The 72,089-nt window shown below is 34.8% G+C and overlaps 5 protein-coding genes across 7 annotated transcripts in view; 1 reads left to right on the forward strand and 4 right to left on the reverse strand.

Annotated features, from left to right (window-relative positions):
• Positions 1-3,592, reverse strand: part of LOC111401093 (farnesylcysteine lyase) — a 5,768-nt gene extending 2,176 nt beyond the window's left edge. Inside the window, exons 1-3 of the mRNA XM_023028646.1 lie at positions 3,010-3,592; positions 2,172-2,345; positions 81-440 (exon numbers count right to left, since the gene is read on the reverse strand). Coding sequence (XP_022884414.1) covers positions 81-440; positions 2,172-2,345; positions 3,010-3,513 — 1,038 coding nt within the window. The 5' untranslated portion in view covers positions 3,514-3,592. The remainder of the gene's footprint in view (positions 1-80; positions 441-2,171; positions 2,346-3,009) is intronic.
• Positions 3,593-23,322: 19,730 nt separating this feature from the next.
• Positions 23,323-25,263, reverse strand: LOC111401095. Its single transcript, XM_023028650.1, has 2 exons — positions 24,372-25,263; positions 23,323-24,255 (listed from the first exon to the last, which is right to left on the reverse strand). Exon 2 carries the CDS (start codon positions 24,125-24,127, stop codon positions 23,582-23,584), a length of 546 nt encoding a protein of 181 aa, XP_022884418.1. The 5' UTR covers positions 24,128-24,255; positions 24,372-25,263; the 3' UTR covers positions 23,323-23,581.
• Positions 25,264-25,327: 64 nt separating this feature from the next.
• Positions 25,328-34,302, reverse strand: LOC111401094 (MACPF domain-containing protein At4g24290-like). The gene is made up of 7 exons (XM_023028649.1): positions 33,604-34,302; positions 32,625-32,863; positions 31,216-31,417; positions 29,622-29,687; positions 28,851-29,037; positions 28,130-28,296; positions 25,328-26,323 (listed from the first exon to the last, which is right to left on the reverse strand). Exons 1-7 carry the CDS (start codon positions 33,895-33,897, stop codon positions 25,640-25,642), a joined length of 1,839 nt encoding a protein of 612 aa, XP_022884417.1. The 5' UTR covers positions 33,898-34,302; the 3' UTR covers positions 25,328-25,639.
• A 33,892-nt stretch (positions 34,303-68,194) lies between these two features.
• LOC111401097 (beta-1,3-galactosyltransferase 7-like) lies at positions 68,195-71,467 on the forward strand. 3 transcript variants are annotated; one of them, XM_023028652.1, is made up of 11 exons: positions 68,195-68,511; positions 68,720-68,816; positions 69,009-69,058; positions 69,205-69,440; positions 69,522-69,585; positions 69,745-69,817; positions 70,096-70,216; positions 70,346-70,433; positions 70,545-70,670; positions 70,883-70,992; positions 71,097-71,467. In XM_023028652.1, exons 1-11 carry the CDS (start codon positions 68,420-68,422, stop codon positions 71,243-71,245), a joined length of 1,206 nt encoding a protein of 401 aa, XP_022884420.1. In that variant the 5' UTR covers positions 68,195-68,419; the 3' UTR covers positions 71,246-71,467. The 3 variants fall into 3 exon arrangements, with proteins under 3 accessions (XP_022884420.1, XP_022884421.1, XP_022884422.1); XM_023028653.1 differs by having other exon boundaries at positions 68,196-68,511; positions 69,223-69,440; XM_023028654.1 differs by having other exon boundaries at positions 68,196-68,511; positions 69,232-69,440.
• Positions 71,468-71,754: 287 nt separating this feature from the next.
• The window catches only part of LOC111401096 (protein OPAQUE10-like), a 6,232-nt gene continuing 5,897 nt past the window's right edge, over positions 71,755-72,089 (reverse strand). The window contains exon 8 of the mRNA XM_023028651.1: positions 71,755-72,089. This exon is cut by the window's right edge and continues 74 nt beyond it. Within this exon, the coding sequence (XP_022884419.1) occupies positions 72,019-72,089 (71 nt within the window). The 3' untranslated portion in view covers positions 71,755-72,018.

Consider the following 72,089-nt stretch of genomic DNA (forward strand, 5'->3'; position numbering starts at 1 on the left):
TCAAATTGTAATACCTCAAAAATATAAAAAGGGATGAGTATGGACAAGAATGATGTCAAAGGGAAATCCCATATGCTTACAGGATTTAAGAGACCCCTAACGAAAGTTGCATGTGTGTGCTGTAATTTCCTTGGAGGAATTGAAATTCTAGGATTGAAATCAATATTCAGCTCATCTAGGGGTGTTGCTACCACTGTAACTCCACAGTTGTAACTCTTCCCTTGGGTGGAGTTGAGCACATAAACATCTCCTAGATAAGAGACAGATTCTATTTCTTCATGAAGGTGCAATAAAACATCAGATCTGTTAATCAATCCAGCAGCCAACTGCCAGTTCCCTCCTTCAATTGACCATAAACCGCCTCCAGATCCAGCCAAGGAAACTGCACCAGCAAATCCGCTGATGTTAACACTTTGACCATAATTTATCCTTGTTATAACCTGTACAAGAAAGATAAATTTTAAATCTCAAAATCCAAAATCATACGTCAAGTTCAAGCTGCTTAAATTATGCAGTTGCTTGGTCCTAGCAGTATCAGAATTTCCACATATGGGCCAAATTTTAGATCAAAGAGAAGGAGGGGCAATGGAATAGAAGAAATATAGGAGATCGCCATGATATGAAGAAAAGGGCCCTATTGGGGTGTTGGAATTAGAAATGAATAAATGTTTTAAGGAAGGTTTCAAAAATTATTGAGTAATTCTATAACAAATGGGTCTATATGTCGAGAAAGAGGAGACACTTTTGTTTCCCTCATTCCCAAAAGTTTTCATTACGCTAAATTTGTTTTCTGTTCATTCCATTTTCATGGTTATGTAATTTGAAGATGCTATTGAAAGCAGGCGAACAAGAGCATTCTTTTTCTTCTAACATATGAGCCCTGGAGCCCAATCCCATATGCACAAAAACCAGGAAAAATAAATAAAAATAAATCAAATCAAATATACTTTCAAACGGGGCCTAATTTTATGAAATCTCTTAATGTGTGTATTTAATTCAAGGGCCCAAAGAAGTAAAGAAAGTCTAGTCCAAAGTAGGTGTGTAGATGCTAAATCTGTAGCCTCTAGATTTTAATGAAATTATGTAAGAAAGTAATGCTTTCAAATTTTATTTATTTATTTATTTTTTTAACCAGGAGAGATCTGGCGGGCAGCCAAGTTTTGAGAATTGATTTTTTGATCGTTAGAAGAAAAGTGGGGTCCACCTGTGAGAGAAGAAGTCAAAAATTACGGTTGGAATAGTGAAATAACGGTCAAAAAATTAATTTTTTGGGATAAAAAATCCCTCCCAAACAGGCCCTACAAATATAGACTACTGGCCATCGCTGGTTAACCGTGGATGTCACTCTCCTCCTACCACTCCTCCTGGGGTCACATCAAATGGGATCCTTACTTGAAGAAAGAAGCTTTTACCATGGTTGTATTGGAAACTTGATCACTCGGTGATCCACAAGTAATCTTTCTCATCAGGCCACTTCATCATGGTTCTCCAAGCATGAATGGGTTAAGTATACATACTCTTCATAAGACTTCACCATATAAAGTGCACGGGGGTGGTTACTAATATTAAGAGAAGTAGAGAAAGCATGGGTACAAGTATTTGTGGCTCTAGCAAGCTCAAGATTCTACCCAGTTTATAAATAACTCCAGTTTGACTGGGCCATGCTACATCTACTCTCCAAGACCTATTGTAGATTATTCTCTTAATGCTTTCGCTGAGAAACTAGACTTCAAAAATGTTTGCAGGATAGTGAAGGAACATATGATTGGTTCCCAAATGCAATGCATGGTTTAATGAATATGAGTAGTGATGTTTGTGTCAATGATGCTATTTCCGGACACAATAAGATTACTTCTGCAGACATGACCTATATTATTTGCACTAGGAATATATCAAGACAAAAATAGCTTTCTAGTAAAGATATGAATGAAAAACAACAGGCTGAATACAAAAGTGCAACAGCAATAAATGAGATATAGGCGCACAGAAGAGGGGAGATGACTAGGTGACCAAGGCATGGATACTAACCAGCAGAGGAAAACCAATTAGGTTCTAAGTTCATCATGAACAATCGAAAGAAAAAGTGGTCGTAAAACATAATGAATTGAGTAATACCATGCAAACAAATTACTTGAAACATAGAAATTATAGTATGAGAAACAGTATCTCACAGTGACAAGCTCTTGAATGAGTAGAGGAGACAACCCTGCTTTGACTAATTCCTCTCCAAGCGTCTGTGTTGTCAGATCGTACAGTCCTGCCCATTTAAGCATCTCCTCCACACTCTCAAACACAGGACGGGAATTAAAACCTTCATAATACCTCAAAAAGTTATTCACTGCCACCTACAAACATTTATACCATCATTATCACCAAGAACCAAACCATAACGCACTGCACTGGTAAGAACACCACAGCATTTCCCCATTTTGCCAAAACTCAATAAATCATGTAGAGAAGTTATCTCGTATGTGAAATACTATCCAACAATGCACATAGAGACACCAAGAGCAATACACAAAAACACAATAAAAATTTATGTACAAGGACAAGTAAATAAATATTTTAATTATGTATCTACTTGTGGAGTATTAATTATAATAAATCAGAAGGATAAAAGGTAAAGTGTGAAACAGCAACAAAATAATTCACTTCAATGATATAGTAAGTTATTACATCGTGATATACAGCAAGGCAGATAAATCACTTGTTTCCTAAGCAGCTAAACTGACCAATATGTTGATTTTACTTCAAAACGCCCGGCTAGAATTGTTATACCATGTATTTAAGTGTTCCTATATATATTTGGCGGATAGGAGATTCTTCAATAGTCAAATACAAATAATTCCATACAGAACTCCCTTTCTGCTAAAGCAAGGGCAACAACAAGGTGTTATGATTTAAAGTTGAACCCTTTAAAGTTTAAAAATGGTAACTTTTGCTACCCCAGAGGTACCCACCCACATGTAACTGGTTTGGATTAATTAAGCACGACCATTGGTTTAATACCTCGACGAAGCTACTCATACGAAAGAGGGAAAATCCGTATCGCAGAAACATCATAATAGAATTTGCAAGTGACACCAAGCGTTGAACAATTGGTAGCTTTGACTTCGAGTTGAATGTTTTATAGACAAATTTATGGCCATCCCAGAGACCCAAAGAGAGAGAATCGTCACTCGACTTCGGCTTTTTCAATTGAAGGTCAAGATATTTGGTGTAGTTCACGGCGTGGTAATTCTTGGGATGCAGTATGGAGGCACCGGCCTCGAAGGTCTCACCGGCTATTGTCACGGTGGCCATGCGTCCACCAACGACGCCTTTTCGCTCGAACATGTTGATTTGAGCAATTGGGGACGGGGACGGGTGGTAGGCGGCGGAGTATTGGCGGAGGAAATGCGCCACGGAAGCGCCGCCGATTCCACTACCAATTATGCAGACCGTATTGGAGTGTGTGGGTGAAAATTGTAACAGCAGGAAACAGAATACAATGGCTATGATTCGTTGCTCCATGATTTTGATGCTGCAGCTGCTGCTACAGATTTTGATTCTGTATACAATGTTATGATTGTATTCGAAGTTATGACTTGCCAATTGCCATTGGCCAGTTATTCATAGTAAGGGCTTAGTTGACTTCACCATATTTTACTTACAAGATCATTGAATTTTATTTTACTACTTGTCTTCGTAATACAGATTATTGTATTTATTATGTTATTATTAATGTGAAATGTAGAATTTAGAAAAAGTATTTAAAGTTTTTGAAAATAAGAAATATTTGTGTTATAGTCGTTTTTATAATCAATATTTTTGGATGAAAGAGGAATAGAAATTACAACTTTGAAGAATAAAAGGTATAAAATATTAATTAAATATCTTGTTATTTTTAAATGAGAGTTACTTTGGTTTGTTTAGTCATTTATAATAAGAAATTTGTAAATATTTCTATTTTTCCTTCGAAGTGTGTACCAATAAGTAGAATTCAATATAGAAAAATGTAATTTTGTAAAGTATGGTATGCAAAATTCAAATACACCCTAAACGTAGGGGGTATTTTGTAAATTTTTATTAAGTATTCAATTTCATAAGTGCAAGAAAGTAAACATGCACAAGTCTTGCCTAAATTATTATCTTTTGCATCTCCGAGGTATCAAATCTTGCAGCTTTCCAAAGAAGAAAATTTTCGGGTCCCTATTTGATGATGAGAAGTTTATTGTTCATTAGCTTTTAACTTAATTAAGTGAATAATTCTACGCAACCAAAAGACATTTTCTTTAATAATTTTAAATATTTTCTCAATTGAGAAATAATTGAAGTCGAACATAATTATGCGGCCGAATTGTCTATAACCATGATGAAAGATGCATGTGGAGAATGACATTTTGATTAAAGCTTGAAAATCGCAATATTTTATTGGTTTGGGTGGAACATAATGATGAGAATCTAAAAGGCAAAGTTAAAATCTCAATATTGCATAAATACTATAATCATGCATGTAGAGTACAGTTAATTAATTTAATGCATAGTAGAGTATATTTTATATAAAAAAAAAATTAAGTACTCGTGTGGGAGAGATTATTTGAAGTGAGAAAATATAAATGTAAGGTTGAAAAACAGAATTATGGATTCACATATAAAATTATTTTATTAAAAAAATATATGATAAAAATTAATTTATTTTCAAATAAGTTATGCAGAACAAAGACTTTTTGGCATCAATTACAACTACAACCATTTCATAAATGCGGATATACTCCCTTTCATACACCATAATAAATGTTCATTAATAAATCATTCCAAGTGTGACACGGAAAGAAGTGGGCTTGCGTTTGTATAAATTTTCTTGTAAAATAAAGACAAGGCCAGTTCTGTGATTGACGAGTTCTGAGGCGAACTCTGTAAATTAAGCCCCCTAGCAAAAGCAATGTAAATACAAAATTAAACAGTATATTATGTGATCCATTGCTAATTTAAAAAATATCTCAATCATCTCACAATTAAAATTTTCAATATAGTTACTACGTGCACCTGTACAATTGTTCATTCTATAATAAGCAATCATATAAGCTGGCCAGGTTGCAATTATATAAGCCGACCAAACTGCAGTTATATAAACCGACAAGGCTTCAAACATTTTTAATCTCTCCAATAAGATGTTAGGGCAAGCCATTGATTACTTGAGAAGTGGAATTTTGATGAAGACTGTAGAATTACGCCCTTGTGAATTATTATCCACATATTTTGTGGTCTCCACCACTATTCCACCTAAGAATTTACAAATAATCAATCTCAAACAAAGGCAAAGTAATGGTTAACAACTTAATGTCAAAACAAAGATACTAGCAGTAACAAATTATACATGCCAAACATGAAAATTTGACCGCCAAAGAATTTTGCACAACTTTAATGATTTCCACAATTATCCAGTAGCATTATATATTAGATAAAATCCTATAAATTAAGGATAATTAATAGTCAATTTGAGAATCAGTCTATGGCGAGCTCAAGCATAACGTTATGACACCAATAATTTTGTGGAACTCCTCAAAGGTAAATGGATAATGGGGCCACAAGCATAATAATTTCACAAAGAATGAATTCAAAAGAAAATTTTCCATTATATCTGCATTCTACAACATAACCCACCTGATAGTAAAAATTTATAACTCTGTATTATTTAACACTAAAATCACCTTGCATGTTAAAACCACAAAATACATGCCACTTATAGTCACAGTCTCATAGATGAATGATGGAACGAGCAGCTGAGCAGGCAGGGTAGCAGGCGCTTTTGCAGACTTCGAAGTTTGAGTGTTCCACTGTGTTCAACTACTTCGATCAGCATATGAAGCGGGCGACGGGAACGCAGAAGGGCGGAGGCTGGAGACGACGGACAGAGACGACTCAAACGTATGATTCTAATTTTAGATTTTAATTTAAGATTTTGGGATTTTCTGATGATTTTGGGAATTTGGGAATTATAATGCCCTACATCGTATGATTCTAATTTCAGATTTTGGGAATTTTGTAAATGGATTGTGGATATTTGATTTGGATACATAAGTTGGGTTGGGATTTAAGAGTGTTATTTCGTTGTCGAATAATTAGTCTTTGGGCCTTCTCACCTCTTTTTTTAAATAAATAAATAAATAAATAAAAGGGGCCAAAATGAGACCCCTGATGGTCTTGGGCCTGAGGCACGGGCCTCATTGGCCTCTGCCTAGGACCGCCTCTAAATAAAGATGATGGGTTCATTGATTAATTTCTTCTACCTCCTTGCTAGTTAAGAGTTTCATAGGGATATCTTTGAAAACCATTAAAAAATAATAATAATAATCTTAAAACCCTTACAATAATCTTTTCTTCCTTGTATATGAACACCATAAAAATCCCCAAAAAAAAAGGCCTGTAGCATCTTGAATAAACTTGGTTCCCACGTCTTCTTTTCTTGTTTATATAGTCTGAGATAATCCAAGAAAGAAATGTATCAATCCCAACACAACAATGAAGTGATATTTGATCAAGACCCTCTAATTATATTCCAGCAAGACGAAATTATGTAACAAAGAGTACATTTGTCACAAAAGATCCTAAATGACGAGAAGAAATAGATTGAATTGAGAAAGGTTAATAATAATCACAATCATGACAATGCTTTAAGCATATTCTCGACAATATTTCCAGTTGAAGATATCCAACAAGGTGAACAACATAGAGAGAAAAGGATATCATTTTTGCAAAGAAAGTGTAAGTTGTCAGCTTCACAAGTTAATTGAACTTGATGGTTTAAAACTCATCAAAAACTCAAATATCATGTGTCATATTGCTGATAATTGTAGATAATACTTCACTTCTCATAAGTAACAAAATCTTGCGAGAACAAAGCTTATATTTGTGATCTTCACCAGGTTATGCTCATAATTTACCTTCTATGTTTCCTTTAAGTTAAATTGGGGGAAAATTTGTCACTAGTGAATAAAAAAGAGAAAAAGCAGTAGGCATCCATTCGGCGAAAGAGGGCATATTGTGGTATTTGAGTGTCCAGCTCATCCCTACACAATAAAATCACCACCAAGGCACCAACCATAAAAGAAGGGGCATGAAATTGAACTAAATAGATTAAGCAGCACGAGGGAAGATATACAGATAATTCAGAAAGAAATATGCAATCCTAAAATCTATCACTCAGATGCATCAAATTAGTAGACTTGTTCTCCGCTCACGGAGACTTTAAACTCCATCAATATTTTTTTTCTTTCAAATTTATTTATTTATTTTTTTTTTTGGGAAATTTAACAAAAGCCAATTCAAAAAAGGAGGAAAAAAAATATAAAGCAAATATAAAAAAAAAAGGAGAAAAGAAGGGGGGGGGGGGGGGGGGAAAAAAAATAACTTACCGCTAGAAAAAATCTAGACACCAGAAAAATCTAAAAAATAAATTAATTCATACACAAATAAAAAAAAGGGGGGGGGAGGAAACTAACTTACCGCTAGAAAAAATCTAGACACCAGAAAAATCTAAAAAATAAATTAATTCATACACAAATAAAAAAAAAAGATAATAAAAACCAAATAGAAATAAAAACACATTAAACTCTAGAGAAGAGAAGAAGAAACAAGGTGTGATTTTTTTGAAAAAGTAAAGAATTTCATGTGAGAAAGGGAAGTATGTACCAATTAGACAAAACGTGTCGTTTTTGCTCAAACACTAGGAAAACAAACGAAATGACTACAGTGCAATAAAATGAAATAAATAAAATTAAAAAAGGCTACAGTAAGATAAATGCTAACATTCTTTACTTTTCAAATTTTCTTCTCAACAATTCTTCTAATTTTACTTTACCTTTAAATTTTTGGAAACAATTCACATATACAAAAATATATGTCGAGACCATTTTTTTTTTCATTGTCAATATATTTTTATTTTTATTTTTGTTTTTGTTATTTTTTAACATAGAGCTTGTAACACGAAGATTTACATTTGTTACACACCACATGTTTGTAATACTATTTTATTCTTGTCACCTTTGTCACCACCACTCGTAACATGGTACACTATCCCGCCACCATCACCGCCACAGCCACTTGACAAACATAATGAAATTAGAATAGAAATTTCAAAAGAAAATGAGACGGTAGATGTAATATCCACAAAATAATAATAATAAAGGGTAGGCCTTAATTTTTTGGGGACCTTGGACGTTTGGAGCACTTGGTAGCCACCATGCTGCTTATGCCCAGAACATCACTGTGTGTTTGGTAGGACCTTTCTAAAGATCAAAAGCTATATTTCAAGAAGAAAATAGCTTTTTCCTAAAGAATACGATAAAACCTTTTTATATCCATTTAATGTAATGTTTCATAAAATAAATATTTTCTTTTATCCTTACATCAAATACACAGTATGCTTAGAGATATCTTTTACTTAAAGTTGAGTAGAAACTGAATCGATTTATATTATAGTCATTTAAGGTTCAACATCTGAAATTTTATGTTGAACTAAATAATCTTTAAATGTGAATTTCTATGGAAAACGTTATTTCAATCCAAGCCACTTTCACAATGAATATATTCTTAATTTAAATTAAAAGGTTTTAAAGAATCCTTTTAAGAAATCAAAATTGACCACTGCATGATACAATACAATCAAGAAGATATTACAAAGAAATATGTATTGAAAGTTTGCAAAGTCACTACAACACATCTGAAAATAATCCAATCCAACCCATAGAAGAGCAGAAAAGTGAAAATGAATGCCCGAAAAATTCTTTCCACCCAAATATGAGAGGCTCGAATCTCAAAACCCGAAAGACAAGAAAACAACATGTGAAGGCTTCGTCTTGGCGGCATGTATGTGGAATAGATATACAACGGAGCGCAGAACACCATTATTTTCCTCTGGCCGTTTATCCTGGCTATAAAGTGAATGAACAGACACTAACAAAATCTATACTATCAAACATGAGTATAAATCCACCGGTTAGAAAGATCCCCAAGTTTCAGAACCTTTTTTTGGAGTTTGACTTTCTTAAGAGACTTTAAAGGGATCGTTAGAACCAAATGGGTTAGAGTCATCAAATGAAAAGCCATCACTATGACCAGGGGCGGAGCTAGGATTTGAGTTCAGTGCGGGCAACTTTTTTCGACGCCGAACTTCAAGGTTTTTGGTCATGGATTTTGTGATGATAAAAAAATACTCCAATTTCACATTTCACCAAAGAAGTTTTTGGCTGCTCTGAAGAAGTTAGATTCGTTGATAGCACCACCATTTCGGTTATTGACAACAACGGCTAGTCGGGCACATTGTCGCTCTGAGGTTGAATAGTGGGCAATTGGCGTCGCAAGGATCAGTGGAGTCCAAAACTGGGAGTTCTTCAACTTTGTCAGAATTGGATAGTAGAACTCTTCAAAGTATAATCTTGAATTATTTTATTTTTTATTTTCCCCGAAATATAAGGATCTATAGTTTTCTTGTTTTCATATAACAATCTTGATCTCCTACCTCAGCAGGCAAGATAAAATTTTTGAGGTTTTCGTACCACATCAACATTGTGAAGCTTTTATCCTCTCACTAGGTATATGGGATTAATTATATTTCATGTAAATGCTTGATAATGGTCACAATGTGTTGTCTCCGAGTCCTCAATAATTTTTTGTACCTTATAGTAGGATTATGTTGCACTTAAGAGATATTGCACTAGGTACTTGAGTTTGATTATTAATAATATTCAAGATGAAGAAAAATACATAATGCATAGGATTTGAGCAGATTTGATGAAATTAATAAGTGTTGTTATGGTTCTACGTGATTGAAAGATTCTCTACTACAAGCTTAAAGAAAAGTTCCGTAATGAATAATAAGGTCATGGATTTAGTGATGATAAAAAAAAGTACTTCAAATAATGAATTCACAGTCAATACCAACATATACTCTCAATCCAGTGCACTTCACATTTTACAATTTCACATAATCAATTCAATGTCCGACTCGCAACTTCACAATGCAATTCATAATATTTCCAAATCTTAAGTAACTTGAACTTACAATTTCACAGTCCACTGAAAGCCTGGAGTCTACTGTCCCTTTGAGCAATCGAAGTCCAAAGTACTAATTTCATTTCTTATGTAAAAGACCAATATATATATCTCATTACAATTTACAGAAATTGAAATAACAACAAATAAGGGAAAAAAAATTCAAAACCACTCTGGACACTGCTATACCGGTGGAAAATTGAAATTGGGATTTCACCTTCTTCTGGCTTCTTCTTTTGCTTGGCTAGCTGCTTTTGATTGTTGGAAAAAAAAATTATTATATTTTTCAATAAATCCATATTTTTCCATGATCCTAGAACCGCCTACTATTATGAGCGCGTTTGTCAAGTTGAAACGCTATAAAGTAGTTAAAAATGCATGGGTCCCTCGTTATACCAAGTGACAATGGTGCATTCTTTTTAGGGCAAAACACTCTTTTCAGTGATGGGAACTCCACACAATGAAATCAGCTTCGTTTTCCCATTAACAAAAAAATGTTTATAAATTAGTGACTGTACTATTAACTAGATCAGACTTTACTTAGAAACATTTCATAATCTGAAGTCTACATTAATAAGCTATTCTAGAAAAATATAATAGAAAAATGGTAGCTTGGGAAGATATTTACAAAATAGTGGTGGCCAAGGTGCCATTTTACGCAGCATTGGTGATAGGCTACAGCTCTATAAGGTGGTGGCATATGTTTAAACCAGACCGTTGTGATGCCATAAACTACTTCAATTGCTATTTCATAATGCCATTTTTCACCTTCGAGTTTCAGCTGAATTGAAATTGTTAGTAGTAAAATATGTGCACACTGAATTGAACTTATCTAATCCTCCCTATCCAATTTCAAGTATTGTTTATGATGAAGGCATTTTCACTCATATGCTTCGATTTCGAGAAATATTCTTCTTCCCTAGCAGCAAAACTAACAAATATATTTTCCCCCAAACTTGACAAAAGAAAAGGAATTGAATATGGCCTTTTTATCCTAGGTCTGGTATTGATAACATGACTGTATGGTTGTGGAGTTCAGGCTTAAAAATAATAATAATAACAATAATAAATTATGGGCTGGAGTTCAGTGCGAGCATCTGCCCGCACTCGACCTAATGGGGCTCCGCCCCTGACTATGACCAAAATCCCTTGTGCTATTCATGGAGTCGAACCTTGCGAGAGTCTCCTGACGGGGAGATGAAACGTGATCCCGCGTATGGAATGAGTCGTACCTTGAAAAACTGTCAAAAAAGGGATCTCTAGATTCAACGCTGTATCTCAAAGAATTACCGGCCCTAGAAAGTGGGGACCTAGAATAGAGTTCTCAAAAGTAAACAGGCTATTCTTTTGGGGGGAATCAGTTCTTTATGGACTTACACCAAAATCACTCAACCTAAAGAAATACTTCTCTTCATGCTTCCCATGATCTGAGTCTTGCCAGAGCTTACAATGGTGGGGTAACATCTACTTGAAAGCCAAAAATCAGAAACAAGAATCTATAATGAAGGCTTCAATCTTGATGTGCAGACAACTAAACAAGACTGAACATAGAAAGTCTCCGTGCACGGGGGTCATGCCTCCATGCATGGAGACAACATTTGACTCCGTGACATCGAGACTTGAAACTCCATCAATAATTTTTTTTTCTTTCAATTTTTTTTGTTAGGAATTTAACAAAAGCCAATTCAAAAAAGGAGAAAAGAAAAGGAAAAGAAAAGATATAAAAGCAAATAATAAAGAGGGAGAAAAGAAGGGAAAAAAAAAAAAGAAAACTAACTTACCGCTAGAAAAAATCTATACACAAGAAAAATCTGGAAAACAAATTAATTCATACATAAATAATAATAAAATAGATAATAAAAATGAAATAAAAAAATTTACGAAAATTAAATAAAGAATATATAAATATTATTTTGTTAAAATTGAAAAATTAAGTTTTATTATGATGAGAAAAAAAATTAAAAAGAATTTTAAATCGAAAAAAAATTATCTATAACATAAACCAAAAAATTCCTCCCTACACAGAGGCAAAGAGAAACTTTGCCTCCATACATGGAGATCTCCATGCACAGAGGAGACATTGTCTCCGTGCATGGAGACTACACAGAGGATTATTTATTTTATTTTTTTGTGAAATATTTATGTTGTTTACATTATAAATAATTTTTTTTTTCAATTTAAAATTCTTTTCGTTTCAATTTTTTTACTTACAAGTAACTTTCTACATTTTAGAAATAAATATTTTTTGTCTTATTATTAGCATTTTTATTTTTTAATAATTCCAAAGGATATTTAATTTTATAGTAATCTTTTTATTAATATTTAATTTAAAGATTTAAATATATCTAACTATTACTTTAAATTTTAAGCTAACTTGGTGGGAGATATGGAAACTTACATGTTGCAGTAAATTAGAGGTAAATTGTATAACAAAATATATACTAAGACAAACGGCGTCGTTTTTGCTCTCCCACTTGAAAAATAAAATAAAATTGCAACAATGAGACAAAATAGAACAAGTCACTGTTGCTTTATACAGTAATTTCAAATTCTCCTTTTTATATAGTAGGAATAGGGAATCAACGTTCAACTCGCTTTGCACCTAATTATGAAATATTTTATAAATGCCGTAAAGATAATATTTGAATTTTCTTGAATATTAATACAATGAATATATACGTGACAATGAATGCTAAATCATTTATTTAATTATCAATTAACTAAAATTGGATGTTATTTAACACATGGACATGAATAATGAAATACATTCTTAAATGTGAAATTCTAATTAACTTATAACTAGAATTAATAACATTGAAATGTATACATGAAAATAAATATTAATTAAATGAATGTGGATGTTAATTAATTAACAATTAATAATAGAGAATTCATACATTAATGAAAGAACACATGTGAAATGAATCTATCAAATATAAATGTACATCGATGGTAACTAAATTGTTAACTAAATTAACTATATATTGTAAAACGAAAAGTAAAGTATTATTGAAATAATTGAATTATAGTAGGGTTAAAATCATTCAAAAAATAATTCTCCAATGATATGATATTTAATATATTATAGATTATTTCATTATATTCTTTTTTTCATCACATTCTTATTTTCAAAATTTAATTTATCAAAAATATTAACTTTAATAATGGTTTGCGCCGAAAAGAATTGTTAACCTGGTCTAAAAGGAGGGTCAAATATTTAATCGTATTTTTATATTATTATTTATTTTGCTAATTTTAAAATACAATAAACAAATGAGTTTTTTACTATATTAAAGAAAATTTTGAAGAAAAACCATTAATATTAATTTGAGAATAAGAAAGTGATGAAAAAAATGTTTGAAACATAAATGTGATAATCTATAAAGGTTATGAGTCGGCAATTAAAATGTAATTTTTTAAATCTGCGGCGCAAATATATTTAGCCAAGAATTATTTACACTGCATTTTAAATGCAATAAAAGTTCAAAAAACCTAACTGGCCAGGGCCAAGTCCAAGGAGGCCGTCGAGAGCAGGAGGGGGGGGCTACCAAATAGCACCCTTCGTAAAAGTTTGCATTCTTTGTTCACTTTTACATTTATGTTCTCGAATTTTTTAGCATGTCTCGACTCTTATGTCTATTTCTATTCAAATAACACGGTTATACTACATGTACATCACCATTTACATATTTGTGTTACCAACAATGATGAAACAAGATTTGATTGGATCAAAATCTCAACAACCAAATAAAAATAATAATTTTTCCACTTTCCTTTTGATATCTCATCAATCCTTCAAAGAATATGTAAATAATGATGTGCAACAAGTATTTGCCAATATTACACTAATGTATTTTTAACAAGCAATAACTATTTTGTCGATACTTTTATTTGTTGCTCATTTAAAAATACGAGGATCTTTCTATGATCTTCCAACAAATTTTCAGATGGAAATCGTCATCAATGATAATACGTACTAATATATAGAAGATTAAGGTTAATAATGCAATAAAAAAAGTTGGAGAAAATAAGTACTGAAATGAACAACCTTTAAAAATCTTAATTGCAATTAAAATATGGTACATTTAACAAAAAATAATATGTCACACTCGAGTTAATTTCGTCAATGGCACCATACCTTCCACTTAGTATAACCATGACCACCTAATTTTTTGCTTACTGTTGCCATGGCCATCGAACTTTGATTTATTTGTTTTGAAGTTAGGATAAATTGCCCTTGGACCCTAAACTTTGAACCTTTTGAAGATGGGTCACCGACGTTTTATTTATAGCATTAAGTGTACCAAAGTTTTTAAATATATGAGCATAAAGTCCTTCTGCAACGAAAAAGGCCAAAATTTGTCACATGGCTCGGGCCCGTTACCTAGGGATGTCAATGGGCCGAGCCGAGCTCGGCTTGTCCAAAAAAGGGCGAGCTCTGCTCGGCCCACGAGCTCGCGGCTCATGGGTAGCTCGTGGGCCGAGCCGAGCCCGGCTCGTGAGTAGACGTCGTTTTTCATTTTTTTTTTTTTGGGAGAACAAATAGGTAATTTGAAAAATAAAAAAGTAATTTTTTTTAACTAAAAGAGATAGAAAAAAAATATAAAAACTTTATTTTTTTTCTTTTTAAAATAGATAAAATATAAACCCTCCTCCTTTATCAGGGCTTGGGACCGATTACTTAAATTTTCAATAGGCGGAGTTAAAAATTGTACACGAACAATTTTTTGTAGCGTGTACAATTTTTTAAAGAAAATTAAAAATAACGATAAAAAAGAAAAAGTTTTATCAATATAATTAAATCAACATGTAATTTCGGCATATTTATCTTGTAATCGAAAATGAGCGTCCTGTCAATCTTTAACGCACTTTAACGCTTCTAAAATATCTTCTTTCAGTCGGCTCCTGACCTCGCTCAAAACTCTTTTACCTGCACTAAAAGCAGACTCCGAAGCAACAATGCTAACTGGAGGTGTCAGCAGATCTTTTGCAATCGCAGATATAACTGGCCAACGTCGTTCATACCTTCGCCAGAATTCAATTACTTCGTCTGAACTTTTTTTAATTGTTTTATCTGTTGGCATATTCTGGTTGAAATAATCAATTAATTCAGTAGACAATGCATTATGGCTTGAGCCCGGAGATGTATGATGAGAATGAGATACAAATGGTGATGACGTAGTAGTGATAGTAGATGAACACATTGCAGATGAATCAAATCTATACGAATTAATGTCTTGAAATAAATTAAATATTTCCACATCTTCTTTTTCATTTTCAGTGGAAGGAGTAGGTGCAGATGGTACCCGACTAAGATTAGTACCCATTCGGTTCGCATATAATTCATACATTTCACATTATGTTTGCTCTAAATTTCTATATGTGATAGGTGTATCAAATGTTAAGGCGTTTGAAATTTGATCAATCATATATTTAGTTCCCGATAAATTATATCAGGGGTCTATCACGATATTAAAGGAAATAACATAGGCAAATCTTTCCAATATTTTCTAAATTTTAATTCCATAACAATTATAATTTCACTAAAATCAGGGTCATTTCTGTATTTATAAAACTTTATTGCAATTATATAAAGATATTCAAGCACCATACAGTTGGTGAGATAGTAAACGCCCGATAAAATCTTAGTGGTTTCATAAAAAGATGTCAAAAAATTTTTAACTTTCAAAACTAAATATCAATCACGTTCAATCAACATACCCTCGTCATCACTTCTAACATGTTTATTGTTATAAAAGTCAGTTATTAAATGTTCAAAACATTCACATGACTTTAATAACAAGTAAGTAGAGTTCCACCTATGACCTACGTTGCTAAGATATGTTTTAGCATTTTGCACTCCTATTTCGACACAATAATCCTCAAATGTTTGTTTTCTACTTGGAGAAATTGTGATATATATTAGTGTGTTCCTAATATTTTGAAATTCATCCTTTATATATTTTAAACCATCTTGGACAATTAAATTCAAAATATGACATACACAACGAATATGAAACAAATACCCACCAAAATCAGGTTGTTGTACCCTATGCAATTTTTCAGCAACTACTTTATTAACACTAGCATTATCGAAAGTAAATGAACGAATTTTACCTTCGCAATGATATTCTCTAACAATACTAATAATAACATTAAATATATCATTAGCGTTGTGAGAAAACTCAATAATTCTAAAAGCAATAATTTTTTTATGCATACACCAAAGTAGGTCTATATAATGTGCAGTTGCAGCTATATATGCTATTTTATTAATCACTTCCCATATATCTGAAGTTAAAGCTATGACACCCCCATATTTTTGCAAATTCATAATTAATTGTTGTTTTGTTGAAGTAAAATTTTATTCTGTATCAGAACAAAGAGTGTTTCGACTTATCCCAATGTACCTTGGCTGCAGATATTCTTTCACATACGAGACGTAGTGTTGGTTGTCAATTAATGCCAAAGGCAACTCAGTACCAGCAACAAGCTTCACCATTCCGGTTTGAGCTTTCTCCTCCGAATACACCCATGTGGATAGGGGTGCAGTAGAACCACTGGCTTCTAGACTGCCAAATTGCAATTGTGTTTGATAGCTTGGAATAAGTCCGTGTTTGGCCACACATACTTTGTAATGACGGTTGAGATGGGTGGTATCAATTCCTCTTTGTCATGCCAATCTTTGTTGGCAGTATTTACATACTACTTTGGATTCTTGGACTCCATTGACGATTTTTCCCGTTGAAATCAATTTAAAGTGATCCTAACATTTTGCTTATTTTTCCCCTTTCGCTTTCCCCTCGCATCAGGAATGTTTAATTCAGCCTTTTCTTTCTGATCGTGTTCCTCTTTGGGAACGTCAACATCATCCAAATTAATTGGATAATTTCGATTGCCGCTTACATGATGATGAAAATCCAAATCTGGAATATTTTCAGGTAGGGGTACGTCATTTAGACCTTCAAATTGATTCTGAAATTGACTTTGCGGTGTCATAAGCGATTCGTTTCCTCCCACACCGAACAAGTTTTCGACAAATGAGCGTGGATCCATTTGTTTAATTGTAATAAGTAATAACTAGTAGAAGAATAATTGTATAAATGTAGTGAGAAATGAAAATTGGATGAAATTTCAATAAATATAGTGAGAACTAAGAAATGAGAATTGGATATTGTATAAATTGTATATAAAAATTGCAAGTTATCAACACAATACAAGAAAATTGAGAGAAAGATAATTGAGAGTTGAGAGAATTATAAAAAAAATTGTGGCTAAATGCCACTATTTATAGAAGAAAAGAAAGAAATATATATATATATATATATATAAGGACCAAAACGGTCACTGAAAAAAATTCAATGACCGTTAATGGTCAAAAAGAAGAAGAAAAAATGGGGGACTAAAACAGTCACTGACCGTTTGATAAAGTGACTGAAACAGTCACATTTTTTAATGGTCAAAAAGAAGAAGAAAAAATGGGGGACTGAAACGGTCACTGACCATTTGATAAAGTGACCGAAACGGTGACATTTTAAGAAATGTGACCGTTTTCGGTCACATTTCACACGAGCCCACGAGCTTGGGCTCGTCGCGAGCGGCTTGTTTTTTGTGTGAGCCGAGCGGGTTCGGCTCGCCCACAGAACTGGCCCGCTAGGCTCGCACTCAGGCTCGTGTTTTTACGAGCTCGAGCAACCCACGAGTTCCGTTTTCGCGAGTCGATGAGCCGCTCGGCCCATTTGCCACCTCTACCGTTACCACCCGTATCTATACTCCCAAGTCATCCAGTTTTGCATGCTTAAACTTCATGGTTTTGTCAATGTAACATAAGTTTTTCTTTTTCTTTTTTTTTTTGGTGGGGATTCGTTTTGCAGCTATTTTGGATGCTGTTTTTAGTCTAAATCTAATTTCTCCATCCATCTTCATTTTGGTTAAAAAATGAAAAAAGAGGTTGAGAAAAAGAACACAAGCCGTTTTTCAAAGATTAATAAAGTTTAATGTTGTAGAAAGGAGAACTCTATTAAGAACAAGTCTATTTCCACAAAAGCTATGAAACGTTTGATTCAATTTTTGTGTTAAGTACACATTCTCGTCTTAAATGGAGTTTATGGAAGGCAGTTATCGCTGTATTTGATTTGAAATTCACCATATCTTCAAGTGGTTTTTATCAGTGATAAAATACTAATTTTACTATGATCATGACAATAGTATTTGAAATTTTTCTTATTTTATTACTTGAGTTTGCACACTGCATAGGTGTCGAACTAGAATTAGCATAGCATATTGCCATCTTCCGATTAAACAAACCAAAACTGAAGAGATGTGAAATGTGCAGTTCATTTGCATTGTAGAATGGTACTACAAAAGATTAATGAATGCTGTATTGGATTCTCCATTGTCTCTGTATTCACCTCGTATGTTTGCAACTTGCGAGACATTATCTTTGCTTTCGAGTTTGTGATTTCCTATATAAGAGACAATATTTATGCAGTGGCATCTATCTCCCATATCCCAGAAACTCAGTGAGAAAAAAATTTCTTTTCAAAGTGAAATTAGCTAGAGAAATGCAGTTTTCCCCCAATTTCAACCAAGAAAACACTCAGTGAGAACAAACCAACTATTAAACAATCCAAAGAAAATAAAGAAGTAAAAGGAGGAGGCTAGGGTTTCATTGATACTACGTAATTAATTGAATGCTAAAAGATGGTTTAACCTAAATACAAAGGGAATATATATAGGCTAAACAAAGGAAATTAAAAAGAACTATTCTACCCTTAATAAATAATAAATAATCCTATATTTCTTAACATCTCCCCTCAAACTCACAATGCGGCAGCTACAAGCATCAAGAGTTTGCCAACTAGAAAACGAAAACGAGAAATAGAATGCGACTTGGTAAAAAAATCTGAAAGCTGCAAAGAAGAAGAAACAAAGGGCAAAGTAATTGTGTCATGCTAGAGATGATGACGTGTAAGATGACAATCGATCTCAATATGCTTAGGTCGTTCATGAAAAACCGAGTTGTGAGCAGTCTGAATAGAACTTTGGTTGTCGCAATACATAGGAGTGGGATGAGAAAGAAAAACTCCTATATCTACAAATAACCAACGTAACCAAACAATCTCTTTAGTAGTAGATGAAATAGCATGATATTCTACTTCGGTGGAAGATTGAGAAACAATAGATTGTTTCTTGCTTTTCCAAGAAATAAGAGAATCACCCAAAAAGATACAGAAACCAGTAACAAACTTGCGATCTGTGGGGGTCACTGCCATGATCAGCATCAGAGTATGCACGCAGCTCCAAGGAGGAGGTGGATGGAAGTAACAGACTCTGAAAGACTGTACCCCGAAGATATCGTAAAATGCGAAGAACAGCTGCCCAATGAACTGTAGTGGGAGAAGTAACAAACTGACTAACAATATGAACAACATATGCAATATCTGGACGAGTAATAATGAGATATACCAAGATCCCAACAATAATAGGTATAAAGTAGGATCTGACAAAGGTAAATCATCAGAAAAAGAATACTTCGCGTTAACCTCAATTGGAGTATCAGCAATCTTATTATTAGTAAGTTTTGCCCGCTCAAGAATATCTGCAACATATTTTGACTGAGCAAGAAGATAATCTCTGAGTGAGAAGGCTACCTCAATACCCAAGAAATATCGTAGAGAACCCAAATCTTTCATTTCAAACTGTCTAGCTAACTCTGTCTTCAAAACTGAAATACTATCAATATCATTACCAGTAATAATCATGTCATCAACATATAAAGATAGAATGATACGACCTGCATCAGTGCTCTTAACAAAAAGAGCAGAATCATGACTACTAGAAGCAAATCCAAGGAAAGAGATCACAACAGAAAATTTCTCAAACCAAGCACGAGGTGCTTGTTTGAGACCATACAACGCTTTCTTGAGCTTGCAAACATACCCAGAATCATGTGAAACACCAGGAGGGGACGCCATATAAACCTCTTCTTGAAGATCTCCATTCAGGAAGGCATTTTTAACATCAAGTTGAGAGATACACCACTGACGAACCGAAGCTACTGCAATGAGAGTACGAATAGTAGTCATTTTTGGAACAGAAGCAAATGTCTCCTCATAATCCATACCATACTGTTGAGAGTATCCCTTTGCAACCAACCTCGCTTTGTATCGCTCAATTGACCCATCAGAATTAGTTTTGATCTTATACACCCAACGACAACCAAAAACACTCTTACCAGAAGGTAAAGTAACCAAATCCCAAGCACCAGTCTTATGCAAAGCAGAAAGTTCCTTATCCATAGCTTACTGCCAAAGAGGATCAAGAATTGCCTCTTTATAGGAAGAGGGCTCAGAGAGACAATGAATAGAAACTAAAAAGGTAGAAAATGATGAAGACTAACAAGAATAAGCAAAATCTGGTAACTTTGTAGACTTATGAATGAGCATGGATTGACGTAGAGGCAGATCCACAATCTCAGACGGAGCTTGAGGGACCGTAGGAGAAGAGGACACTTCAGGTGTGCCGGAGAGTAAAGTGTCATTACCTGCGGAATGATTAGTACGAATTGGTTGTAAAGACAATGGGGTAGGAACATAAGAATGGACATTTGAAGTAGTAGGCTCCTAAGAAGACAAACTATCAGGATTGTCAAAAAAAGGATCTACACGAATAAGATCAGATCTAGTCAAACTATGAGTAGTGGATGGAATAGAAAAGAAAGGCATATGCTCGAGAAAAACAACATGACAAGACACATAAATTTTCTGAGTTATTGGATCAAAACAACGATACCCCTTTTTACCTTCACCATAACCAAGAAAGACACAAATAGTAGATCGAGATGACAACTTGTTGCGTTCTACATGAGGACGAAGAACGAAACAAGTACAACCAAAAACTTTAAAGAGAGAATAATCAGGGGTATACCTATACAACTTTTCGAAAGGAGAAAACCCTGAAATATGAGAAGATGAAATTGTATTAATCAAACCTACAGCAGTAAGAACAGCTTCATCCTAAAACACACTAGGGACAGATACAGACAACAAGAGAGAAAGAGCAGTTTCAACAATGTGCCTATGTTTTCTTTCAGCAACACCATTTTGCTCAGTAGTATCTGTACACGAAATTTGGTGAATAGTTCCATCTAAAGTAAGCGACTCACAAAATTTATTAGAAGTATATTCCCCACCCAAATCACACCTAAAACATTTGATAACAGCATAATGTTGAGTTTTAACAAGAGCACGAAAGGCTAAGTATATCTCAAAAAATTTAGAACGATGTTTTATTAAATAAACCCAACAATAACGAGTGTGATCATCAATAAAAGAAACATAATATCGAGACCCTCCTTTTGTGGCAATAGGAGAAGGCCCCCATATATCAGAATGAATCAAATCAAATGGAGAAGAAAAATCAAAAATACTTCGATTAAAAGGTAAATCTGAAAAATTTGCCAGTTTGCATCCACTACAATTAGAAACATGACAAGGGTGTAAATCTCCTAAAGCCCCTGTAGAAGCTAAAAATCTCAAACGAGACGACGAAACATGCCTATATGAGAATGCCATAAATAAAAACTAGAAGAAGAAAGACTCAAACGAAACAAAGACAAATCAACACTAGTAATGGCAGCAGCAACTGACACTTTTAGCTCATCCAAAATATATAGTCCACCCTTCCTAGGGCCCGTCCCAATCAGCTTCTGAGACTGCAGATCCTGCACATAACAAGAAGAAGAGGAAAATGTGACTAAATTACCAGAATCACATAACTGACCAACAGAAGCAAGATTTAATGTGAGTTTCGGAATATGATAAACATTAGGGAGGGACAAGTGAGGTGTGACAACAGAACCAACACCTGCTAATGGCATAGGAGTGCCATCAGCAGTTATGACAGCAATAGAAGACGAAGGGGACACAGAAGTAAAAGACGAAGAATCTGGAGACATATGATGTGAAGCACCAAAATCCAAGACCCATACAAAATGTGACATACTTGAAGAACTATGAGGCAACTGACCTATGGAAGAAGCAGACATAGCTTGAGGCTGTAAGGAGAGAAACTTCTGAAATTGCTCAGCCAAAGTACTAGGATCGGTGAAAGGACCTAATGAAGCTACTGCTGCAGTATTAGATTGTGGTGGTCTATGAGCATTAGATCGTGATTGGTTGCCAGGCTTCCAAGCTTGAAATTGTTGCTGTAATTGATTCGACTGTCTCAACTTAGGACACTGAGCCTTCCAATGACCTTTATGCTTACAGAAACTGCACTCGTCAAAGGCAACCCTTGTGTAAGGCTTGTTTTGATTATTAGAGGATGGCTTAGAAGACATTGCTAATACAGAAGGATTAGAAGCAAAAGAATTCCATTTTCAGCATAAGACTTAAGACATATTTCTTCAGCCGATAACTCGCTAACAACTGAGTCAACAGAAGAAAGTGGAGAACGATGCAAAATTGAACCTCTGAGTCCTTCAAAATCACTGCTAAGTGCCGTTAAAAATTGTACCAACCGTTGCTGCTCTCTACGAGTAATATAGGCAGCACATGCCTTTAATCCTATCGATTCTGTAATGGCCAATTGATCTCAAAGATCTGTCATAATAGAATAAAACTCCTGAATACTCATATTATTCTGATGAAGAGCTCGTATATAATTCTCCAATTGATACTGCTTTTGCAAAATTTGACTGAGTGAATAATCTTTGCAGATGATCCCAAACCTCCTTTGCTGTCTCATACTTCGTCAACTCTCTACCTATGGAATGCTCCACAAAGTTGTTAATCCAAGTAATAATTTTTGAATTGTCTGATTCCCAGGCATCTATCAAAGCAGCATAACCCTCATTGGTATTCTCAAGTTTCACAGAAGTTCCACTAATGAATCCCCACATCTTTTTACCCTTAAGAAAATTTCTCATCACGTAACTCCAATACGAATAATTCTTTCTATCCAACCTCACACTCACAGACTGAAGCGAATCGTCTCTTTCAATAGCCATAATGAAAAAATAACAAATTGCAGAAATACCAGATTGCAGAAATACTAGTAATAAGTTGGATCCACGAGAGCTATGTTTGAGATTAAGTTTTGTCTCATGAAATCTGGCTCTGATACCATGTTAAACAATCCAAAAAAAAAATAAAAAAGAAAATGAGGAGGCTAGGGTTTCATTGATACCACGTAATTAATTGAATGCAAAAAGATGGTTTAACCTAAATACAAAGAGAATATATATAGGCTAAACAAAGAAAACTAAAAAAGACTATTCTACCCTTAATAATAATAAATAATCCTATATTTCTTAACACCAACAAACAGACATGCAATTCGCCTTCTCCACTAGTCTTGTGATCTTACCAAAAACTGATACCAGTGAACGTTTAGCTTTCTTAAATTGGTCCTAATAAGACATCAGGCAAAGATAATGTAATCCCAGAATTGGGAGAAATCTATGTGCTGCTGATTTTCAAAGACCAATTTCAATATGCATATTATACAATGTATTTGGAGAACTTCAACCGTTATGGTTGTTCTAACGGATACTCATGAATTTGTCTGCTTTGGTTTTGGAAGAAGCTGAAGATCTTGATCTGAAGAATGCAGAATCTGATCGTGTACGATGAAGTACTGGGAAGGTCTCGACCACCTCAACATCCCACAAGATCTTGTTGTAGGATTTGTGCCAATGAGGAATATCGTGCGTGACAGAGTTCCTCCATGGGGGAAGGCCGCCATTTGGGCGTAAAAAGTCGCCCCACAATGTTCTAAGCCGGACTTGCATGCCATCCCTCAAAGGTTCCCATTCGGTGGCTGGATCAAATTTACTCGGCAAGGTTTGGATGACTTTTTTTCCTGTAACCCCGGGAAGAAATGGGACGTTTGAGGCTGTGAGGTATCTTCCGTAACAGCTTCTGATGCGCAAAAGGTCTCTTCCTTGAACGAGTTCAACGGTCCAGAGTGCATTATTTGTTGTTCCATCACGATGTTGGCAGACAGATTCTTGATCATCTTCGGCTATTAGGTATTTGTCCTTGTAGCTGCGCAGTCGGATTGTCTTGGCTCTCTTGAAAAGATCCATTTTCTATTTAAATTCGACGAATTCTGCTGTTAATCCAATGAAATTGAGGAAAATGAGGGAAGAAAATGGTCAGCAGGTGATGTCAAATGGACTTCTCCATTGTTGAATTCTAGGAATTTAATGCATGCCTGGAATCAAATCAAGAAGGCAATACAATACCAATAAATCTTAAGTTTGTTGGGGAAAGAAATCAGAAGAATAATTGCTGAAAATATTACATATTCATGAGGTTTTGAAGATGTACCTAGCATATATCAGGATTCTTGGAACATAATTGTCTGATCAATGTTCCTTTCTTTGGTACCATATGAGATAAATTCATTTCTGTGCATATTTGGATGGTAAGAATTCACCCAGATCATGTCCTGATGAAACATAAGAGACAGGGTCTCCTACAATTCAGGAATTCTTTATTTGTACAGCCTGGGGCTGGGGTAGGTAGGTTGAGGAGGAGTAAGTAGGGTGGTTAAAAAAAGTTGGAAGGCTGAAGCTCTATTTTTCTTTTCAAATTTCCGTAACTTTTGGCATGCCTTTTATCTTCTTCCTCCACTCCAAATCTTTTAGATAAAATTACTGTTTCCTTCAACTTTTTTACTTATTGAATTATAATTGTCGAAAAGCAAATGACAATATTCTTACTTTCGGAGAGCTTGACTATGTCTTCCTCTGGAACATGAATACTTTTCAAGCTATGCCTGGCTTTTTCTTTTTTTTTCCTCTCTTTTTTAAAGACACCAAATCTAATCGCGAAACGATGTTTTTTGGAGGTCTGTATCTAATAGTCACTCGATTTTCCACACTTGGTTCTGGTGCTGCTTTCACCGTATGGGCCGGAACACGAATCCTCTTCAAAGTTCAATACATCTGCACAAGTTCAAAATATAAATAATCAACTTTTAGATAGCAGTTTGTGCTTTATATGGCATCAATGTCATGTTTTTTCTTTTAATGGAAATACCTCTTTTATTACCGTTTAAGTTTTTAGATAGTTCTAACAATTTTGTAGAATGTACATGTATCAAAATCATCTTCGTATGAATATCGTATTTGTTCTTAATCTTTCATTAACTAGCATATCTTGTCATTAATGATGAATTTCGTCCAAAAATGATATTTTGCATACCATTTTCAACCGCACATTTTTCTAATAAAATAATTATGCACATGAACTAGAACTTTTCCCGTCATTTTAATCACACATTCTCCGAAAATATCACTTTTCACAAAATCCATTCTACAAAAATACATTTTTAAGGGTAAGCATGTATTTATATATTCCTAAATATTACAGCAATAATTACATACGAGAAATCTGTATCTACATTATCACACGACTCAGGGAGAAGATAGCAAATGACGAAAAAAAATGTATCCAAATTCTCATTTCAAATCAAACGCTAATCTTTGGAGGGCTTTAACAACTTGCACATGAAATAGAAAAATACGAATTTCTCCGGCTCAGGCTTAGGTTCCTCCTCATTATTCTTAACTTTTCTGCGAGTAGATCCGCTGTTACCCAGGCAATAATGCCTCATCATCTTGCAAAATCACGGCTAGGAGAGAGTACTTGACGCGAAGAGATATTTTACCCCTGTCGACCATAAGCCTAGCCCCGGATACTACCCAATAACCGGGTGGGTCTTGTGGTCCTCTTGTCATCTCCGTCGTGTCAACAAACCTCAAGAGCTTACGAGTTGGAGCAGGAGTTGGAGGACCTTCTGGATATAGAGCAGAGTTGATGTTAACATCAGCTGGCTTTGGAGGAGGTTTATGTCCAGTGGAGAACTTAGTGCTAATTAAAGTGGAAAGAATTCCTGACTTTTGGACAAGGGCCGGGAAACCATCCCACACTGGTTTCTTCACAACTGTTGAACCAGCAACTCTGGCGAAATGAAGGCGTAGAAACAGAACACTTTTCATGCCAGATTCCCCAACTTCAAATCTTGCTCCAGTAACTATAGAGAGATCATCATCAGACTCGACTGGGGCAGTGCATACATGAGAAAAGCTCTTTCCTTGAACCTTCTCGTAATATCTACGGTCATAGGAGTTACTGTAGTTTTGACCAGATTCATAATGAGGTTGAAAGCTTTTTGGCACAGAGGAAAGGTGCTGCAAATGGATTGCTAAGCAATTACTTCTCTTTCCTTCCAAATAGAGCCTCATCCCAGTTACCGGCATATTCCCCACCTCAACCTGTCCAAATTATTTTCAGCAAAATTATTTACCAACTTATCATTGGAAGTTGTGAAACATCTGAGAATCACAATTTAGCAATGATCAAGAAAGATACACGACAAGATTGCCCAGCATCTAGTTAGAAAGGATGGAGCAAAGGAACACAGCCCCAATTCCATATAAGATCGTGATTAATCAAACTCTGCAACTTAAAAACTAAAGCTAGTAACCAGGCAGAATAAAATTCATTTCCATGCGTGTGGTTTCAAACAAAAGTTGGGCTTGTTATTCAATATTCACGAGTCAGAAAAAAGCAAAGGTATGATAATAAAGTTCTCAGTATTCGCTAATTCATTTCAATTCAGTGACACGTCATCCTCGCTACTAAAGATGGGATATAGGCAAGTGAATCACTACACCCATCTTTGAGCTAGGGTCCAAGAGGCATACTTCATCTCCATAGCAATATGGCATAGAATACAAGTCGGAAGAACTCATTGACAATGAAATTGAAAGCCGTCGCAAGCCAAGGTCAATCCAAATGAACACAAATACAGATTAAATTGTGACCATATTTTGAACAGTTAAAGATGAGAATCAGATGATCGCAACTACCAAATTCATTGTAGATTTAGAACGTTTTTTCTTTGAATAAAATGATAATTTCGAGCACAGATTGATAAATAAGATAATTAGATTGGAAAAGTCAAGCATCCACACGCTTCAGCAGCTGTAAAAAATAAGCAGAACCACACTAGTAATAGATCGCCAAAACTTTTCCTTTCCTTGTGGTAGGATACAATAATATTCAGAAATATCCATAGGTTTCTTATGATTACATTAAATAGAGTTTGTTTTTAATTTCGTGGGTCCAGATACATCAGCACTTTACTGGCAGTAAAACCTCAGATTACTTTGATAACCATGTACAGAGGGGTATGTCCCTCTTGGTTAGTCCAAGACTCTCTCAATCAATAAGACCTTTATTTTAATTAAACAATGTTTAGACTTTTCTTGTTTTGATACCAAACCCACTGATGCAAAATATAATGAAAATTTCGACAGCGAGTGAATGAAAAACGTTCATCCAGAATGGCTATTCAGATAGACTTATCAAAGACAACCTTAAATGATACATGTGGCACCTCTACAACAACTTTAGCTTTTAGATGAAGTCATTAAGAAAAATGTTTAAAATCTTTATCCAGCACTACACTGGTTATCTTCTTCCCATGAAAAATCTATGCTTATAGTTTCTAAAGACTTGGATTGATCAAAGTGGAAGGCTCTTTATTTCAGCTCAAAAGTTCTACTGTATAGAGCACACTGACTCGTCACTTCTCTTCCTCTCTGGTAAATTTTACGAAGAGCGTTTCTCTCACTCAGTTTTTTGCAATTGTGTAAAGGTATTGGGAGGACAGACATTGATTTTAATCAGCTAAGAGTAGCTAACCGTCAAAAACATGGGCCATAACTACAAGGTAATGAAGTTCTGTATAATTTAAACTATAGAACAACATTACACAAATATTGAGTGCATCCTCAAGACCCAATTTTTCTCAATCCAATTTTGAGGCAAGCTAAGATGACTCTCCTCAAAAAGCATGTTACTCACAGACAGATCCAAGTGTGGCAAGACTGGATGCCAATAGATTAAAAAAAAAAAAAAATAGAAGTACAGTCATGATAAGTGTGTAACCTATTGATTATCAAGTTGTGGTTATGCCATCAAAACAACTGAAAAATGTGTTCTCTTTGTCAAATAATTGCAGTCTATCATAATTAGGATAGAAACCTAAAAATTTGAGTTTAAGATAGCGGTACCTCATTAGCATTAACATAAAGCTTGGGACCCATAAAACTGAACTGCAAAGATGCAACATTTTGCTGCTTTTTATCTGGACCAAGGGGAAGGTCGCCAAATACTGGTGCCCATTGTCTTGGAAGTTGAAATTCCAAAAATTGGTGAAGTTCTTCGATTGGTGGTTTATCTGCATGCAAACAGTCAGGTGAACACCGACATGTGATAACACTTTGCATTTCCTAAAAATGGTACTTTTGCCATATTATATTAACACCTTGAAGTAATGGCAGTAAGAGTGCTACTCTCTGTTACTCATATCATATCAATGCTTAGGTCTCTAAAGTTTGAGAAAGGACAATAAATGCTTGCCAATTCATTAGAACTTTTTCCAACGCTAGAACTGCTCCCTTGAAGCATCAGTAGTGATGTGCTTATCAAATTAATATAGTATAAGATAAATCGAGTGGCTAACTTTTTGTAAGTAATCAAGAATATGACCAAACGTGCATTGGAAGATTCTACAGGTCAAAGATGGGTTGTCAAGAAATAGGCCGAGCATCTAGGGTTACCCACTAGCAGGGGAGGAAGCTAAGTTTGTGTCCAAATTAGGTGGCAGAACAATCTATGGGCAGCATAGCAATGGTGTGATCTTTCAGCCAAGCATGTGAAACTAAACTAAAAGACAGCTCCTAAAGGATGATAAGTATATATATTTAAGTAAGACAAGACTTTTTTGCTTACAACGTAGGTACAGGTTGATGGCATGGCCCAAGAATCCACTCCCATCAATTCCACTCAAAAGTGATGAAATTGGAATGAAGGACATTGAAATCACTTCAGGCTCAAGCTGAACTGTTTGGCACCACTTGTCATGAGGCATATTCTTACTGCTGCTTCCACCTCTCCTCCTCCAGAAGAATGTGATATCCTGGAATTGTTGTATTAAAACACATAATGCCACGCTATGTAGCACGGACACTCTAACTAGGGTAGCGTGTCCGTGTCCGTGTCCGACACGTGTCGGATATGTGTCGATACCGACGCTCTTCGGACACTCTACAATAATCATTTTTCTTTCTTACTATAGCTATTATATATTTTTAACGCAAAGTTTTTAATAAATAAAAAAATAAGTACTCATATTTAAAAGATTTCAGCAAAAAAGAATCAATAATAAGTATAAAACTAAATTTAAACTATATAAATGAAGAATTTTAAAAATTTAATGAACGTGTCGACGACGTGTCGTGTCGGTACTTTTTTGAAAAACCACGAGTCGATGTATCCGACACGTATCGTGTCGGACACACGTGTCCGTGTCTGTGCATCATAGATGCCACGTGAGTCAAGCAAAACAATGAAAGCTAACTAACAAGAATATCACAGAATTGAGATCGGTACCATACCCAGATAAATTGGGTAAACATAAGATCCTATAAATGCTATCATCAGTAAACATAAGATCCTATCATCTGTCAGTGCCAATGCAACTGGTTACAAAGAAATTATTACCTCTTGGTTAGAGTGAAAACTTGGTGTACTGGAATCAAAGGTCAGTCCTTGTTCATTACTCTCATGCTGAAATGAAACAAAAAGATATATTAATATATTGCAAGTCTCATATCAAGTTTCAGGTTTTTCCTATATAAGATATCACGAGAAAAGAGAGCAAGTCAAAGTAAATTGAATCTTCTAAATTCTTGACAAGGCTAATCACCATACAGAAGGACAAATTTCATAATGACTAAAAATGAATTGTATGAAAGCAGCAGAAAACAAGATTAATATGTGCATATATAGTATTGTTCGATCTATTTGAAACCATAATTTGAAATCATTTCCACCATTAGTTAATTTGTTCCAAACAGTTGTTTCTTAATGCAGCAAAATTTTCATTTTTCTCACACGTTACAATTGGAATGCAAAAAAAAAAAAAAAAAGGGAGATTTTCATGGCCAGCAAAAGTTTATCAGAAACAAGGTTTAACTTTTTGTTGTAGTCGTTGTACAGTTGTACTGTGAAGAAAGAAGCTAATACTCAAGATAACCCCCGTCATTTAATTTAATCTTTTTTGACAAATATAAAGCAAGTTCATTTAAGTTGATGAATGACATAAAAGAAAATCAGAATAAATATTAAACAAAAGCAAAAGAAAGGAGATTGATTAGGTAAATCTCTGGCTCAGCTCAGATGCAATTTCACCTCCATAAACCAAGCATTCTAAATGCCAATGTTACTTTGCTCTCGCATTCCTGAAAAACAAATACAGTCGGAGCATATCTGGAAAGAAGTTTCAGTCTCACAATATTCAAGCATGATGTGCACATTTTATAAAGAAAATCCTATCAAGTACCAACCCACCCTTATCAGTTATCACACTTCTCTTTTACTAAATGATGTTCCACAGATAGAGCTCCATACTGTAGGATCTACTCCGACTTAGCATCAACCCTTTTGATATGTTACCATAGCTCTTACGTGTTTCAAATAATATAGCTTTTCGATCAACTAGTACTTAAGTTCCTTCTTGTAAAAAGAATTTAAAAGTTTGAACAAAAGCTCTTCATGCGAATCCACTAATCAAACTACAACTTAAGTGATAATATCGTTATCGATTCCCTGTTTATTTATTTGTTCTAATGGTACATATTTTTATGCTGCTGTGGAGACCAGTCGATGCTCTTGACCGTAATGTTTCAATGTTGACAAAAACGTGTACGTGCTCACTAGAAAATGCATCTGCAGACTTGAAAACTTGACCTCAGTGCAAAGGAGAATATTGCAAACTATCTTTAGGTACCATCTCCTGCATGTAACATATTGGCACTTGTAGGCTGTACGTGCCAATAGTTATATTTTTTACTATATAAAGACACATCAATATAATATTGCAGTCCAAAAAAAGAGTCTCATGACTTGCTCATTTCAGTGACCACATTGCTTTAGCCAGCACCATAATGGTCCTCTTTTAAGCTTTGACAAATGTTATCAAGTATGAATTGAGAATGCAAAAAAGCTTTCTTTCAAATAATAACGAGCCAAAATGATTAAATATGAAGTGACATCTTTTATTCCACTAGCACAAAACCGTGAAGCAAATACATACCCTTTCCCCACGGTAAGCTTTCTCAGGCTGCATCCCAGAATGTCCACTTGCATTGCTGAACCTCTTGTCTGCAACATCCTTTAATCTTTTCTGCACATCGGTGGGCAGAAGCAATGACGAATATTGCTGCTTTACATATACAACATCCTTTCCCCCCATCTTGACACCAACGATGACATGGGTACCATATGTCTCAATAAACCTGGAAATAAACAAATAAATTTTTCTGGTTATTCTCTAACAGAAATACTATGGTCTAGTTCAGATATTGAACGGCACGTGTGAATTTCAATTATATCTCCAAGAACAGATCATATTTATACTTTATTAAAGGGAAAAAATCTCAGTAAGATTCCACTCATTTTGACAACGAATAGATATCATGGTAACTAATGATATGAATCTTAAATGCATACAAAAGTCTATGATATCACTCTAGTCCATACACAATCACATTCTTAATCTTTTCCCGATCCTGCAATCTCACATTTCCCAGCAAAAAGTAACCATGTAAGCAACACGCACGGCCACTTGATATTTAGAAAAGGTTTCTTAATTTTGCCAAACTGAGCCCAAAACCATGGTGAATATTCTAGACTATGCAATTCTTAGTTTTGCTGGCTGCAGAACTGCTGCGACTTGAATTTACATTTCACATATTATAATGGATGATGCCATAATTCTCGAACACATTAACGGCTGTTTTCATCTGTCCATTTGTTTAACATGTTTACCTTTATAATAGTTGCTATGGCTCAAACAGGACAAATATTTTATGTTTTGAAAATCAATCTTGGAGAATATTCAATTATTAAAATCTGAAATCATCAGGGAACTCGGTAACTAATGATATGAATCTTAAATGCATACAAAAGTCTATGATATCACTCTAGTCCATACACGATCACATTCTCAATTTTTTCCCCATCCTGCAATCTCACATTTCCCAGCAAAAAGTAACCATGTAAGCAACACACACGGCCACTTGATATTTAGAAAAGGTTTCTTAATTTTGCCAATCTGAGCCCAAAACCATGATGAATATTCCAGACTATGCCATTCTTAGTTTTGATGGCTGCAGAACTGCTACACCTTGAATTTACATTTCACATATTATAATGGATGATGCCATAATTCTCGAACACATTAACGGCTGTTTTCATCAGTCCATTTGTTTAAAATGTTTAGCTTTATAATAGTAGCTATGGCTCAAACAAGACAAATACTTAATATTTTGAAAATCAATCTCGGAGAATATTCAATGATTAAAATCTGAAATCATCAGGGAACTGGGTAGCTACAGCAGTTCGATTATTGAAAAGAGACACGTCCATCCGTGTCAGTATGTCATCATTAAGACAGGGCCACACATGCTGGAGAAATGAACAAACCAATTTCCTTCCACTGACCTTGACAATGCAGCTGGATCCCATGACGATGGGACTGCTTGTTTGACGTGATCAGCCAGAGCTACCTGGGACTTCTCTAATGCAATACTGTAGAGGGTGATAGAGACTCCATCAAAAGCAACTGATTTTGTGAAGGCAGCATCTTTCTGCCAGGAACCCGTAAACTCAAAAGCTGCATTGAAGTGGCCTGTTGGGATTTTACCTGAAAGTGATAATTCCTGGTTGAACTGTTCCGACATCTAGAAGGGAAAAGAAAAACAGATTACCATATTATTGGAAGTGGCCTATATCCAGAATCCAATTACTTCTTAAAATAGTCTGTAGTCTCAAATTCATTTTGTTGCCATCTTTTATTTCTTTATTTATTTCACTTGTTGAAGAATACCTAGTAAGTGCTAAACATGCCCTATCACACTGATGCGCACATACAGAAAGTGCTTTTACATTAAGTGATAAAACAAGCCCACAACATATTGTAGCTTACTTTCATTCTCAAAATTCATCTCATAACTACTCTCTTATATTAAATAAGTAAAAATCTTCACACGATATGTTAAATAAAGTAGCATTTGACCAAACTAAAACCTATGAGTTGTGCCTAGTTACTTAAAACTACACCTTTATAACCCCTCAAAATTGCTCTTCAGTAAACCCTTAATAACTTGCATTTTATTTCTTTTATTCCATCCTCTTTGCTAAAAAACCCCAGTTGTTCCACATGTTCTACAAAGTATATTGACTATAAAAGTGCTCAAAACCCAAACACAAACAGATTTTTACTGGTCAATTTCCCTCCCTTATGAATATTTTGATATTATTGCGGGAATTGAAAATAAAGACGTAAATATATGCATCCAACAAAATTCGAATTTCCATTCTTCCACAATCAATTCCGCTATTAAAAAATTCAAGCATCTTAGCAAATTTCCTCCTCAGCAACAAGTAATATTCTGTAGTTATCATTGTGTTCTATTTGTACCTGCTGGAAAGATAGAACGTCAGAGCTGAACCGCATGCGCTCGCCTTTGTCGCAATTGATGGACTTGGGTACATTCTGGACCAAAATACCTCCAGGAATCGCAATATCCCGCACCTGATCATCGTCAATCGCGATCAGCCTGGAGCCCTCTCTCGTAATTTGCTTCTTACAGTACTTCAACCGCAGGTCCAGAGTTAAATCATAGCCCAATCCAATACAATGCACCGCCTCTTCTGCCCCCGCCCTTAACCTCAAAGCCGTCTCTTTCTTACTGACACTACTATTCTTCGCCATCAATTAAACAAACAAAAATAAATAAATCTTCTGCGTTTAACAGGTTATTTTTTAGTCCTGCTCCTTTATTCGTTTTCCAGCCACAAGGTCAATGAAGATGGCCGAATTCATCAAATTATGACAAGTAGAAGCACAACTATAGCAAGAACCAGAAAGTTAGGTAAAAAAATCAACAGGGTGTTCGGGTGAATGAGTTTTTAAGGAGGGTTTTGGGATTAAACTTGGAGAAGGTAAATTGAACTAGTCAAAATAGAAAAAGTCGATGTTTCGTTCCATTGTTTTTGGCCTGGAAAATGTGGTTGGTTTTCAAATATGTAGTGGGATTGTATGGAAGGAAAGAGATGGTAGATCGGTCAAAAAGTTATAGTGCTGCCGCCGCTAACTTCCCGGTGTTTGTACAAATGAGAAAAAAAGTCGGGGCTTTCATTTAAAAAAGCTTAGTCAAACAAAACGTTTATTTAAAAAGTCCACAAAATAAGGCTTGTTTGTGCCCTTTAATTTAAAAAATTGGAGTATGAAATAATAATTGATGTTAAAATATGTAGTTAAAAAAAAATTGATATAGGTGTAATATTATTTTAATAGAGAATGTGTGGTTGAAAATGAGTATTGTAAAAAAAAAATGTGATAGAATTTGGGAGAATAGTTGAGAAACAAGGGCTTAGTTTTTTTTTTATTAAAAGCCTAAATCTCTATTCTAATTCTCATTTCAATTCCCATTTGACTCCAATTAAATTCTACCTTCGTTCCATTTGCTCTTCAACAACTGGTTGTAGAGAGATGCAATTTCTTTCTTTGTCATTATTATTTTTCTCTACTTAGCATAATCATAAACTCTACATTCAATTTTTCTTGAACACTCATTTGATTGAAGCAAGCAATAAAATCTTGCAGTATTATTGTTTGGCATTTAGAGGAGAAGAGGGTGTTGTAATTTTTAATTTTTGGGTTACTTTCTTTGTCCTTTTTTTTGAATAATTTCTACATTTTATTGTATATATGTTTATGATTTTTATTTCTGAATAATGATTTTGAATTAATTTTATCATTGGATTAGAGTTTTGATATGGGTTACTTTCCAACCCTTTTTTCATTACCGTCATTTGTATCGGTTAAAGTGAAATGTAAGTCAGTAAAGGCATGTTTGGCTATTCTTTTTATCGGTCTACTGTAAAACATACATTTGATTTTCGTCTTTACATAACGACTTACATGTCGTTTTCTGCAATCCTTAACGACTTACAAATCGTTATTAGTACTGTACAATGTTTGAAATTGATAAAAATTTTATATTGAATTACAGTTATGGACACAAAAAATATGATATAGATATCAGTTTGTTATCCAGTTGAATATGAGCAGTTGGTTGAAGGTGTATGAAAATGGAAATATGCAGGGAATGGCAAAGTAAAAAACAACTCCTATTCTTGTTGCGAAAACTATTTCTTATGTGGAATTATATAATAAAGTCAAAGAGATGTTGAACGTCAATATAAGGCTGTACAAAATGGAGATTTCAACTCTTGCCCCTATAATATCTAAAGCTCCAACTATAATTGATTTTAACAACAATGTGAAGTGGTTTCTATCTGCCTGTAAAGAAACTTTTCTTTGTGTAACCCTTTCGAATAAAGTTGAAAATCAAGAAGATTTTGATGATGAAGGGTATTTCTTATTAATAGAGGGTGGAGGATAAATTGCAAATATGAACAACGGGGAGGAACAAGATTGAACGGATGACGATGGTAACCATGACAGTGGTGATGGAATATTTGTCGATTGTAATGATTTTGATGTAAGTGAAGATAGCCCTAGAAGAGTGGACGGCAACAATAATTTGCCTATAGCAATGACAATGATGTGGAGTTACCCATGGATGAAACTTATAGTCGAAATGTAGCTAATGATAATGATGTTGACTGTAGTCAGATTGTATCTGCAAATGCAACTTCACTCTGCTATAAGACATCAGTAAGAATTCCAGAAAATGAAGATGTGCAATTGAATCAGTTTTTTGCATCAAAATATGAGCTAATATTGAAGCTACAATTGATGGCTGTGGAATGTCACTTTGAATACAGAGTTAAGAAATCGAATAAGAGCATTATACAATTGTTTGTATTGATGAAAATTGCAAGTGGCGCTTGTGAGCAACCAAGATAGCAGAAAGTCGTATTTTCGAAGTTCGAAAGTATAATGGTCATCACTCTTACTCCATGAGCGTTCGCCGAGACCATAGGCATGCTTCATATATAATCATTGGAAACCATATTGCCCCTAAGTATCAAGATGCTAACCGAGTTTACAGACCAAAAAACATCATTAATAACATTCATCAAGAGTTCGGTATAATCGTAAGCTATACTAAAGCGTATATGGCTAAACATTTTGTTTGTGGACCGATCCGTGGAGAATCCTATGACAGTTATGCAAAATTACCAGCATATTGTCATGTTTTGGATATGCGAAATCCTGGTACACTGACATTCATTCATACTATTGATGATCGGCGCTTCAAGTATTTTTTTATGGCATTGGGACCAAGTATATATGAATTCCTCAACTCAATGCGAAGGGTAATATCCGTAGATGGTACATTCTTGAAATCGAGAATGAAAGGCACTGCTCGTAGCAACTTCATGGGGTGCAAATTTTCAAATATTTCCACTCGCATGAGGAGTAGTTGATTCAAAGAATGATGAATCCTGGACTTGGTTTTTTCAGAAGTTGCGCTTAATAACGGGTGATACAAACGAGCTTGAGATTATATCTCAACGTGCAAATTGTATCAAAAATGGATTTAGGGATGTTTTTCAGTATGCTCATCGTGGTAATTGCACATATCACCTGCAAAAGAACCTGAATACTAATTTTCCACGAAGTGATCTCGCAAATTTATTGAGGGTAGTTTCGGAGGCTTATACTATACCAAAATTTGAGCCCAACATAACAACTTTATGCAATAAAAAGAAAGGCATCGAAGAGTATATATTAGAAGAAAAGATTTTCATTATTGGGTTAAAGCACATTTTACTGAGATACTTTACAATATCATGACTACGAATAATGCAGAATCTCTAAATAGTTTGTTGAAGAATGTTTGAGAATTTTTCATAGTTGATTTGATTGAATATATTCGAGAGACACTACAAAAGTGATTTTATGAAAGACATGTTGAAGCGAAAAAATGTGTGACCCACCTCACGTCTCTTTTAGAGAAAAAGATGTGCATGAAATATAATGGATCTAATGAGTTAGAGGTAAATCAAGTATCTCCAGACATTTATCAAGTTGGTGACATTTTAGAACACCACTTTGTGACTTAGGATGAAAAGAACTGTACTTGTAGAAAATTTGATCTAGACAAGTTTTCATGTGGGCATGCAATCGCTGTCGTGAGGTTTAAAATAGATGACGATTACAACCTATGTAACCATTTTTATACTAATATTTGTTGGAAGCAATCGTATTCTACATTCGGATACGCTTTGTCAAATGAGGTCGAATGGCTAATTCCTAAGCATGTGATGGTTAGAGAAGTATTCCACCATTGACACGAAGACAAGGTAGACAACCTTCAAAAAAGAGGAAACGATCAGCCGGAGAAACGCGTACGCCTCGTAAATGCAGTAGGTACAAGAAAACTGGTCATGTTCAATCCACTTACACGAGTCTATTAGTTGGTACTGAAATTTAAGGTTGCAATATTTTTGTGACTTGTAATTTTATAATTTAGTACGTATTTGAAGCGCAAATGATTTATTAAATTTTGTAGCCATTGTGCTATTGAAATACTTTTATACTATTGAAATGACATTAAAGTCATTTTATGTTTTCATGCTTATTTTTTTCCCACATTAAATGCAAACGACGTTCATATAGTTACAGTTGATGTAAATCCACTCAATCTAATGATGATATACATTTTCTTCATTCCCAACACAAAGTGTTTAAGATTGTTGCAGTACAAAAATGCATTGATTCTAATTACGACATTAAAATTGTTCTTGAAGCACAAAACGATATATATGTCGTTCATATACAAAAAAATAGAGCGAGTAACGTAACGATATTGAAATCTTTCCTGTAATAAAAACGATTTCTATATCGTTTCAGTATGACATACACACTGTTCAACTTATTTTGGTAACGATATAAAAGTTGCTATGGCTATACATAAAAGACATATAAGTCGTTCTAGTAAAAAAAATGCACCCATTCTAAGAATGACATTAAAGTCGTTCGTGAAGCTCAAAACAATATAGATGTCCTTCCAATAAAAAAAGTATACTGAATAATGTAACGATATTGAAATCATTCTTGTAGCAAAAAAACGATTTCTACACTGTTCCAGTATAAAACACGCACTGCTTAACTTATTTTGATAACGACATATAAGTCATTATGACTATACATAACGACATAGACGTCATTTTTAAAATCAGGCGCACACCAACTTTGTAGGCTTAGGTACAAGCCTAGATGACTTTTACGTTCTCTTCAGTTGAGTCGTCCAAGTCATTGCATCCTAGGTCTTTTAACGACATAGATATCATTTCTTGTCATATCAAATGACAATAATGTTGCTATGGTGACAAATCCATGAAATAAGTAACGCATCCAAATTATTTTAGTACAAATTTGACGAGTTTGAACTCGTTTCTGTAAAAATCTACACTAAAACGGCATATTTGTCATTTTCTTCTCATATCAAACGACAATAATGTCATTGTAGTGTTAAACCTACGAAAACCTACAAAATAACGTGACGACATTCATATCGTTCTAGTACAAATATGACAAGTTCGAACTCGTTTCAGTTAAAATCTTAACTAGATTGACATATATGTCCTTTCCTCTCATATCAAACGACAACAATGTCGTTGTGGTGTCAAAGCCGTGAAATAACGTAACGACATACACATTGTTTCAGTATAAATTTGATGAGTTTGAACTCATTTATGTTAAACTCGTAACTACAACGACACATGTATCGTTTCTTTTCATGTATAATGACAATGATATCGATGTTGTGTAAACCTACGAAATAATGTAACGACATCCATATCGTTTCATTTCAAATTTTACGAGTTCGAAATCTCTATGTTTCAAATAATAACTAAAACAACATATATATCGTTTTACATATACTATATCGTTTCTGCTAAAAACGACGATTCGATCATCCACGATCACTCGACATGCATCCAACATATGTAGGACCTGTGTTTGATCACACACAAAAGAAACTATGGGAATATTTGTATTACCACGATCGTATTATAACTTTTGAACTATTCCTATAGGAAGGAGTATCTCTGTTCGTTCTTTCCAAGACATTTGAGTGCTATCAACCCACAATACAACCTATTTTGATCGTTCTACTTTTATTGAAGGTATGTTGGATGGTTTTGAACGGTTAAATCGTTATTTGTAGCCAAAATGATATAATTAACGTTTTTGACAAAAAGAAATGATATCTATGTCGTTATAGTTATTATTTGAACTGTAACGATTTCGAACTCATCAAATTTGTACTATAACTATGTAGACGACGTTATATTATTTTGTGGTTTGATACATAATGATATCATTATCATTTCATTACAAATTTGACTACTTCGAAATCGTTATAGTTTAAAGAATAACTACAATGACTTTGATATTTTGTCTTCTCATACACAACGACAATTATATCATTATGCCCAAAACGACGATTCCATTGTCCATGGCCACTCGACATATGTCCATTGTGCGTACAATAAAAATAAGTCATCAAGCGATTTCAATCTCACTCAGCTAAAAGTATGGAAACATTTTCGTAGTTGTCTATCACCTTGAGTTGTTTCAATGGAAAGAATGTATCTCCGTTCACTCTTTCTGAGCCATTCGAGTGCTATCAGCCTATTTAATGCCCACTTTAGATCATTATATATATGTCGAATGCATGTCGGTTGGTCGTAAACAGTCCATTTATCATTTCTAGGCATGGTGATATAATTTTCATTGTGTATGAGAAGACACAATATCAAAGTCATTGTAGTTATTCTTTGAATTGCAACGATTTCAAAGTAGTCAAATTTGTAATGAAATGATAATGATATTGTTATGTATCAAACCAAGAAATAACATAACTTCGTCTATGTCGTTATAGTACAAATTTGATGAGTTCGGAATCGTTACAGTTCAAAGAATAACTACAATGACATAGATATCGTTTCTTTTTGTCGAAAACGTTAATTATATTGTTTTGGCTACAAATAATGATTCGATCGTCCAGAATCACCCAACATGCCTTCAATATACGTAGGGTGATCAAAATAGATCATATTGGGAGTTGATGGTACTTGAATGACTAGGAAAGAACGTACAGAGATATTGCTTTCTGTTGGAATAGTTCAAAAATTACAATACAATTGTAGTAACACAAATATTCCCGTAATTTCTTTTGTGTGCGATCAAACCCATGTCCTACATATGTTAGATGTATGTCGAGTGGTCGTGGACAGTCGAATCGTCATTTTTATTAGAAACGATATAGTTATCGTTTTACTTTATGTAAAACGATGTATATGTTGTTTTAATTATTATTTTGAACCATAATGATTTCGAACTCGTAAAATTTGAAATGAAACGATATGGATGTCGTTACATTATTTCGCAGGTTTACACAACAACGATATTATTATCGTTATACATGAAAATAAACGACATCTGTGTTGTTGTAGTTACGAGTTTAAGATAAACGATTTCAAACTCGTCAAATTTGTACTGAAATGATGTGTATTTCGTTATGTTATTTTGCGGATTGGACACTACAATGATATTGAGAGGAAACGACATAGATGTCGTTCTAGTTAAGATTTTAATTGAAACGAGGTTGAACTCGTCATATTTGTAGTAGAATGATATGAATGTCGTCACGTTATTTCATAGGTTTGACAATACAGTGACATTATTAGAATTAAGTGGCTACATTTTCTTGATTTTGGCTAATTAGTTTACTTGTTCCGTTCTATTGGAATTGATTTGCTATATTTTGGCTCAATAGATTAATTTATTCAGTTTATTGCAATTTAATCAGCTATATTTTAGGTAGTATCAAATTTCACAGCATATACAGTATATGAAAATTCGGTATGTGCAAATTCGGTATCTAAATTGCATATACGGTAAGCTACAAATGCCGTTAACTGAAGCGAAAATACGGTATATTGTATATATGGTATACATAAATTTGGTATATTGCATATACGGTATGTGTAAATTCTATATATTGTATATACTATATGTGTAAATTCAGTATTCATCCACGATTATTTAATCCAACCATAATAATCGGTATCTGTAAATCCAGTATTTTCGATTTGAAGACCGACGTCTAGGTTGTTTTGTATAGTCTTAACGATCATTATCGAAATAAGTTAAGCAGTGTGTATTTTATACTAAAACAATATTGAAATCATTTTTTGCTATTTGAACAATTTCAATATTGTTACATTGTTCAGTGCAATTTTTTCATTGGAATGACATTTATATCGTTCTGAGCTTCTGGAACGATTTCAATGCCATTCTTAGAATGAGTGCATTTTTGTACTAGAAATGACATTAAATGCTTTGTGTGTCACATGAACGCCGTGTATATCATTATATGAATATGCATAATATCAACTACATGGAATGTATAATATGTAGACTTGAAAGTAATAGAAGACTACAAAAAATCTTTACATTGAAATTATATTTAATTTCCATGATCATTACACTTTCAAATGCACTAGCTAATAGTTAGACAGTATCACAAAAAATATCTATATCATGAAAATAGCAACTACTCCAACAAAAATAACAAAATAACTACACAATGTTGCCAAAACATCAATACATATAGCAAAACACAATCTACTACTCGGAGTCCCAAGCCAACAACTCTGCAACCAATTTTTTCGCCATAGTGGTACGTAATTCGGTCGAATTGCATGTACATCCATATTCGCTTGCATAAATTTTATATATTTTATAATGAATACCCTGCAATCAGATCTACAAAAAAGTTATGTAGTTATTGTATTAATTTTCAATAGTTAAAATTATAAAGTACCACCAATTATGAAATTAGTCAATCTTACCCATTTATTTGTTGGGGAATATCTTTGATTTTCACAAATTTGAACTTGTCTTTGCTATGTTCGTCTTCACTCGTGATATGAGATTTTATCAGCAACGGAATAATCACTTATAGAAGCACAAAGCAAGCTTCTAACGTTGACCTACGAATGTGACCCATTAAACTATCGTACATATAAATTGTACGTTCCTCCAAGTCAATTTGAACTGTGTACCAATGGTTGCTAGTCTAGCAATGAATATACAAATATCTGTCATCCTTCCAAAGTTTACTGAGCTCCGAAGTAGCCCCTTTTAAATAATTGATTAGACTCTTACTGAAATCGAGCTCGCTACTCGAATGTAACTGGTCATATGCATTGACAACAAATTGATAGAAATAAGTATTTAACATGCAACAATCTTCTCGGAATCGGTTAGAAAATTTGGAAGCCCTTTCTCGTATCTGGTATAAGGGCTCATTCATAATCTGCAAAAATAAACTAATTAATACAAATTGAAATCTTGTGTACCATTATCGTAAAATCATTAAAGTTGGATAACTTACATTGCCAGTAATCAAACCATCTTCATTCAAAAGGTTCATCAAATTTTTTGCTTGAACATTATAAAAGCGCAAAGGTATAACTACACTGCGCATGCAACAAAACCAACACAAAGTTATATTTATGTAATAATACCATTACTTTAACATGTATTTGCAATCATATATAATAATATACCCAGAAGATGCAGTTTCCATCCATTTGTAAAGAGCCTCCACCTTCACGGGATTACTTCTCGATGAGAATGCAGTTTCCATCCATTTGTAAAGAGCCTCAACCTTCACGGGATTACTTCTCGATGAGAATCATATACATTAATATCCGATAACTTTCTCCTTTTTATCAGGTCCGTGAAGGGAGAACACAATAAGCATGATTTTCTCTTTGGATGGTACCCTCGTCTTTTCAGTGAATGACATCCTATCTCCTCGATTTGTACACTGTTACCTATATGTTCGGAGTACCAACAATTAGAAATATAAAATTTGTTTCAGTTCGATGTAATGGCAAGAAACTTAATTTCAAATTTTTTTTGACATACCTTGATTGGATTTATTCGCATCCACCTCATGTTTCTCAGGCATCACAAAATTAGCGATACCTTTCTTCACGTCAAGATGCTCCTCCTCTATTATTGTTTCTTTTCCAACACCCTCTTCGACCATTTTTTTCTTTTTTTTTTTTGCTCCTCCATATCATTCCCTGATCTAACTTCAGCTTCCTTCCCTCTTCCATTCTTTCCTTTGACCTCTTCTAACATCTACTTTTCTTTTATCCGTAGGCATATCCGTCATATAATCAAATCCAGTCTCCTTTTTCAACCCACCAGTCGGTTTATGTTCTGGTACATAAGTTGGGCTATTAGTGGCACCATCAAATGCACTAGTCGCTGAATAAAATCGACCTGCCACAGCCAATTCCACCAACCTATCAACATTTTTCTCCATTCAATCAAGTCGAGCTGATATAACTGCTTGTGGCCGTTCCTCAAGTTTTTCCATTTCCATTCTCAAAGATCTACTATGTTGATCTCATTCGATATCGATGGTGGTTGAGATTCCCTAGAAGAGTGTTGGTGGAATGCATGCTATGGCTCGGCATCATGCTCAACCTCGTCTCCTTCGAAATGGTGTGAAGCACTCTCATCTTCCTCCACGATCGGTTTCAATTCTTTCCAATAGGCCTCCTCGAGTTCAATTTCAGTGAGAATCAATATGGAATTAACATCTAACTGCAAATATTAAAAGGTGCAAGTCATTAGTCATTCAATAAGCTAATTCCACAATTTGTTTCCATTAAACTTAAAAAAGATAATATTACCTCCTTCGAATTCAACACGTTATCAATAGCAGCAGACACTAACCTCTTCAACATTTCCCAAGCGACCATTCTTGGTATTACATCTGGATATTTCGTAGCAAACTTCGTTCCCAATGTTGGGATCACTTCGAATACCTAAATCTATTGCAAAACAAACATTTATATTATCTCACAACATAAATTTATATAAAAAAAAATGAGTCAAGTGTATTTTTTGTTCGTACTTGTTGACACATAAAAATTCAGCCCAAATCGAACGGCCCAAAGAACGAAGTCCAATTGGAGAATCTTCAAATCAGATAGCCCAAAGAACGAAGCTTAATCAAACAATTTAAGATGAAGGCCCAAATAGGGAGGCCTAAGAACGTGGTAACGCCATCGCCCAAGATTACAAATCGCCCAGAATCTGAGCGAATGGAGTGTCATGCAGTCGCCCAGAGCTATTACTCTATTCTCGCCAAAACCTTCAAGTTGCCCAAAGTCTTAACAAATATAAAGCGTTGTGGTTATCAAGAAATGTAGTTATCAAAGCAGCCCCATCACGTTCCACGATTCAAGGAATTCAATCGAAAACGGTTGAACGACGAAGAGTAATGGCAGCAGTTAAATAAGACAGTTTTCATGACAAGCTGGCCATTATGAGGAAAGTGGGCAATTGCAGAACGATCAAGCAGTTTTTAGGCGGTTGATCACAAAGAGATCGTCCATGAAGTATAAAAGGGAGAAAATACATAGAGCAAAGGACCGAATAAAAAACTCTCGAACAGAGAACATGTAATTTTAATTTCCTTAGTTTAAGACTTAAACACTTTTTTCAGTAACTCGTGTGCTTGCGCCCCTTGGAGGCACTTTGTTTTTAATTTCCAATTGTAAAGTCATCGCCAATAAAAGAACACCCCTTTTTGGGACTTTATCTCAAGAGGTTTGTCCCTTACACAATCGTCTGATCCCTTTTAATTGTTAGCGACTAACCCGCGCGAAACAATTTGGCCCAGTGGGACAGTGGTGTTTGGTGTTGAAAGTACAAAATGTGAAACAATATGCCTCAGAGATCCGATAAGGAAGGAGCAAGTTAGAAAGGAGTCCGGTCTGTGATCGAGCGATATGAGGAGCAGCATGCCTCTCCACGAACAGATGGACAGAATCAGAGCAGTAACAGTCGTTACGAACCAATGACGGAGTTGAGTCCTCGAACCATGCGTGCATTACTTGGAGAACTCACACAAGACGTTGTTGAACAGGTAAATCTTCGAAGTATTCATAATATAGAAAGATTTACCCAAAATGAGAATGTACACTATGACAATATGGTCAAACAACTAAATACTTTGAACGAAACAATGAATAAGTTAGTAGGCCAAATATGTCAACCGGTTATACCTCTTGCAAATCACTTTCAAACTAGGACAATTGTGGGACATAATCCCTCAGTCCTAAATCCAAATCAAGGGGTAGAACCACTTTCTGGTCCCTCTACTTCAAACCAAGGGGGTACTGCAGTGCCAAATCAGAACAATGGTAATGGTACGCCTAACTTGGGGGGTAATCCAAATATAAGAGATAATGTCCTAAACAATGGACAGCACACCCCACGTGTTAATGAGGGAATAGATGTTCAGGCTAATGGTAATGGCCCTAATTATGGTAATTTTGTTGCCAATCAAGGACCAAACATCAGGCCTCATACAAATCAACCGGTTAATCAACCTGTAGGAATTCCATATGATCACAACGTCGTATTGAGGAATCAGATTATGGAAATCGTACAGGATCAGATGACTTTTGGTGTGTGTCCCGTCATTAGGCCGACGTACACAAAGTCATATCCTGATTGGGTAGACCAAGCATATCCATGGCCTAGAGGGTACAAAGTGCCAGAATTCTCACTGTTTACCGATTTAGGAGAGGTGTCTACTCTAGAACACATAGGGCGATTCACATTGCAAAGTGGTGATGTAACCGATTACCATAAAATGAGGCTTATCCCTAGTTCGTTAACAGGAGTAGCTTTTTCCTGGTTCATCAACTTGCCAGCGAACTTTGTTCAAACATGGCAACAATTGAAACAGTTATTTCACGCTCAGTTTTATAAAATTGAGTCTGAAGTCACTTTGGCTGATTTTGGCGAATCTACGTCAAATGCCAAACGAATGGGCAGAAAGTTTTCTCCAAAGGTTCAAGACAGCAAGAAGCAAGTGTTTTGTGCCTTTGCCCGAAAAAGAATTTGTCAAAATCGCTCAGGGCTGCTTAAGTTTTGATTTAAAAAAGAAATTTCAGGACAAGAAATTTTCTGACCTTTTCCAGTTGAGTGCGAATGTGATTAGGTATGAACGACTGATAAGAGAGGAAGAACAAATGAAAAATTCTAGTAAAGGGACTTATTACAAAGACCCAAATTTTGATGTTCATACCATCAGTGACGAGTCATACGACCAGGCCAAAATTTGTTTGTTCGAATTGGTTAAAGGAGATACGTATACTTGTCCTATAATGGCTAAGCCTAGACCATCGGGCAAAGATGAGCCCATAAATGATGGAAACATAAAGGCTAGAACGTTCTCCTTTGATGTAACTAAAGCTGACCTTATATTTGATAAATTATATAGGGATAAGCAGATAAAGTTGAGCGATAAGCACAAATTGCCAAACCCTGAACAAATTATGGGTAAAAAAATATTGTAAGTGGCATAATGCATGGTCACATTTGACTAACAATTGCTTGGTTTTTCGCCATGTATTGCAAGATGCCATTGAATCAGGACGAATTACGTTCGATGATAAGAAGAAGATGGCAGTGGACGAAAATCCTTTTCCACAGCCACTTGGAGTAAACATGGTGACATCTGGATTCAAAAACAAGTTGCCAAAATTCAAGTTGGTCGTAGATGATGGAGAAGAGGATCCTAGACCACATCCCAGTATCTTTGAACGAATCAAGGGAAAAGAACCAAAAAAGGACGAAGACGTCCTGTATGCAAGATGTAAAAGAGAAGTGAATGGAAATACGGAGAAACTAGAGACATGGCAGCATTCCCATCGCCCTACTTTCTTCCCAAACACTCAGCCTGGTAGAGGGCGAGGTACATCATTCTATAGAGGACCACCTTTTGAGAGGCAGTTTAGGCCAACAGATAATGGAAGAACATTCAGGCCGCAACCTCGCCGGCCAAATGTATGGCATTCATTCCAGTACAATGCAGGAAGGGCAATACCCTTCGATAAGATGACTAGGACCCAACAAAGGCGTTTCCAACAAAACTGTGGACGGATGATGAGGCAGCAACAGGGAGTGCCATATCCTAAAGCTCCTAAACTACTCAAGGTAGCCAATCAAAATGTTCTCAAAGATAGTAAAGAGACCGGTACAGATGAATCAATGAAGGAACTACCAGAAACTTCTTCTGGGAGATCAAAGTTTAAGCGGGACAGAAGGGATGGAGAAGATTAAGATCAGTCTCTTACTATCCAGTTTGGTACGTTACCTCCTGTCGTAGCCAACAATTACTTACTGGCCAATGAATTCAAGAATAAAGAAAAAGAAGAAGAGAGGGAGGACAACGAAGGAGAAGCTTGCGTGCTGGTATGTGAAGAAGGTCAGACTTCTAGAGAGGCTTACAACGATGAAGAAGATGATGGGATGACAGACATTGAAGAAGAAATCGACCTAGAAGCAAAAGGAAGAAAGAGAGGAGTATCGCGCAATACTCTGTTGAAGCAACTACATCGAGAGGGAGTTCGCGAAGTAGATTTGTTGAGAGAACCATCTGGGCGTCCTTTCGATTTCTACGTACTGTACGGGACAACTAAAAGGAAGAAGAGAGTGCCTTGCTCTGAAAAGTATGGGTCACCTCCAAGAATAATGCCCCTCCCATAGGTTGGATAACTGATGAGGAAGCATTAGAAAAAAATAAGAAGGAAGTTCAGAAGACAGAGGATCAGCGCGATATACTGCACGTCGACTTATCACAGGGGGATAATTCGACAGAAAACAAGCAGAAAGTAGAAATAGAGGCTGCCGAAAAGGTTATTTTTAAACGGCCAGCCATGAAATTGACTAAACACTTGAGGCCATTGTACGTTAAAGCTCTAGTTAACGGCATCCCAGTGGTAAAAGTGCTTGTCGACAATGGAGCAGCTATAAACACCACTCCATCTAGGATGATGAGGAAGTTCGCAAAGACAGAGGGTGACATGACTCCTACAGAAGTCATCCTCACGAGCTTCAATGGAGGAGCAACTTCAGCTAAGGGAGTTATGCCATTGGACATAACTATAGGGACGACTACTAGGACCACTGTCTTCTTTGTAATAGATGGTCCTACTAATTACAATGTGCTACTAGGAAGAGATTGGATACACGAAAGTCGCTGTATACCTTCATCGCTCCATCAATGCCTGATCTTTTGGAATAACAAAGGCGAAGCAGAGGTAATACAGGCCGATCATAGGCCTTTTGTCGCAGAAGCAAACTCGGTGGAAAAGTTCATGTATGAAGGAAATTATGGACCTGTCAGGGTAGTACAAGACGGGGAAGAAACTCAAGTTGTCGCGCAAAGCGAAGAACCATTCTCAGTGGACGCAAACTGAAATGTTCAAACAAATGAGGCCAAATATAGTGGCCTTAGAAGAGTCAGTAATTGGCAAAAGAATAATTAAGGAGTCTTGAATGGACACTAAGTTACATGAGCAAATGGCCGACATTCAGGCCTTCAAAGTCAGACTGATGGCTTTCAATAAGGAATGCAATGACAAGGCGAAAGAAGAGACAGCCCTAAAAGCGCTGAAGGACAAGTTGGTCGTATTCGAGTTAGAACAAAGCATTGGCCGAGAAGTCAACAAGGTGGACTGTTTAGAAGAAGAAGTACTTACAAGGGAACTGGACGACGAAGTAATGTAGATCATCAAACCTGGATACGCTCAAGCACAAGACCCTCTGATCAAAGTAAACATTGGCAATGAAGGAGAAGATCGTCCAACATTCATCAGTCAGATGCTCGATCAAGAGGTTAGTAATAAATTGATCGCTTTGCTAAAAGAGTACAAAGATTGTTTTGCTTGGGAATATGAACAAATGCCTGGTTTAGATAGAGACTTGGTGGAACATAGGTTACCAACAAAGCCTAACTTTAAACCTCATAGGCAGCCTCCTAGACGTTTTGCTCCCAATGTACTCCCTGAAATCAAGAAAAAGATATTGCGATTATTGAAAGCAGGTTTTATAAGAACAGCCAGATATGTTGAATGGTTGTCCAATATCGTGCCAGTACTAAAAAAGAATGGTAAACTAAGGGTGTGTATAGACTTTAGGAATTTAAACATAGCTACACCCAAAGATGAGTATCTCATGCCCACGGTGGATTCTTTAGTAGACTCGACTGCCGGACATGTCATGTATTCTTTCATGGATGGGTATTCAGGATACAATCAAATTTATATAGCTGAAGAAGACATACACAAAACTGCCTTTAGATGCCCTGGGTCTCTAGGATGTTTTGAATGGGTGGTTATGCCTTTTGGCCAAAAAAATGCAGGGGCAACTTATCAAAGAGCAATGAATTTAATCTTTCATGATATGATAGGCAAGTTTGTTGAAGTGTATGTAGATGACATAGTAGTCAAGTCCATTAAAGAAGAGGACCATTTCGAACAGTTAAGATGTTCGTTTGAGCGAATGAAGCAATATAAGCTAAAGTTGAATCCCTTGAAGTGTGCATTTGGCGTTAATGCAGGGAATTTTCTTGGTTTCTTAGTACACAAGAGAGGGATTGAACTTGATAAAAATAAAGCGAATGCTATTTTAGAGGCCAAACCACCTAGTAACAAAAAAGAATTGCAAAGGTTTCTAGGTCAAATAAACTTTTTAAGACGCTTTATTTCTAACTGTGCAGGGCGAACTAAAATCTTTTCGCCGCTCTTAAAGTTGAAAAATCAGGACGAATTCATCTGGAAAGAAGAACATCAAAAGGTTTTTGAAAGCCTGAAGACATATTTATCAAGTCCACCAGTGTTGGTGTCACCAATCCAAGGACGGCCAATGAAAGTGTATGTATCGGTTGAAAAAAAATCAATAGCTGGAATGGTCGCACAGGAAGACCAATTTGGTGAAGAAAGGGCAATTTACTACTTAAGTAGACGGTTAACGAAATGTGAATGTAATTACTCTGCTATCGAAAAATTATGTCTTGCATTGTATTTCACATGTACAAAATTAAGAGTTTATTTACGGCCCGTAACCGTTTATTTAATTTCTAAAGTAAATTTAGTTAAGTATATGTTCTCACGCCCTATTTTACATCAAAGGGTAGGCCTTTGGATACTAGCTTTATTAGAATTCGAGATACAATATATAACTCAAAAGGCAGTCAAAAGTCAGGCTTTGGCTAATTTTCTAGCCGATCATCCATGCCTTGACATGCCTGAAGAAATTGAACTAGAAATCTATTCGTTCGAGTTAAAACCTTGGGTGCTGTATTTCGATGGGTCAAAAACCTCTAAAGGTGCAGGAGTAGGAGTAGCATTGATTAATCCTTTAGGGATTTGCTACAAGTTCGCATTCACTTTAGACAGAATGTGCACCAACAATCAGGCAGAATATGAAGCTTTAATTGTAAGCCTAGAACTAATGATAGATATGGGAGGAAGAAATGTGATCGTTAGGGACGATTCTCAATTGGTAATCCACCAGTTGATTGGTGATTTTAAATGCCAAAGTGATTCCATTATAAGTCAATATGAGATCGCCCAAGAATTGTTGGAAGAATTCGACCAAGTAGAACTTCAATGCGTTAACAGGAAATATAATGACGTGGTATATGAGATAGCCCAAATGGCCTCAGGATACTCAAAGGCTTTGAATTAGAAGTCTACCTGTGAGTATGGAATCATATTGCCCGTAACTCAAAGAAGGGCGAGAAAGATTGAACTTCACTGCATACAAGATGGAGATGCAATGGATCAGAGAACAGATATTAAAAGGTTCCTTAAGGAACCTAATGGAGGGATTAGTAAGAGAATGAAGCTGTGTTTGCTGAACTATACACTAATAGATGAAGAGTTGTTTACGAAACGCTCTGATGGGGTATTACTAAAGTGTGTAAGTTTGCAAGAAGCCAAGACGATCATGGCTGAGGTGCACGAAGGGATATGTGGAGCTCATCAAGCTGGCCAAAGGATGAGATGGTTAATTATTAGGAGTGGATATTTTTGGCCAAAGATGGGAGAATTATGCGTTCAGTCTGCAAAGAGTTGTTTAGCATGTCAAAAGCATGGTCCAATACAAAGGGCGCAAGCGCGAAAGATGGCACCTATTATTAAACCTTGGTCATTCAAGGGTTGGGCGATAGACTTGATAGGGAAGATTTATCCCCATCGTCCAAGCAACATACTTTTGTTATAGTTGCAACCGACTATTTCACCAAATGAGTAGAGGCGGTACCTTTGAAAGAGATCACCCAGAAGAACGTTATAGAGTTTATCCGTGATCACATCATTTATAGGTTTGGAATTCCACAAACGTTGATGGTAGATCACGGAACATCTTTGAATGGGGATCAAGTGAACAAATTTCTGAGCGAGTTTGGGGTTAAATTAGTAAACTCCACACCATACTACGCTCAATTCAACGGGCAAGCGGAATCTTCTAATAAGATTCTAAAAAACATCATCAGAAAGATGATAGATGAAAATGCCAAAAATTAGCACGAATGTCTGAACAAAGCCTTATGGGCTTATAGAACATCATCTCGATCAAGTACCAAGGTTACTCCTTTCCAACTTGTTTATGGGCAAGAGGCTGTTTTGCCTATGGAAATCAATGTGTAATCGATTAGAGTGTGCTTGCAACATAAGTTAAATGATGATGAGTATGTCGAATCACTAGTTCAAAATTTATTGGGGTTGGACGAATTAAAGTTGGACGTATTGGATAGATTGCAAGTTCAAAAATAAAGAATGGCTAAGTTTTATAATAAAAAAGTCATAGCCAAGTCGTTCAGCCTGGGTGAACTAGTTTGGAAGACGATACTACCCTTGGATAGCAAGGATCCAAAGTACGGGAAGTGGTCACCCAATTGGGAAGGACCATACAAAATAAACAGTGTGTTGCCCAATCGAGCGTATCACTTGGAAGATTTAGATGGCACCAAGCACGTGAGATTCATAAACGGCAAATATTTGAAAAAATATGTTCCTTCTTTATGGGAATGTGAACAGATAAAAGCATAGTCAAAATATGTTGAACGATTAAGGATAATAAGGTCAGAGCGAAATATGTTTAAATAAAGTCCTTTATTGTCAAACGTTCATTACAAAGATACAAAAAATATAAATAATAGATGCTCTACAAACTACAATCAAAAGTAAGCTAATCTCCCAGTTGATCGTTGAGTAAGAGAGTAGACTAGCCTCACACCGCTTTCCTAAATGCATCGCTGCAATGGTGGGATTGCCGAGTAAGAGGGTGGACTGGCCTCACTACCTTCCTAAATGCATCGCTGCAATGGCGGGCAAAGAGGCTGAGAAGCACTCTCAGCAAGCAAACTGAGAAGCACTCTCAGCAAGCAATGTGGCCCGCAAGCATCCCAAAAATTACCTTCTATCATCGACTCCTTGTAAAGAACAAAGAGACGATGGGAAGAACTTCGATGGTAAAAACTTTGCTGCTGGCCAAAAAATATTTCCTATACCTCCCACACCAAAGGTGACATCAAGGCAAATAGTAAAATGGACGGACTAAACAATCCATTTTTATAGAAAGACAAAGGTTTCGGATCGGATTGATTGTCAGAGTGCCAAACAATGACAACAAATTGGTTTCGAAGAAAAAAATGAAGATGAAGATGGAAGATGGAAAATGCGAAGCATCCATGCATTTATAGGGGGGTGGAGATGAAGAGACAGAATATAAACAGCCACATTCTGCCTAGTAAATGGAATTAAATAGCCCAAAGGCTTGGGAAAAGTGGTGGAAATATCAAAACCAAATGGGCAAGATTTTTAGCACGAAGCAGTTAAATGCTTGAAGAATTGACGACTAAAAAAATAAACGTCAAATAAATGCACAACGAGTTAATGTTCATTAATGATGAACAAAGTTACAAAGGGAAAATCAAATTACAAAAGAAAAAGGCATCATATGTCTTAATTACAGTCCACCCCATACTGAACGAATTCGTTCCCTAAGTTTTTCCCAATCCTCGTTCTGCCGAGAGGAAGTGATGTTCAATTCGGCCACGACATCATCATCAACTTCCAACTTCTTGTACTACTCAACTAAGGACTTAGCTCGCTCAATTTCGTGGGAGGCGTTGCATTTTTTAGCAGCCATTCTCGCCCTGCAGTCATCCATTTTGGCTTGAAGTTCCTTCATCTGAGCAGCCAAATTAACCATCAAAGAGTCTTCAACCATGACTTCGGAAGAGATTTCTTTCAACTCGTCCTCAGCCTTGTTGATCTCCATACGCAAAGACTCTTTCTCAGATACGGCTCGAAGATATTGAGTACTTTTGACCTTTAGTTCAGCATTCTTGGCCAGCAAAGAAAGGACCTCGGAGTGGATAACCTCCAATGTCGCTTTAAAATCGGCAGAAAGATTGAGCGACGGAAGTGTCAGTGCTTGCTCCAACTTCGCATTCAGATGGTCAAGTTTATCCTTGTGTCTTGCAGCACTAGCCCTTCCAATGTCCATATCCATGAAGGACACGTACTCAAATATCGACTCCTTGAGGAACTTCAAATCTTCCTCTGAAGAAGCAGCAGGACGATCAGATAGAGCAGGGCGAGACGTCTTGACTTACCCCCAGGAAGCGAACAAGTCTTGGATAGAACGCACAATCTTGTCAGCATCCTGCAAAGAAAGTTGCCAATATTAAAGATTCTCACTACAACGAACAAGATAGAAATAAAAGTGAAGCAAAGATTACCTCATCAACAATCGTGGAAGATGGCATGTCCTCAGCCAAGTTTGCCACCAACGACTCCTCCATTCGTGAGGACTTCTCCTTGTCTGAGCGAAAAGATGTTGCCACAACGGGCGGACTCATAGGAGTATCTGGAAAACTGAAGAGCAACAAATGAGAAACCAACAGCACAAGCAAAGGTAAGACATCAAAAGACCGAATTACCTTCTGCTTCGATGTTTGGGGGGGTTGACGCCCTGGGAAGAAGGTGGTTCATCCATGGGTTGTGATGAGGACTCTGGGACTGAAGATGTCTCTTTAAGCGTAGCCCTCTCATCAACCGGTTTGGATGAAGCAGCCTCAGCGAAGGATGATGGAGCAGGAGCTGTCGATGCCAAAGCCTTTGAAGGAGAGGTTGAGCTTTTCTGAGAAGTCCAAAAGATCATCAGCACACAGAAAAGTTTCAAGTATGGAAAAATATGCTTGTGAGTAAACCAATTTAATTACCTTCCTCCTGACGATAAGAAGAGCATCATCATCATCATCATCAATATCATCCTCCAGAACGGGAGATGCTGAGGCTGGCCGTTTGCGGCTTGGAGCACTCTTGGCTGTAGTAGGCTTGGCAGGGAGAGAAGAAGATGGACGAGCAGACTGTTTAGTGCGACGAGAAGAAGAAGGACTTCAAACGGACAAAGGAGTGACTAAAACAAGAGGGGGGGAAGAAATGCTCGGCTGATCTAGTGAATGAAAGGCACAATTGGCGTCAGTCGGAAATAATCTGCGCTTCACTGACGGCCAGAGTTGTTCAAAAAGAGGGTGAATGGCGTGGCTAGAATTGAAGGGGGCTAATGAAAAATGGCTGGTTAAAAGAAGATTGCGACCAATTATAACCTCTGCCTCCGCCTTATTAATAGTATGAAAACGGTCAATTAAGTTCCTTGAATAGCAAGGAGGAACAGGCCAAGTTTGGCCGAAACCAAGCTGGCGAGCAAAAAATTGGGGAGCATAAATTTCTACCCCCGCCTTGGCATTGGTCCCAGTTAAAATATCATGAAATAGCTCCCTCCCAGTTAAAAACTGGATCTAAATAAGCAGGGAGGTGCTTGCACTGTCTATAGTGGAGGGGGGATGTACATAGTTTGGAGTCAAAAAATGAGGAAAAGGAAAAAAGGAAGAGATTGAATCCAAAGAGTAAAAGAATGAAAAAATTTCCTTCTGGACATATTTACAGGAGCCAAGGGCTCCATGGCTCGCCCATAACAGCTAGTAGAGGAGCGAGAGATTGATGGAGCACCAAGCAATGGAAAATAGGATCTCAACTACAGTTGGGTGAACCAGAGAGGTCAACTGCCAATGGGAGATGCACCATTCTTCAATTGAGTTTGAAGAGAGACCATGCCTCTATAAAGGGCAGCCAAAAAGAAAGAACATAAATTCAAAGGCCTGCCACGCGCCAATTTGTGCGCTATAGGTAAATAACTCAAGGAAGGCTTTATGCTTGGCACACACAAAACATATTTACAAAGCCAAACTAGAAGAAAGGTCACTCGCTCAATATGGGAAGGCTTAGAGTTCGAATGATTGTGAAGGGTTTGCAGGCTTGAATAAGATTCGGTGTAGTTTTTACCAAATTTTGGGACGCCACCAGAAACCAAGATACCAGGAAAAATGGCATCGCCCAAAGGTGGTAGATTCACCAGGGCCCCAACATCCCTTAAAGTAATAGACATGGGGCCAAGAGGGAAAATAAAGGTATTATACTCGGAAGACCAAAAATTCAAAGCGATCGAAAAGAGTGCTGAATCAAAAGTAGGGGGGCGAATAGAGATTTCTAACAAATCAGAAATCCTAGCGCTATCAAAAAGTGCCTTAGTAGGGCCATGACCCACAAGACGAGCATGCCACCTACGGAAAGATACATCAGATTTAGGCCAAGTGAGAATACCTCTTTCGCGAAGTGGCCCCAGCGGCAGAGAGTTTAGAAATTGAGGGCCTTGAGTACAAGGAAACAGCTGACCCACCGTCGCCTGTTCAACTGCCTCCGCATTGTTGAATAAAGGACCTAAGTAAAACTCATTGCGTTCAACATCGGCGGGCGCGAGAAAACTCGGAGTTATGTATGGACGACTCAGAAGTTTCTGAAAGTCATCAAAAATAAAGGAGTCGCCAGCTTGAGATTGTGAAGTAGCCATTTAAGATGGAACGAAATTTTTCAGCGTTACGTAGCAGGGAAGCAAAAGATGAACAGTAAATCGTGGGAGAGACGCGAAAAATTTGAAGCGTGATTTAGTGGTGCAGTGAAATGGCGTGTTTGGGGGTTATAAGGGTTTGCAAAACGACGCACCTTTTCAAGTTATAGAAGAAAACAATGATTGAAATTCTTGGAAATCTCGAATGTTGCTGGAAACACAAAGTGAATATGGCAAAATTTAATAATTATTATTAATTCTGCCATATTGGGGGGGTAATTGTTGACACATAAAAATTCAGCCCAAATCGAATGGCCCAAGGAATGAAGCCCAATTGGATAATCCCCAAATCAGATAGCCCAAAGAACGAAACCTAATCAAACAATTCAAGATGAAGGCCCAAGAACGTGGTAACGCCATCGCCCAAGATTGCAAGTCGCCCAGAATCTGAGCGAATGGAGTGCCATGCAATCGCCCAGAGCTAGTACTCTATTCTCGTCAAAATCTTCAAGTCGCCCAAAGTCTTAACAAATATAAAGCGTTGTGGTTGTCAAGAAATGCAGTTATCAAAGCAGCCCCATCACGTTCCACGATTCAAGGAATTCAATCGAAAACGGTTGAACGACGAAGAGTAATGGCAGCAGTTAAAAAGACAGTTTTCATGACAAGCTGGCCATTATGAGAAAAGTGGGCAGTTGCAGAACGATCAAGCAGTTTTTAGGAGGTTGATCACAAAGAGATCGTCCATGAAGTATAAAAGGGAGAAAAGACATAGAGCAAAGGACCGAATAAAAAACTTTCGAACAGAGAACATGTAATTTTAATTTCCTTAGTTTAAGACTTAAACACTTTTTTCAGTAACTCGTGTGCTTGCGCCCCTTGGAGGCACTTTGTTTTTAATTTTCAATTGTAAAGTCATCACCAATAAAAGAACACCCATTTTTGGGACTTTGTCTCAAGAGGTTTGTCCCTTACACAATCGTCTAATCCCTTTTAATTGTTAGCGACTAACCCACACGAAACAGTACCATTATAGCGAGGGAAAAATCATGCAATGAATATCGACGACTTGATTCACCTCCGATGTCCAAACTTTCAATTTACCTCCCATTTCACGTTTGAATATACTGATTGTGTATTCAAATGAAATCTTTCCCCATGGATACATCTCGAACATATCTAGATCGTTCACCAAGTCCAGCTACCATAAATCGATGTAGGTGTTCTCCTCTGTGGCCCACAAATGCACTGTAAACATCTCCCTTCGTAATTCTTCCCTCACTTTTCTTAAAATACTCTTTCAAGATCCGACACTCCGTCCTCAGGTCTTATCTACATTGTTATCATAACCTGCATTTAAGCCCGTTATTAAAACAAATTCTTCTAAGCCAAATCTTGCTCGTTTCTCTCCTATTTTAAAACATACTTCTTTTTTGTTGGTTTTCATCTTTCGCAATAACAATTGTTGTACGACCTGTAAAGTTAACCTTATATCTTTCAACATAAGGAGAGATTCAAAACAGCTCTCGCGAAGCTTGTTTTTGTAATTTGTATCGAGCTTCTCGTAAACATCTTGCACTATTTGCAATCTGCATCTTATCGTAATTGTAGCATCTACTTGAAGAATGTTCTCCATAACACTGCAAATTATAAAACATGTACAAATATTAGAACAACTTATGGGAGTAGAGCATATAATAACAAATATAAAAATTCAAATATTAAAACAAGGTATATGTTACCTAACTCTTCAAATCTCTCTGTTTTCCCCAAACGTGTTTCGAAAAAATGATGATCAACATTTTAATTAATGAGTTTAGTATTAAACTGAAGATAAATCAAGGGAATAACTGGATTATAATAAGGTCGTGAATTACATATAATGATGAATATATACTTCTTGTTCGAAAGATCAAAGTGAACTCAAGAAAACTCTTAGAAGAAGAATAGGCAAAAAAAAGTGAACTCAATATACTTGATATTGCAAATATTTCATATGATGCAACTTTGTTTGTAGATTTAGTTTCAAATGTATTGACAAATTTAGATGTATTTGTTTAGAATGAGCCTCAACTTAGTGCTGTTACTTCAATAGATTAGTTCAAGTGGAATGACAATCATGAAAATAAAGTAAAAATGAGCTACAGTTCAATGGTGTAAAAAATTTGAAGTGCGGTGTGCTCAACAAGGCAAATCAAAATTTAGATCGGGGAGAGCAGAATGCCAAACATTCAAAGAAACTTTTTTGTGCAAATAATACAATTTTCATACAAAGGGGCAAATGAATATATTCAGGTAAGAGATGAACTAAATTAAATTGGTACAAACAAGTGCAATGAGCATATTAAATCTCTTTATCTTATCAGTCTTTACCATTTAACTAGACATAAGATCGAGTTTGATTTTTCAATTTAGAAGATCTTTGACAATTTCTGTGGATAATAGAAAATAGGGTTTATGGTATGGTGCATGATAATCTCTAGTTAGATGCAACCTAGCAGCAAATCTAAGGATATGGTGTAGTTCAAAACATTCTAACTAAACAAACTAGTCGAAATAATTGTCGGATCAAAACATTCTTAGGAATATAATCCCCATTACAAGGATTTTAAGAAAATAGTTCGTCCACATGGATTTCCACATTATTTTGGTTCGAGATACAGAGTTCATAGGACACTTTTGGCAACGTCTTAGAAGGTATTTAATCAGCTCGATTGAAAATAAAAAAAAATTAAAAAAAAAATCTATTCTCAATAACTAATTAATCACCCAACATCCAACAAAAAAGAATATCAAAACTTCAACAAATCATCATCAATTCATAAATTAGTATACATACACAAATATATTTGTTCAAGGTAGAGAAAAACCAAAGAGGGGCGACAAACCTGTGAGTGGGAGATAGAGAGGCGAAAAAATTGTTGTAGATAATCATGTGAGAATCTTGAACTTTTGAAGCAGAAGGATAATAGATGATGAGTTCAAATGTCGAAATGATGAATTTGAAGGTGAAGAATGTTTTTAATTTAGAGAAGAAGAAGTTTGCAGCCAAGGGAGGCTTTCACATGATGAATGGTAAGAAATCCCCAATTCTTTCTTCCTTCATTTTCATTTTAAAAGACAGGGTAAAAGGGTCTTTTGATATTTTTAAATATTTAATATTTTTTTTATTTTGTTATTTTCAATCAAAGGCCTTTTGAACAAATATATTTTCAGTGGTGGCCATTCCAACTCATTTCTCAAAAAAGAACCCCCAATTAATTATTCTAATTATTTCTTCTTCTTTTTAAAAATAATAATAATAATAATTTTTTCCTTACTTAAAAAAGCAGAATTCAAACCTAAAAAAGATGATGGTGATGATGGTGATGATAATAAATTGTTTTAGAGCACTATTAATTATGAATGAACAAAAAATGGTTAATCCATTAACTCGGAATCACCGTATTTGAAAATCGTTGATTTGAATCAACATGATATAATTTTCGATAGTTAAATATCGTTTGAAATCAAAATGAATCGGTCACCGATTTTTATTTTTATTTTAAATTGTTTTTGTGAATATATTATTTATTAGATCAATTTATACTTTAAAAAATTCAATTTTTTTGTCGATTTTTATTGACTCTTTAAAAAATAATAATTTTTTTATGACAATGTTTTTCTTATCTAATTAAATTTTATGGACGCACGTCATCCCATAAAAATGGTCACATCGTCTTGATCGTTTTGACCTCTCGAACCAAAAGAACTACTCACCTGTCGATGTTCCCTGAGCAAAGAATTCGAGCCTTGTTATTTGATCGAAAACATGACTGGAGATCTTGGACAAAAACATAACTAAGAGTCTTGGATGGCCTCGAATATGGACATAAACCTTATTGTGTCTTAACAAAATAAACCTTATAGTTAATGCACTAAGCCCTTGTGTACACAAACAATGAAATTCTAGACAAGTGCCACAAAAGCACAAATATTCATAAAATTTTGAAAATAAAACTTAATCACGGCTTTTAACATAATGATGAAATAATGTGGACTTACCAAAATTACTAAAATGCCCATGAAATCTCTTATAAATAGACCATTGCACAACAAAGAAAAAGTGGACAAAAATTTTATTCTAAAAAATCAAAAGATTGTAAGAACATCTCTCCTAGAACAAAATGTCTCGAATTGAAAGAATGTTTAGAATTGTACTTCTCGGACAATCTCAAACTGAATAGAATGTCGGAATGTCAATATCCCTCTCTACATAGAAATTGGCTTCGGAACACACCAAAATTAGGGAAAATCCTACCAAAATATGATCATCTCGAAGTGATTGGATACTTAGATTCAGACTTTGCAAGATGTATTGATAATGGAAAATCTACATTCAATTACTTGTTCCTTTTAGCTAGAGGAGCAATGTCGTACAAGAGTATAAAACAATAGGTGATTGCTAAATCTACTATGGAAACTAAATTTGTAGCATGATTTGGGGCTTACAACTCAAGAATTATGGTTGCATAACTTTATTTCAAGACTTGGAGTTATCAACAGTGTTGCTAAGCTGCTGAAAATTTATTGTGGTAATTCTACAACAATTTTTTCTCTAAGAACGACAAGTATTATAAGGGTGTGAAACATATAGATTGGAATACTTTTTCCTTAAAGAAAAAGTTAAAAAACAATTAGTGTCAATTGAACATATAAGCATTGAACTTATGATTGCATACCCATCATTGAAAATGCCGGCACTAAAAACATTTTTAAAACATGTTGAAAGAATGTATTTTGTATGTAATACTGGTAATCTATGTGTGCATTTGACACTTCAAGCACACTTTTGTATTTATGATATTTCATATGTTTACTTATAATATACATTATTGATAAGTACGAAGATCTTGTAGTCATACAATTGGACAATAATTATTGTTCTTTACTTTATGAATAATTCTATGTTAAGAATTGATGAAGTATTATATGGAAGGAACAATGTCGATCGAATGATGTATAATCGTCATGACTCTCATTAATTCTTAGTTAAATTTTGATGTTTGTTGTGAATTATGATTTTCTTATAAAACCATATTAAGAAATATCACATAAGCCAAGTGGGATAAAATTTATGTGGCTCCTGTCTTCCATTACTTTATGAAGTTCAAAGATAAGAACATTAGGAAGTGTAAATGGTTCGTGGTTTAATAATATAATGTATTTTTGATGTTATTATATGATTAAGAACAAGTAAACTTTAAATGAAGATGAGAAAAATTAAATGAACGCCGTAAAGTAGCGAAGGTATGTTTTCCTTGTCACTACTATATAAAAAGGGCAATGTTAGTTTACTGTAGAAAGAACAGTAGATTCTTCCATTTTCACACACTGTAACAACTTTTTTTTTCATCTCCCGAGCAAAAACGACAACGTCTGCCAAAAAAAAAAAACGTGCAGGTTACAGTGATACCCACTTGTCCTCAATTTAGGTGATCTTTCTTACTTCTTCTCCATTTTCAGACGCTACCTGTTCTCTCTATTTTACCACGCAAATTATTTGTTTTATATTTTGTATGAATTGATTGAGGTCTGGTTGTTCTGAATTTTAGTTCTTATTATTGTTTTTTTTATTGAAATTTGTGGACGGCAGTTCAATTTCATTTAACGGAGTTTGATTGATTTTTTTCTTGCGTTTTGTGTAAATTGGTTTCATTTCAAATTTTTGTTGTTAATGTTTTTTATTGTTTAATATTAGATATTTGGAAATCATTGAAATGTGGATGGAATAGGTTGGTAAATAAGAGAGTAAATAGAATTGTGTATAAAAATAGCAGAATAGATTAACACGGGTTGTAGAAATTGACAATATGTTACCGAAAAAGTCTGATCTTACTCTTCCCAAAAACAGAAGTGAGGAGAAAAAAATTATTGAACTATCGACGTGAGTGATTATTTGATCTAACACGTTTCACACATTATTTGATTGAACTCAAAATGTTACGATTGGAAATGTGATTAATATGTTTATCATTTTCTACATTTCTGCTCATTTGAAGGATTTATATAATCTTTGTATATATAAAAAAATTGATCTATATTTTATTTATTTATTTTAGGAATATTAAAAAATCACTACTATATAAAAAGGGCAATGTTAGTTTACTGTAGAAAGAACGGTAGATTCTTTCATTTTCACACATTGTAACAACTTTTTTTTCATCTCTCGAGCAAAAATGACGCTGTCTGAAAAAAAAAAAAAGAACGTGCGGGTTACAGTGATACCCACTTGTCCTCAATTTAGGTGATCTTTCTTTCTTCTTCTCCATTTTCAGACGCTACATGTTCTCTCCATTTTACAACGCACATTATTTGTTGTATATTTTGTATGAATTGATTGAGGTCTTTCTGAATTTTAGTTCTTATTGTTGTTTTTTTTATTGAAATTTTTGGACGGCAGTTCAATTTCATTTAACGGAGTTTGATTGATTTTTTTCTTGCGTTTTTTGTGAATTAGTTTCATTTCGAATTTTTGTCGTTAATATTTTGTATTGTTTAATTTTAGATATTTGGGAATCATTGAAAAGTGGATGGAATAGGTTGGTAAATAAGAGAGTAAATAGAATTGGATGTAGAAATAGCATAATAGATTAACACGGGTTGTAAAATTGACAATATGTTACCGAAAAAAGTCTGATCTTACTCTTCCCAAAAACAAAAGTGAGGAGAAAAAAATTATTAAACTATCGACGTGAGTGACTATTTGATGTAACACGTTTCACACATTATTTGATTGAACTCAAAATGTTACGATTGGAAATATTATTAATATGTTTATCATTTTCTATATTTTTGCTCATTTGAAGGATTTATATAATCTCTGTATATATAAAAAAATTGATCCATATTTTATTTATTTATTTTAGAAATATTAAAAAAATTAAGTTGATTAAATGAAATTAAATTGTTGTACTGAGAGCCAATAAAAGGAAAAAAAATGAAATTTGTGCCTCCGTAATTACGGAAGTATTTGGCTCAAAAATGTTGAGCCTCCGTAATTACGGATGCTCAAGCACCCATGAGCCTCCGTTATTATGAAGGCCTCCGTAATAATGGAGGCTCATGCTTGAGCAATATGGAGGCTTTCTGGAGGCTGAGCCTTCATTATTGTTGAGGTCTTCATAAAGCCTTCATACTCACTACTATATAATATCACTATTATTTCTATCCCTATCTCTATCCCCACTATATAAAAAGAAGAATGTGAAGGTACTGTAGAAAGCAACAGTGTTTTAATCCATTTTGTCTCACAGTAGTATTTTTAATTTTTTTTTATTAAGTGGTTGAACAAAAACGACGTCGTTTGCTTTATATATATTTTATTATACACTACCTCCAAATTTACTGCAACACGCAATTTGCATTCCTCCCACCACTCTAATAAAGATATATATAGTAAGGATATAAGAAAAAAATTACTTTTATATAAAAATTAAATTAAATAAAAAGATAGAGATAATATGATAGAGTGCTTCAATTTATAAATAGCTCTTGGACATTAGAAGCGGATACAATTTTCAATGAAATTATACTTTTGAGTTGTAGGCCAGGAATTAAAGTGTTCAATGTATTGCTCAAATGTTGTTTTAGAAAAGGCCTCTTGGAACTTGCAGATAAAGTTTCGAGAGTTTTTTTCTTTTCACACTATACAGAGAGATAGTTTGTCATCTCTCCGCACTTTGCGGAATCTTTTTTTTACTCATGTACGGAGATTTTTTTGTCTCGTGGAGTTTAATATATACTAAAATTATTATTATTTTTTAATGTTGTTGGCATGATGCGCGTGTAGAAGAATATTTGTCAATCACCATAAACAAAATTCTTCACAAAATGTAAAAAATAAAAGTGCATAATAAATCTTCTTATTACGTTAATAGAATTACAATAATTTTTTTTTTTTACAAATAACATAAAAAAATCATTTTTATTTTCAACAAAAAAACGCATTTAAAAATTAGCAATTTCATAACCAAATTTTTTTTTAATGTTCGAAAATACAATTATAAAAAAGGAAACAATATTGAATTACAACATTAAATACTTAAGAAATTCAATATTAAATAAATTTTATATATTTATAACAAATTATAAATCCATATATGTAGCTTACCATATTTGCAGGCAACTTACCGTATATGTTGCCTACTGTATTTTCAGCCTACTATATTCGTAAATAACTTACCGTATTTTGCACCTTACCGTATATGCTGCCTACCATATTTGTAGCTTACTGTATTTTTATATACCGATTTTTGCACTTACAAATACCAAGAATGCAGAACACCGTATATTCATTTACCACACCAAATTTCAAAAAAAATTTCCTGATTTTTATTTTTTCAATATAAGCATAAAATAAATATTAAATATATATGAAACACAAAATATAAATACATATGAATATGGTGCTGAGAGAAATCAGGATCGTAGTTTTACGTTACAATAATTTTTTTCAATTTAAAATTCTTTTTAATTATTTTCTCTTCAAATTTTTTACTTACAAGTAACTTTTTTTAAAATATTTTCTGTCTTATACTATCTTTATTTTTTAATTTTTTGGGAGGTACGAAAATTGCGTGTTGCAATGTTTTCTTACAGTATAAATATTTTTTAATTAAAATTGAAAAAAATAAGTTTTTTCATGAAGAAAAAAGAATTAAAAAGTATTTTAAATCGAAAAAAATATTTATAATATGAACAAAACAAATAAAAAATAAATAAATGAAAAAAATATAAAACGAAAAAGAAATCTCTATGCATCCTGCGCTAATGTAATGAACCAAACGACGTGAGTGACTATTTGATCTAACACGTTTCACACATTATTTGATTGCACTCAAAAGGTTACGATTGGAAATGTGATTAATATGTTAATCATTTTCTACATTTCTGCTCATTTGAAAGATTTATATAATCTTCGTATATATATAAAAAAATGATCTGTATTTTATGTATTTATTTTATGAATATTAAAAAAGTTAAGTTGATTAAATGAAATTAAATTGTTGTACTGAGAGTCAATGAAAGAAAAAGAAAGAAAAGAAATGCACGTTGGACACCTCCATAATAACGAAGGCTCATGCTTGAGCCTCCATATTATGGAGGCTTTCCTCTATAAAGCCTCCAAAAACCTCCATAATACGGAGGCTTTATGGAGGCCTCCATAAAGCCTTCATATTATGGAGGAAGTCTCCGTATCATGGAGGCTTTCCTCCATAATAATGGAGACCTTCCTCCATAAAGCCTCCATAATATTTTTTTAATATATATTAAAATTATTATTATTTTTTTATTGTTGTTGGTATGATGTGTGTGTAAAAGAATATTTATCAATCATTATAAACAAAATTCTTTACAAAATACAAAAAATAAAAATGCATAATAAATCTTGTTGTTGGCATGATGTGTGTGTGGAAGAATATTTGTCAATCATTATAAACAAAATTCTTTACAAAATACAAAAAATAAAAATGCATAATAAATCTTCTTATTGCGCTAATAAAATTATAATAAATTTTTTTTTTTTTACAAATAACATAAAAAAATCATTTTTATTTTCAATAAAAAAAACACATTTAAAAATTAGCAATTTCATAACCACTTTTTTTTTTAATTTTTGAAAATACAATTATAAAAAAGAAAACAATATTTAATACTTAAGAAATTCAATATTAAATAAATTTTATACATTTATAACAAATTATAAATTCATATATGTAGCTTACCGTATTTGCATGCAGTTTATCGTATATGTTGCTTACCGTATTTGCAAACAACTTAACGTATTTTGCACCTTAACGTATATGCTGCCTACCATATTTTCACCTTATCGTATATGCTGTCTACCGTATTTGCAACTTACCGTATATGCTGTCTACCATATTTGCAGCTTACTGTATTTTTAGATACTGATTTTTGTACTTACAAATACCGAGAATGTAGAACACCATAAATTCACTTACCAAACCGAATTTCAAAAAAAAATTCAGATTTTTATTTTTTCAATATAAGAATAAAATAAATATTAAATATATATGAAGCACAAAATATAAATACATATGAATATGGTGTCGAGAGAAATCAGTATCATAATTTTACGTTACAAATAATTTTTTTTCAATTTAAAATTCTTTTTAATTATTTTCTCTTCAAATTTTTTACTTACAAGTAACTTTTTGTAAAATATTTTCTGTCCTCTTCAAATTTTTTACTTACAAGTAACTTTTTGTAAAATATTTTCTGTCTTATATTATCTTTATTTTTTAATTTTTTGGGAGGTATGGAAATTGCATGTTGCGGTGTTTTCTTACTATATAAATATTTTTTAATTAAAATTTAAAAAATTAAGTTTTTCCATAAAGAAAAAAAATTAAAAAGTATTTTAAATTGAAAATAATATTTATAATATGAACAAAACAAATAAAAAATAAATAAATGAGGAAAAAATAAAAAAAGAAAAAAAATATCATGCATCCTGCGCTAATGTAATGAACCAAACGATTAGATTTCACCAAATACTTCGAATCTTCAACCAAATTTAAAAAATCTACAATTTTGACGCTAATAAAAATACAATAAATACAAAACTCGTTCAACTGTCAAAGACTAGTTATTATTTAATACATGAATATATGAAGTTCTAAAAAGATTGGAATTTATTGTTGTTTACGTAATTGATGTAAGTTAACCAAATTACTAACATTTCTTAGTACGTAAGTTCATGGGTGTTTTTAATAATATTGTTACAAATTAGCATGATTCTCTCTAGTATTGAAGTATGACACTTAAATTCTTGTATTCGTATTGTTGTAATTTTTTTTTTTTTTTTATAACTCAGGTGTTCAAGCTTCCCCTAATTAATCCTGAAGAGTGGCTACATTTCCCTTTGGTTCGCCATCCAGATAAGTCCAGATGCGGTCACAGTTTATACACAGTTGGGCTGGACATTGGATTTGGGGATGCGATTCTTATCCATATAAACCTCTCTTTACGACGTGCAGACAGGACCCCGAGAGGGGCGACAAAGCGCACAATAACTTTGCTTCTACAGGACAACTGCCTTAATTATACTTATAGAGGAGGAAAATCTAAATTTTGGTCCAGATTTCCCACGCCATTTACTCTTCGATTTCTCGTTTATTACACAGAAATACATGTAAATCTTCACTTGCTTATTTCTTAATATTTTCAGTGCTGAAAACTCATTGAATTTGAACCATATGCCCTTTATCTTCTCATTCTTGCTTCTGCGAGCAAGAAAAAAGGGAAGTTTTCTTCCTAATGAATTTTAGGGAAACCATGAAGATCATCAATGCAGAGTTTGTCCATGATCTCACCATTCAAGAAAATTGCATGAGTTTTTGTTAATATCCATGGAGCCCTATGCATATTACATATAGAATACCTAAATCAGTATCCTAGCTGGACTAGGCATACACATATAGCAAGTGCAGGATTGACAGTTTTTTGACTTTTTTTCATACAAGCATTAGTAGCATAAAAAAATACATTCCTTGTATTAATATGTTTGCTCGCGACAATTGTGAACTTTCGGAAGAATCGATGCGGTCCGTACCAAAATCGTGCTTTACCTCCAGATGTCCAATCAATTGAGAGAACCAGCTAACTCCAAGGTTCATATAATACCAAAAATATGGCGCGAAGAGGGTGCAAAATGTCCCGTCTTGCGATTTTTTTAATTTTTATATTACTTTTTTCAGACATAGTCCTTTTACGCTTTTTTGAGGTTTCCTTGCGCTTTTTTCCATTAATTACTAATTGATTTTAGTTTGATTTAAAATTTAAAATAATATTATGATAAGAAAATATCTTTCTATGTTTTTTACGGTTAGACTTGCCTAACTCGATATCTTTCTATGTTTTTTACGGTTAGACTTTGCCTATGTTCACCTAACTTGCTTAACTCGAAACTTGGTCTCCACGCCTCGCTGCTATTTACGTTTTTTAAAATACTTCTAAAAACAAGCATTTATGGAAATTGTTAGAAGGGCCATATAGATTCAATATAATCTCATTTTTGCTCAACGCACAGTCCCATTATTTCAGTCAAATATATAATTCTCACCTCTTAAAAATTACGATCGATTCAGTGTCTTAAACCAATCAATGTTTCAACGGGTTCGATAAATATGAAGTTGACATATGTGATCACATTACATTTCATGACTAATCTTTTGTCCAAATAGCAAGAGAGAGAAAAGTAGCCAAGTCATGGTATCACTAACCTAACCAGCCAATTCTCGAATCAAACCTACATACGCGTCAAATCTTCCATTGTAACAAAGACAACGTCAATGATCAACATCAGCAAAGAAATTGTTGTAAGACTTTGTGGGTAATGTTATACCCTTTAGCACAATCAAGAAAATCTAAGTGAGAGATGAAGAACAGAAACAGGGGCAAAGTTTCACCCGAATGGATTGTGATTCTATGCATTTTCAGCTTCGCCCTTGGCACGTTTTTAAGCAACAGGTTTTTATTCTTTTTGTCTATAAATTTTCGATTTTTCTTTCATTTTTTCCTCGTAGTTCACAATATTAATGATTCATGCATTGAAATCCATGCACTGAGTCTGGTTTCACTGCTGTTGTCTGTAGTATTTATGAACTTTAATGGTGTTTCACGAAAAATAATTATATTTATGAATTCGTATTGAAGTTTCGGATTTTCTTGTTTATAGAATATGGGTTGTTCCCGAATCGGAGGATCAGATCATGCCCATAGGACGACGACCAGAAATTTTGGCTGCTAATTCCGGTGACTGTGCGACAGAAAAGGTTTTCTTCGTTAATACTACGTTCTGTTTTCAATCAAAAGCCTATTGGTCTATATGATTTAATTAATTCATTTATGTTTGCCAATTTCTATTTATCTTTTGAGTAATAACAAAATCCATGCAGTGAATCCCAAATCTATTTTTCACGCACGTTTTAGTTTGTAGTTATTATGAATTATCGATTCTATTTCAGGATAAGGAGGAACTGATTGGAGAGTTTAGCAAAGCGCATGAAGCAATCGAGTTAGTACACTGCATTAAAAATGTTCAAACAAAAGAAAGACTACTGTTGAAAAATGGAAAATTAAAGAATTTCTTTAAGTCGTCTAGTTGCTTAAAAAAATCCTGTATTTGTTAAGAACTTGTTAATGTTTTGTTAATTTTCTAAGTTGTGTAATTCCTTGGAGGCATGTTAGATCATTGGACTCTTCGATTGCTAAACTGCGTATGGAGTTGCCTTCAACAAAGAATTCTCGCAAAATCGGGAAGTTTGAAAACTTTAGTACAATTTTGCATCCGGGCAGTAATGAGACGAGGAAAAAGACATTCATGGTTATTGGTATAAACACAGCATTTAGTAGCAGGAAGAGGCGTGATTCAGTTAGAGAAACCTGGATGCCTCAAGGTGGTGTTACTTCATTGTGTTCTTTGAGGCATGTTTTTATCCTGATCTTTTGTTTAATGTTGCTCTTACTTTCTTGACTAGGTAAAAGTTTACTTCAACTTGAAGAAGAAAAGGGGATTGTTGTTCGTTTCATGATCGGCCACAGGTAATTTTGTATAATGCCCACTAGACTTAGTCGAAGTGATAAACTGTTATTATCTTTCATGCTCTTGTACTACATAGTTTATCATTTTTATGTCTAGTAGCTTGTCCTTACATATACATCAAGCAATCTGCCTGTCAGACTTATATTTGAGTAATGCAGTGCAACATCCAACAGCATTCTCGATCGAGCAATTGACTCGGAGGACTCTCAGCATAAAGACTTTCTTAGGCTTGTAAGTATAAATAGAGTCCTCGATATCCTCTGATTAAACTAGATTCTGGGTCATTTCTATGATGTGTATGTTTTGTAAGCTTAAAAGATTACTAACTTCGGAAGTAAAAGAAAAATTTCTCAGTCAAAGATGAAAACTAGTTATGTTAGAAGTAATTGCTATCCTGTTGTCAACTTAAACAACTTATAGGTAAGAAAAGCATAAAATGTTTGGATATACTTAAAAGTAAATTGATTTCCTTTTAAGGTTAGCCAAACAGTTAATACATTATTTTGCAGGAACATATTGAAGGATATCATGAGTTATCAGCAAAGACAAAAGCATTCTTTTCTACTGCAGTTGAAAAATGGGACGCTGAGTTTTACGTCAAGGTGGATGATGATGTTCATGTAAATTTGGGTACACTTTCTTTCCTTTTCTGTCCATTTCTTGATCTATAGACTGCTGGGAACTAGAACATTCTCAGATGAAATTCATTTGAAACCTTAGTGGTTCAAAATTTTAAGATATTAATCAATGACAATGCAGGCACGTTAGCTGCAACTCTTGCTCGTTACCGCTCGAAGCCTAGAATATATATTGGATGTATGAAATCGGGGCCAGTTCTTCATCAAAAGTAAATTCTCATACTTAACACTCTCGTTTGAAATGGCCTATTATACTTGTGCTAATTTACATTTATATATCAGATGCCATGTTTTCATATTAAGGTATTGTCTCCTGATAGGAACGTTAAATACCATGAACCCGAGTATTGGAAATTTGGAGAGGAGGGAAATAAATACTTTCGACATGCATCTGGGCAGATCTATGCTATCTCAAAGGATCTGGCAAAATACATCTCCATCAACCAGTAAGTCATCTCCTCTCCAAACAATTTTTCCATTTGTTCTCTTTAAATGAAATACAAAATGTATGTCTTGATATGGTAATGGTTGCATTTAGTCTCTTGCATAGACAACCCAATCGACTTATTAAGGGTTGGACGAAAACTTTAAAAGTCACAAATAATGGTTTAACTGACGGATAGTTGTTTATACATACCTTTCTCGTGATTTTTTTTAGGCCTATTCTGCATAAATTTGCTAATGAAGATGTATCACTTGGAGCATGGTTTATCGGTCTTGAAGTTGAGCATATTGATGATCGCAACATGTGCTGTGGAACTCCACCTCGTATGCAGTATTCTTTACCTTTTCCTCTTATTATTTAAATAAACATCATTATTCTTGAATTTTTTTTCTTCTTGAGTCCATTAAGAATCATAGTTTCTGTGCAGAATGTGAATGGAAAGCACAAGCAGGTAATGTTTGCGTTGCATCATTCGACTGGACCTGCAGTGGAATTTGTAAATCTGTGGAAAGAATGAAGGATGTTCATGCCAAGTGTGGTGAAGATGCTGCCACTCTTTGGAATGCTCTTATTTAGCATTACCGGCTAACTATAGAAGGGAGGTCGATCCAAACGTTACAGAATTATCATCTGTCTTCTTTTTTCCGTTATAACTATTAGCAAAATACACGGAGAAATTGTAGGAGCAGCTCGATGCATTGCACTGCAGATCTATCTATAGACAGAAATTTTCATTAGATTTTGAATTTTGGTCTGTTATAATGAATTCTCATATCAAGTTCACAATTTCTTTCTTCATCTGTGACTAGTCAGCCTTGGGCTATTTAACTCAAGGATCTGAAACGTACTGTGATTTCTACAAAACAAAGTCTGATTATAAGTTCAGTAGGCTGTCAACTACGTGAATGATGGACAACTGATCAAAATCGTAAGCTTTAATCAGATGAAAAATTGCAAGTACTTCTCTTCACTATAGTTCAGAATGTCTACAGATACGAATGGAAGAGACCACTTCTCCAATTCCAGACAACATCAAAATCGCTGTTCATCAGTAAAACGACGGGAAGTAAAATAAAGAACTTGGATGTAAAATGTACGATTTATAATCATGAACTAGAAATGATATCCTTCAGGCCTAACACGAATATAAATGTGCATGTTAAGCATCATTCACCAGGGTACATATTATTGTTCGACCAGATTGCAAATATTTGACAAAAACCAGGGAGCAGGTTCTCCAACTTTACAACTGACCAGCCTCTAGTTTTTCTTTGCTGATAGTTCAAATGCTCAATCGATGAATAGTGCAAGATATTTACTGTATGTGTAAATTTCCTCTTAACCTGTTTCTAATTTCCAAACTTTAGCTTTTCTGCTGGATATATTCCACTCATTCTACCTTCTTTCCGTTGCTTTGTTG

Source organism: Olea europaea, chromosome 10 (genome assembly GCF_002742605.1).
Source record: "Olea europaea var. sylvestris chromosome 10, O_europaea_v1, whole genome shotgun sequence".
NCBI classification, from domain to species: domain Eukaryota; kingdom Viridiplantae; phylum Streptophyta; class Magnoliopsida; order Lamiales; family Oleaceae; genus Olea; species Olea europaea.

Bases quoted from the DNA above. Each gene is read 5' to 3' on its own strand.
- LOC111401095 (XM_023028650.1), bottom strand. From the start codon at position 24,127: ATGGATCTTTTCAAGAGAGCCAAGACAATCCGACTGCGCAGCTACAAG.
- LOC111401094 (XM_023028649.1), bottom strand. From the start codon at position 33,897: ATGGCGAAGAATAGTAGTGTCAGTAAGAAAGAGACGGCTTTGAGGTTA. The intron at 32,864-33,603 runs GTACAAATAGAA...TTTCCCTTCTAG, and splicing joins ACGTTCTATCTTTCCAGCAG to ATGTCGGAACAGTTCAACCA. The intron at 28,297-28,850 runs GTAAGCAAAAAA...GTTTGCATGCAG, and splicing joins CATCAACCTGTACCTACGTT to ATAAACCACCAATCGAAGAA.
- LOC111401097 (XM_023028652.1), top strand. From the start codon at position 68,420: ATGAAGAACAGAAACAGGGGCAAAGTTTCACCCGAATGGATTGTGATT. The intron at 68,512-68,719 runs GTTTTTATTCTT...TCTTGTTTATAG, and splicing joins GGCACGTTTTTAAGCAACAG to AATATGGGTTGTTCCCGAAT. The intron at 70,671-70,882 runs GTAAGTCATCTC...GATTTTTTTTAG, and splicing joins AAATACATCTCCATCAACCA to GCCTATTCTGCATAAATTTG.